Here is a 72089-nt window from a genome sequence, read left to right on the forward strand (position 1 = left end):
GATGATTTGTTATAGCACCCCAGGTGTGCACAAGCAATCATTCTTTGAGAGGGTAAGGTAAATATCTGTGTGTGTTTGATAGAATCTCTGCAAAACTTGGATGGCAGTGTAATCCCATTATATTGAAGAAGCAGTTATTTTGAGGCCTGTATTAACATTATTTCACATTAAAAAATAATTTAATATAGCATTTGAATTATTTATCACTTCTTTAACTTTTTATACTTCATACATGTGCTTTTGGAATTTTATGTCTTGATGATACAGTGACTCCTTTCTAACTGTCCATTTTGCTACGTCCTTTGAATTTCACAACTTTTAAACTGAAGTTGAAGTACATGTCTGTCTTACCACATTTTAAAGCAATCTTAATGTTTCTCTGTTAGTCCTACAGACTTACATGTAGATATACTTGCTGTCGAATTCTATTAACTCCTTTACTGGAATATTTTTCCTTGCCTTTCTACTTCTCGCTCATGTAACCACATTGTATTTGCAGGACACACTCTTGTTCTCCGGGTATTTAAACAGAGGTTTTTTTACAACTATTTGTGGAAAGAAACAAATGCCAGGGCCTTAAAGGTTTCCACATCATGCAGCTCCACCAAAAAGAGAATGAAACATGGAGAGTCTTGGAAAGTGGAGATTCTATGAAACAATACAAGTGGACAGCAGAGAACTAAGTAGGATTATAGACCATGTTACTAGAGTGAAAAAATTGTTCTTATCAGGGGACAGATTCAGATATTGATAAGCTTAATTATGCATACCTGAAGACAGATTGTACCTATGACTTCAAGGCAGGACAGTTTATCCCTCTTATTCTGCATGGGATATTTATTTCGGATATGGCTGCATGAATGGAACAACTTCCACACAGAAAACTCAAGCATAAACTTGAAAGTAAGAGCACTGGGGCATTTGTGCAACAACAATCTTCTCAGAAATAATCTGCTTTGTGTAAGGAAGAAATTGCTCTGGTTGGGAATTCAAGTAACATTTTGATCTATATAAGAGATTCAACTCAGATTAAAAGGTTACACGGTCAAAATCTGTTTGCCAAAGGACATCTAGAATTTTCTCAGTATATCCGGTTTATACCTCTATGGCTTTAGAAATAAGGAAGCTTGAATAATGTCTGTCCTGGTTGGGGCTGGACTAGAGTTCCCGTTGGTCGGGCAGCGGGAGGAGCTGCAGCACCCTGAGACCCCAGGGGCTCCCCAGGGCCCAGTGCCCTCACCTGTGTGCGGGGGCGGGGGGAGCACAGCTGGAGGGCTGGGCCCCGATTGGCCGATAGTCCATGTCACGTGACATTGTGCTCACTATATAAAGGCAGGAGTGGGCTGGGAGGGGCTCTCACTTCTGGGAGTGTGGCTGTGGGACCTTTGTGTTTGGGATTGGCCAGCTGGGAGCAGGTGGGTGTTGGTCAGCAGGAGGTGAGCATCTGTATTGTACATTACCTGTTGATACTGCTGTCAGCGTGTTATTCTGTTACTGTTATTAAACTGTTTTTATCTCAACCCCGCGAGTCTCCTGTTGCCCCTCCGATTCCCTCCCCATTTCCAAGTGGGGGGAGGGTGGGTGAGTGACTGTGTGGCATTTAGCTGATGAGTAGGCTCAAACCACAACATGTCTGTAACCTGGTAAAATTCCATCTCTTAAAATTAAATGCAAAATTTCCACTGGAGTCAACAATACCAAGATTTTAACTTCTGGATATACTAGGAAAAATTAATTTGACTGTTAAAGTGTAGCTGTGTTAATGCATTTCATTTCATATTTCACTGGACCTCACACAAACATGACTGATGGAATGGAATAGATTTAATTAGCTGTCAGAAATATATTTCCAACATGTTTTTGGGAAAATGTGCTTTCAAGCAAGTGTACATCTTTGCTACGTTTTTGTTGCATATGATATTTCTGGAACAATGCTTGATCTATCAATATCCAAATGGGATTTTATTCTTTTTTAAGATACTTCACTCATGCAATGTTCTGGAGCTTTAGTAACTTGAAATACACTTAGGAGGAAATCCTAGAGTTACTGAAATCAACAGAAATTGTACTACTGATTTAAATAGGTGCAGAATATCACTTTTCTTGTTTTATGTCTTCTTTCAAACTAATGCAGCAAGGCTATTCTATTCTTCTTCTTACTCTTTTGCATTAGCATTTGTATCAAAGAGCATCCAAAAGATCAATAACAGAAACAGCTCTGATCACAATATATATTTCCTGTGAGTATATGTAGTGAGATGTAGTTCAGGTGCTAAATTTGAAATATTAACTATATATAGGATTTTCAAAAGCACTTATTTCCTTTGAAATTACTGGGATTTTTTACTTTGACATAATTTGGAACAGGGTTAAGAAGGGTGAGTACTTCTGAAGATTCCAGACTATGACTAAATTGGCATAAGGTACAGCCTCATTTCTTTTGATGTTGATAAAAAACTCTTTCATTTGCTTGATGGTTATGTCACAAAATTTAGAGTGGTGCTACATTATGTAAGTATTACAGGATGAAGTTTTAGTAAACAAAGGATAAAATGTCGATCCATTTTCAGTGAATAACACTTTAAAAACAATTATACAGACTTCATTGGAATAAGCTATACAGTAACATATTGGTGGTTATGAGTAAAAGTTATTAGAATCTGCTCCATAGAATCATAGAATGTTTTGGGTTGGAAGGGACCTTAAAGATCATCTAGTTCCAACCCTACTTCCAGGAACAGGGACACCTTCCACTAGACCAGGTTTCTCAAAGCCCTGTCCAACCTGGCCTTGAACCCTTCCAGGGAGGGGGCAGCAACAGCTTCTCTGGGAAACCTGTGCCAGTGTCTCACCACCCTCACAGTAAAGAATTTCTTTATTTCTAATCTCAATCTACCTTCTTTCCATTTAAAACTATTACTCCTCAAGCTATCACTACATGCCCTTGTAAAAAGTTCCTCTCCAGCTTTCCTGTAGGCTTCCTTGAGGTACTGAAAGGTTGCTATAAGCTCTCCCCATAGCTTCCTCTTCTCCAGGCTGAACAACCCCAACTCTCAGCCTGTCTCCATAAAGGAGATCATCTTTGTGGCCTCTTCTGGACCTGGTCCAACAGATCCATGTCCGTCTTATGTTGGGGGCCCCAGAGCTGGACACAACACTACAGGTGGGGTGTCATGAAAGTGGTGTAGAGGAGGAGAATCACCTCCCTTGACCTGCTGGTCACACTTCTCTTGATGACTTCTCTTGATGCAGTCCAGTCTGGCTTTTTTTCCCTTTTTAAAAATGAGCATTATCTTTCCCCTTCTTCTGTCAATGGGAACTTCACCAGACTGCTATGAATTCTCAAATATGACGGACAGTGGCTTAGCCACTTCATCTGACAGTTCCCTCTGGACCCATGGCTGCATCTCATCAGGGATCTCCACAGAAGGCAAAGAAAATATTTCATTTGTAAAGTGTACAGAAGAACTTACTACAGCAGCCAAATGACAATAACTTTCTCTTCATTAAATACATGTAGTATTACACAGAGAAATGAATGGGACAAGGATGAAATTAACATCTGAAAAGTTCTGGTTTTACCCAGAAACAGTGGGCCAAATAAACTCTTGAAATACATAATGATTACTTTACTCTTTTTAGTACAGCTGAAAAAAGTGGCATGTACAAACTGCAGCAGTTGTGGGTTATGGCTTGTAAAAATATTATGAAATGAATACAGTCATTTGACCACTTTTACTGCTTGTTGTTGCATTATGTAAGTTTCAAATAGGTAAGTTTCATGTATGTAAAATTCATATAAAATTTCCATTACACATGTTAAACTTATGAAAACATTATCCTCTTAAAGATTTTTTTTTTAATTTATTTACATATGAAGTCCATTTTAACTGTTTTATAGTTAATGTAGTGGGTATACCCCATTTTTGTACCAGTTTATGAAATATAACACTGATTCTAATGCTCCTCAAATGATGCTTTGCATGTGAAAAACTACTGGCTTAACTGACCTTCAGTTAGCCCTTAGGTAATTTGCTATCTTTTCCTGCAATTTTCTTACCTTCCATGGTATGTAGACCAATACCTGCTCTGAGCTGAAGATTAGCCAATAGATGACTTAAAAAGCAAATATATATATATATTCTATTCTTATAACCTTCTGTATACAGTAATTCAAAAGATTCTAGTGAAATGGAGACAAATTATGCTTACATCGTAAAAAGCGAATTGAGCCACAGAAAAATTAACTGACTTTTTCAGTCAGTTGAATTACCCAGGAGGAGAGTCAGACTGCCTGCTGCATTGCTTCCTGCCTAAGACAAGATGAATGCAGAATTTAGGTTTCTAAATGTAAGATGGAGTATGTAACTACTTCTAGATTCTAAATGTAACCTGGACATCTGGGTGCCTACATTTACTCAGCCTTGATATTTTTGAACCCCACATTACCATTTTTGCCCCAATTAGCTACCCATGTTAGCTTTTTAATGATTAAGAGTCAACCTAGGCTTTGTTCAAATTTCTAGAGAGGTCCAGTCCGCCAGGTCTGCTCAACACAGTTATTGCACAGAAGACAACACGCATAAATGTAAATGTAGCTAAACAGCCATTTCCATTGTGGAAGAACTTTTGCTAGAGAACACAGGGTTAGTAGTGTCCCTACTTTCTTCTGTGCAGTAACTGATTTTCTAACATACTTACCCAGAAAGTAAGAACCCTCTATTCAGTATCATCTTGACCTGAGAAGATTCAAATGGTTGTTCTCTGAATGCTGCTCTTACAACCCATGGCTAAGGATTATGACTGTAAAATTGCACACAGTACTATTAGCAGCTAAATATTTTATCATCTCCTTCCAGATCTTGTTGCCATTCCTATGTCTCTTGTTTCCTAAATAAATGTTTCACATACAAATAAGTCTTGTATGAAAAAAGAACTCATAAGGATATTGTGTCGACTGGTTGATAATATTGCCTTTCTGGTGTCTAATGAGTCCCACACCTTAGGTCTACAGAATAATGATAGTAAAGGTATTAAACTGTAGTTTTCTGTTAATTTTGCTCTTCTATACCATGAAGTTCATACATCTCTCAGGTACCTAGTGCACTAGTAGAGCTAGAGTAATTACAGAAAACGCACCAGTGAGGCGGTGAGTTTAATGGAGAGCATGGATCACCTCAAGTCTGTAGAAGAAATCTTGCACTGACTTTGGCTCCTGTTTAGCAAAACATGCAATCAGAAGCTTTTAAACACAGCTTAGAAACAAATCCACTGGAATCTTTAAAGTTAATCACATGCCTTATCCTTTTGTTATACAGAAGTGAAGGTAATCAGCCTAGTTCCCTTGTAAAGACACATATGCTGTGCAGGTGAAACAATTTTGGGCAGTAAGAGGCAACCACTTCACCTCTTCTGTAGTCTTAGAGTCTCATGTGGTTTAACACACTAGCTCAAGAGGCTAGCTATGGTTGGCTGATCATTCAGATCCTATGTAAGTAATCATTTGGAAGAGAAATTCCTTAACAATCCAAGCAGAATTCAGTGGATTTTGTCTTTGAAACTATTTGCATGATCTAGTTTATTAATGTAGTGCATGTCAATTCAGTTCTTAAATGTATGTAACAATTTAATGTTTTAAAACATTTTCTACCAATTGCACAACAACACAGATGTTTCTCTTCCCTCCTTTGCTCTTAGAAAACTGAAAATACACGTGGAGGGAAGAAATTGTAGGCATGAAGACAAATGCAACCTTCTATTGGCAATAGTTATCTTGCAGAAAGATTTGTGAATGTGCTGGCTTTGAAAGATTTTCACAAAGTCAGAAAGGCATAGCACCGGCCAGAGCCAGGCACGACGCAGGCAGGTGCTGACCGAGCTCCCCCAGCTCAAGCTCTGCCAATGCACGTCCCTGACCTGCAGCACTGCAGCTGTTCCTCTCTGTGCCAAGTTGTGTGGTGGTGGTTCGGGGATTTGGAAAAACACATTCTCTGCACAAATACATTTCAGGTCTCCAAAGGGCAGTGAATTAACCCACTGTATCACTTCCAGTGTAATGAATTTTTAAATTCCTCTTTCGAAGCACAAAAGCCTCCTGTTTTTCTGTAGGGCACAGTGATGAGTGTCCTTTTCATTCTTCCTCTAACTCACTGCTGCATTTTGATCTTTGCAGTTTTGCTGGAATAGAGTGCTTTAAAAGATAAGCATATTTTTTCTTATAGGAAGAATAATTTTCTGTGAAGCATATTTATTAAATTAGCAAGGTGAGAGAGAAAATATTTTAATAATTCAGGGGCAGTTTCTCTACCCTTTGAAGCTGTGATGAACTCTCTGTGGTGTCAGTGATCTAAGTTAGTGCCAAGAGTGGGGGTGCTGGAAAGAGGTATTTATCTTATCTGGCTGTTGAAAGGGTACTCATTAACTGGTTTGATATGTGATTTATAGTACTACATATGGGTCATGAACAACTATATTTTGAAAGAGATCTCAGGTTTTTAAATCTAGATCACACTTTTCAGTCCTGATTCAACAGCAGCCTTGTAGAAGAGATGCAAGACTTTAGCTCATTGCTGGTAGTGATCTACAGGATCACTGATGTGAATTATTTGATGGTAAAGGGAAGTTATGATGATTTAATGAACTACCAGAAAGTCTACTGATTCACTGATAAGTATTCATATTCATGTTCTGTATCTTTTTCAAGGACAGAGTTTTAATATATTATATTTTATGCCAGAACTGAAGTGGGGTCTCTGTTGGGTTTCTTCCTTTAAATGAAAGGCAAATGCTAACGTGTTAAAAAACAATAAACTTAGAAAAGTGAAGAGGGAGAAGGAATGCCAGGATATTTATTTATTGTGTAGAGATAGTATTTTCCAACTGTGGTACACAGGTCCCATCACAGGAATGGTGAGGGACATCTTGATTATTCTCCAGAGTACCTGGTTCTGTTAATATCTTTAGACACTTGCTGGTTATTGTGGGGTTATTATAAATGGACCTAATCTCAGTGATGTCTGACAGAACTTGTTGAAAGCCTGAAACTGTCACCGAGGAAAGCAACAGCCTGTGTGTATTTTCTGCATGTAGTAGTAAAGGAAAAAACTTTAAATGTTGAAATTAGGTACTATTTTTATAATCTTAAAACATGGAAATAGAAATGGTGAAAAAGAAGCAAATGCTCTACTGCCCCTCATCCCCAAAAGAACATGGCTTTTATAAAAAAAACCCATCCAACAGCCCCAAACCCCAAACAACATTATTCTTATAGCCTAAAAATATACAGCGCTGTTTTGATGAACATGAGGCATTTTTCACTGGTGAAAGAAAAGGAGTGATACATGAAAAATTTATGAATTCAGGTGGGTCAGTCCTTAAGAACACACTGAATGACCCCAGGAGGGATTTTTGGAAGTGGAAGAAGTTAGACCTTTCACCTTCCCAAGGAGATTTACCAATTTCAAGTTTGAAGTGTGCTGCAGAGATGAGGATATTCCACTGAACTGGCCACATAGTAAAATGAAAACTTTACCCTGAAAAAGCTTGTGATGTAAGATATGTGACAGACAAAGAGTGAAAGTAAAAAGTGAAAGTGGCTTAATCGCTGGTATCCAACAAGTACGGATGTTCTCCTGGTCCCGTTCAGTTCTTGGTCCCCTGTAGCCAGATTATCTATATGCTGGTTGATAACAATGGAGCGACTGCTCTCCCTGGGATGAGTCCCTCCAGTCCAGCACCTTTTCTCAGTGGTGCTGGCTTGCAGTTGGCAGGACAGAGAAACTAGACAGCTGTTGGATTCCTCCTTGTGCAGCTGCTCATATCTGGGTATTTAAGGGCTTGCTATTGTGTGACTTCAGAGGACATGGAAGTCTTTGGAAGTGTCCCAAAGCTGGCATCCCATCCACAGCTGTGAAAAAATTAGACAAATCTAAGCAGGTAATTAAATCTGCAAGAACACTTATTTTCCCAGTTCTGGGTCTAATTCTATAAAGTGGTGAGTCCCTAAGCATTGCATCTGAGCACATGGAATGAACTAAATTCAGTAGTCTCACTTATAATACCACTTTATGTCTAATGTGTACATCATCTTAGTTACAAAACCTCCAGCTAACACCACCTTAAGGAGGTTCTGTATACACATAGTACTAAATAATATTTCAAATCATGTTAGCTTACTTAGCTTGAATGAACAAATAGAAAACTAACATTACCCACAGAAGGAGAATTAGCCCTTCAAGATACCTGTGCTGTATGAAGATCTTGCTGTAGGCAGCAATGTTGAGTGCTTTAAATTCCCCTGCTTAAGGTAGTACAGAATTATTTTCAACTTCCTGCAAAATATAGAGTCTCATTGTAGCATCTTTTGGAGAATCAAAGTGCTTTCATCAACTAGTAAACAAGCACACTTTTTTAATAGTTACATTGAATAGAATAGAATTTGGTAATAGTATATCTCTGATGATAGATATGTCTTAGAAGATAAAATATCTCAGAACCTCCTAGAAATTCAGAGAACTGAATACTTAGCCAAATTCATAATAACTTCCCTGAAAAACTTTTGAAATAGAGTATTGACCAAAACCACAGAATAACTTCCTTTCCCTTTAAAACTTGCAAGGTACTTTTAAAACTTTGCCTAAGCCCCATTGAGGTCAAAATAGGTTTTACCATTAGTTTCAGTGAAACTAGGAAGAGTCTAAAATGTTTTATTTACTGTAAATTAAATGTATGCTTGCAGTTTATGTTATGCAGCACATGTAGTGGCAGTGCTTGTTTGACAAATCTGAAAGAGTTTTTTAGACAACTGGAAGGTTCATTGTCTTTATAAACTAATGTATATTGCTCCCCCACCATACTTGCCATGTAAATTAAACCTCTGTACAGCTATGAAATGTTATTAATAGTCACACATGGAAGACTTCTGAATTATAGGCCTTTTTCCTTATATCACTTAGATTAATTTTATAGTCTACCTGGGGTACTGTCTGGCATAGACCTTCCACGTAGAGGTTAGTTACAGAAAAAATAGGGCCATTTAAAATGTGTAGACTTTAATGACATAAAAGAAGTCAACAGGAAAGAAAAGAACAGAGAAGCAAGATGTTCCTCACTATTGGACTTCATTATCTCATTCATTCTGGAAATCAGTAATACTAGACTAAATTAATCTCAACTTCAGCATTGCAAATCTTGAGCAGCTAATACAAGCTAGTACTATAGATTCCTTCTCTTGTCAAACCGTTCAGGAAATGGGCTTCCTCTGCACTGCCCGCTTCTTCCCACTGACTGAAGAGGGGAACAAAGAAGTCTAACTTAGACTATAAATGTAACACTGAGATGGCAAAAGATAGATGAGATGAATCCATCCCCTTTGGATTCTGCAAACAGAAAATGCTGGAGCTACATTTGTGAGAATATTTAACTATTTTCCTCCTAACTAGATCAAATGCTCACTAAAATAACTAGAAAAATTGCTACTAATTGCAGTAAGTGCCTATGCTGACCCTTGATTTCTGCATTCACATACAGTTGCCAGTAATAGATTTCTTATCTGTTATAGCAGGAGATTATCACTGTTACAGCTCTATTCACGGTGAAGTGCAGCCTTGAATGTGTGACCCAGGAACACTCTTCTTTTGATAAGATGACATCAGTTGCTTCCTTAGGCAATGCAGTCAGCAGACTAAAACCATGACGTGTACATATGCTACTTTGAAAACTGGGATCAGCTAAGTTCTTACCAATGCATTCTTTTAAACCCTTGTATGTGAAGAAATCAGCACAATATACACACTAAATAAAAGCAGCCCCCCAGCACTTAATAAACTGTTTCGACTTGTGCATTAACATTGTAAAAACAGTTGATTTAGTAACATTGAATTACAAAACTTAACTTGTGAAGCATTAACAGGATATATTTTTCTTTCTGTGAATCTCCACTAATCTACAACAGATGAACTGATGGCTCAGCAGTAAGCAAACAAACATGTTACTTGGGGATAAAACTATGTGAACCTATTGACAATCATGTTCTATCATTTGATGCAATTGCACATGTTAAGGAAAGCTATTTTGAAATAAGGATGTCATTCATTGTCAAGCTGGTCACTAATTTTGCAGTTTGTTGGGTGACAGAGGATGGGTTGTACGTGGTAAGAGACCAGAAACAATGAGAAAAGCAAAACATCAAAGTATTTTGTGAAATTAAAGACAGCTTAAGAGTTAACAGAAATTCCCAAAGCAGCAGCATGTCAGGAGGAAAAATAAATACAATATAATAGAGTCACTTCCAAAGATACTCTTCTCTAGGACCCAACAAACACACACATTCCTGACAAACTAAATGACAGAAAAGCAGACAAGGGAATACAAGTTGATCAATTATAATTTAAAAATAAGTCCTGTCATGTAGGATTTGTAATGTAATTAGCAAATAAAATACATGCCCATTAGCCAAGGTGAGTAGTATAAAATATCAGTGTTTAGGGAACACAGCATAAGAGACTGGCAACTGTGAAGCTAGTAAAATATAGAACTTTCTAACCTGTCCAGATTAGTAATTGTCTTCAATTACATGTATAGTTTCTGCTATGTGTTCTGAAAATCATCAGCTAAAAAGAAGTTTATATTATGTAGTCTATCTCTTTTAAGATGTATGCTTTATTTTGAGAGACCAAAGCCTGTACTTCTGTGAGCTGGACTATAACATTCAGGACTTGAAGGAGCAGCTTGCAGTGGTCAGCATTGCTTTGTAACATTTGTAAAGGTTTGTTTTTTTTTTTTTTTTTCCAAAACCACTAGCTATGGAAATGTATGCTATTTTTCTAGCTTAGGACCAGCACAACCCATGGAGATAATAATGCCCTGGTATGCCTCCCCGAGCTCTCCTAATGATGGAGAATGTTTCTTCAGTTAAAAGCTGTCTCCTATACAGCCTGCATACTCCACTAATTATTTTTCTCTCTCTGGTGCAAGACTTCGTCTCTTCCCTTTTGCCATTCTTTACCAAGTCCCTGCAAGAAAATGAGGTTTGCTGAGAGCACTAGAGCTGTGTTGCTGCATGCTATTTAGAGTGGATTGACTTGTGTTTCAGAAGCTGAACAACCAAAGGATTTAATTTCACATACTCGGGGTACATTTCAGAGTAAAAGTGGTGAAAACATGACATTAAAGCAGTAAAGAAGGGGACCCAATTTAGAGGCAGGAAGCCAGATGTTAATTAATAAAACCAACATAACAGGGCTGTTTGGCTTGCCGAGAACATTCTCTCAGCTGCCTGTTTGTAGGCTGTTCCCCAGTTAATCAGTTCTGCTGCATTAAATTTCTTTAAAAGAAATTTTCTTCCCTGGTTGCTTAGAGCCTTGTTGAATCAAGCTGAAAGCTCTGTGAGGGGTGGTGAGCCAGGCCAGCAAAAGTAATTTATAGAACGTTACAACTCTACTACTACCTTCAGCATGATTCAATTTACATCTACAAATGTCCCTGCCTGTTCCACACAGACAATTAGGCTCATTTTGTGTGTAGTGCTTGCTCAGATGGCCCTACAGCAGGAGCAGAGTGAGTTTTCACTTGTCAGGGTGAAGTGGTACAACCCCTGGAGCAAGGATGCAATAGTACCACTATGACTGTGTTGCTTCTTCTGTAGCTTCTCCCATACATTAGGCATATATATTGCTGCAAGTGTAAGTGACTGTTTGAAGCCATATGCCTTAAAATTACTGAACTACCCCTAGGTTCCTATCATTTAAATCCTCTAGGAACAGATTGCACACTGTATATTATGTCAACCAGAATAATGCATTGTTTTCAGCTGTTCACTGAAGAGAAGTCAGGACCATCAAAGGAAAATGTAAAAGTTTACTCATCAATAAAATTTTTATTAAGCAATTTAAGTGGGTTATTTCTCTATCAAATATACTTTAAGTAAGCTTATATTAGGCCAGTGCCTAGAGACTCCTCCAACTTTTGTGTTAGAATAAGCAAGCATTAGTATCAAGGAGATATTCTGCCCCAAAAGTTACACCCTTAACACATTTGTTTATATGTACAGACGGCCTGAATGTGACAAATAAGTTATGCATTCTTTCAGAATGTCATCAATAATACTGGAATGAAGTTAGACTTTCTAGTACCCTTCAAGCAATATATTAAGAAATTTTTGCAGGTATGTGAGTCAAACCTAACCTCATGGAAAACGATGCGTTCTGAAGTATTCAGAGGATTATGGGCAAGAATAATTTAATTGCCATTGGATATCATTTATGGGTCAGCAAAGTGTAAAGGCTTCAGTCACTATATGGAATTAAAAGTCTAAAATTTTTCCATTTCGAAGTTAGGAGAGAGGATGCCTCACAGGTGGAAAATAGAGCATGTTAGACTTTCAGACACAGGTGAGATTACAATAAAAGTGGAAACTGGGACACATGAGTGCCCCCAAAACAATGGAATTTAAGAAACACATTTTTATCCTCAGAATTTCATACTGGTTATCTTGGGCAGCTCCCTGTTTGGTTCTTGCTGAACCTCAATCTGGGGTGCTGCAGTCTCCCTGTAAGTTATTTAAGATTGCTCCACAATCACACTTAATTCTGGACTGTGGATTTCATAAATTGTTCCAGGCATTTATGGCACTTTGTGGGATTATCTGGGCTGTTCACTCAAATTTTGATCCCTGGGATGACATTGTCTTTATTGGGGCAACTCAGCTGATAAAATTTCTGATATTTTATCAGCTTGATGCCTTTGCATAAATAAAGTTTTTCCAAATATGAAAAATGCCAACGATAAAGGAAACTCTTTCTGTTTACTAAAAATGGTATAAAACATGTTTTGCACATGAAGCTTTGCATAGATGCTGGGAAGTCAGAAATCTCAGTAGAAAGCTCTGTTTTGTGTCACGCAGGGGGAAAGGGATGACAGCAAAATCCAGTGAACCTTGATTTGGGAGAGGAAAACCTTTTATTTTCCACGTAATGATTTAAAATCCTTTGGGGGAAAAAACTGTGAGGAGGTCAACACATTTGAGCAATAAGATAACATTTATATGGGGGTTGGCTGGGGGCAAGAAGAGCACAAAAAAGGACAATAAACTGGTATTAAAAAATAAAGAATTGCAGAAACTGGTTTATGAAATAGATCAGAAGCCCGGCAGTCTTAGAATGACTAATGCATGCTCCTTTTAGCAGGTTCAAGATATGGTTGCAGTGATACTTGCAGTGGTTCTGACCCAAATTAATAAAATCTAAGGAAATGCCCCCATTATCTCTAACAAGCTTTGGATCAAACCCCTGATGAATTGTGATGCTCGCTGGCTTATAGCTGAACTACACTAGCTGTCAAACAACCAAAAAGTCTCTCCCCTGGGTAGCTTGGCATATAACCCTTAGGTATCCTTACAAATCAACATGGGGAATGACATGCAAAGAAAGGAAAATGGGCATTTCTGATGTCAGACACCATCCGTCTTCAATTAAGTTAGCTTCCGAAATGTTTCCAGTATCCAGGCTCTTTTTGAAAGCCCAATTGACCTAGAAGTCTCTAACAAAGAAATCATTAAAATCAGCCACATCGTTAGTTTGTTTGCTTGATGGGGGGTTCTTAATGCCATAAACCCCAGTGCAGGAGTTAATAATTTCATACATTATCACTTTGAATATGTAATAGAAAACTCAAGGCAGCTGTTTGAACTTCCCTTTAAAAGAGGACAGATTGCCTTTATTGTGTGCACTACTTCATGCCTTGTTTGAGGCCAGGGCAATTATGGGATGAATGACTTCCCTTTAGCTGTTGATGTGTAGGCTTGTTGTTGTGTGTGCATTGTTTTGGGCTTTTTATTGTTGGTTTTCTTTGTTTTGTTTTGTTTTGTTTTTAATGAAACTGCAGGCCATGTGATAAAACAACAAAAAGCTGACAGGTAATGATCAAAAAAGGAAATGGCCATTGCTGACTTGGTATTTTATTGTCTTGTAAATGTAGAATTAAAATAACAATTGCATTGCTGTGGAGGCCATTCTTACTGGTTTACCACTCCAAGGGTGGGTGTGATTTTGTGCTTTAAACAGCACAGCTAAGAAGACAGAAAGTTTGTCAAGTTATGCTTTTTTTTTGGGGGGGGAGGGGGGCACAATATAATGGTCTTTGCTATGGGACTATGGGACAATTTTTTAGCTAATTAAAAAGGTATTAATTTTTACTTGTGCTGCCAATAGTCTCAACAACTGATTGTTCATAACTGGGTTTGGTATTTTATTTGTGAACAGACTAGTTCATAAAGACTTCAGCTACATCCTTCTAAATAACTAATTTTTTCTGTTATTGAAAATAAGGCAATTTTCTAGCTGGAAGATTATTCTGAAAGTAGAATTATATATGTAGGAATAAGGAAATTTCTGTACTGTCTAACTGGCTACTTTGAGGGATTTTTCCATAAACTGCTCTGTATGCAGTTGTTAATTACTGATGAAGCAGAATTCAGAGGACCAAACTTATAATGAATTATCGTCAACTGACAATTCTTTAAGGAAGTGGTACAATGAGAGGAAAAATATTTTTTATTTTAGTAGATAGACCGATAGATATAGATAGATAGATAGATAAAACACTTCATAGTGACTGCTGTGCGTTTGCTTTTTGGCTCCTGATGAAGCTCTTTCAGACAGAACTAGGATTTACACTAAATATTAAAAAATAATAGTGTCACTAAATGTATTATGTTGGTTTATGACTGTGCTGTATGAATGCTACAACCAAAATATAACTGCAAAGTAGAAAATATATGCTTTGTCTTGAAACTGGGAATGTTTCATGTCAGATATTACTGAGACTACAAGTTTCACAGATGCTGTTTGCACATTATCTTATTTAAAATAGTGTTGTAAAAAATTACCAGAAAACAAGTGCTGATGTATGTATCACACCTGTATGGGAGACCAAATTATTTAGGAAGGAATTAAGAATATTCTACTTCTATAACTTAATGTTTAAACAGAAACTTGAGACAAGTTATTTACTAATCCCTATGTTCTTGTTTACATGATGAGCATTATACACACGATAAAAGTTAGAAATTGAGTTTTTATTAGTAAGCCTCAATGTTATTGCTGAGTGTTCAAATGGTACTGCCTTTCTGGACTCCAAAATTTCAGGGCTGTTCATATTTGAACCTGCAGCCCATGGAGGTCACTGGTGGAGCAGATACCCACCTGCAGCCCATGGAAGACCCCATGCAGGAGCAGGCAGATGTGCCTGAAGGAGGCTGTGACCCCGTGGGAAGCCCACAGTGGAGCAGGTTCCTGGCAGGACCTGTGGCCCCATGAAGATAGGAGCCCACACCAGAACAGGTTTGCTGGCAGGAGTCGTGACCTTGTGGGGGACCCACGCTGGAGCAGTTTGTGAAGAACTGCAGCCTATGAGAGGTACACACATTGGAGAAGTTTGAGGAGGACTGTTCCCCATGGGAGGGAACACACACTGAAGCAGGGGAAGAGTGTGAGGAGTCCTTCCCCTGAGGAGGAAGGAACAGTAGAGGCAACGTGATGAACTGACTGCAACCCCCATTCCCCATCCCCCTGTGCTGCTCAGCATGAGGAGGTAGAGAAAACTGGGAGCAAAGATGAGTCTGGGAAGAAGGGAGGGGTGGAGAGAAGATGTTTTAAGATTTAGTTTTTATTTTTCATTATCCTACTCTGATTTGATTGGTAATAAATTAAACTAATTTCCCCAAGTTAAGTCTGTTTTGCCCATGACAGTAATTAGTGAATGATCTCTCTCTGTCCTTATCTCAACTCATGCACCTTTTGTTATATTTTCTCTCCTCTGTCCAGGAGAAGAGGGGGAGTGACAGAGCAGCTTTAGAGGGCACCTGGTGTCTAGCCAGAGTCAACCCACCACAGGTATAATTTGAAAATCAAGTTTTGTATGGATATATGAGGATATATGACCTGCTGTTAAACCTGTTGATGTAGTTCAGAAAAAATGGACAAGGTACTCTATTCTTTTATTATTGTTTCATGATGACTATATCACCACAGATACCACAGTATTATACTCTCTAGCATATGGGGAGCATTTCATATATTCAAATTGCCTTGCAAAAATTAATAACTGCAGAAAATAATTTCTTGTAAAATCCTTAGTCCCAGTTTACTGGCCTGGTTTGCAGAGCAGAGGTGAAACTACGTTTCTAACACAGCCCAGAGGAAGTCCCAGCTCAAGACCTTGACCTGGAATTGGCCATTTCTGCTAGCATTAAATGATAAAAATTATGCCTACTAACAGTAAAAACTGCAAAGGAAGAGATAAATATTCCTTACAAACTTTTAATAACCCCATTAATTCTTTAAACTTTAATGTTACTTGGATTCTGGGGAGAATGGTTTTCAAATCAGCCCCAAGCTCATATCCTTCACTTGTGGATAGTCCTGTTCCCAGTGCTGGCAGTCAACAATGCTGAGGACAAGTACCATGGCTTAACTACAGTGAGGATAAACACTTTTGCTATGTGTTACCAATGACCAAGACATAAGGAAAAGGAGAAAAATTAAATGTGATCTATCAAGATGCATAATTATTCAATATGAGTCATTTCAGTGAAAATATTTCCCTTTTTCTTTCCATTTGTCTTTCCCAGTTTCAGAGAACTCAAGTATAAAGATACACACATGGTATCTTCCCAAAAGTGTACGAGTACATATAGATGCACAACAAATAATAGTTTCCAGATTTTTAAAACTCAGATCTTACTCTTCTCACGCTAATGCTACTGCTGTCTCTCTGGACTTCCCTCTATTACTGCTGCCATCGAGGACCCAAGCTCCTCTACAGCCTTGTACAGGCTGCTCTGAAGACCACCACACTGAGACTTTGTTAGTATCAGATCTCACTGAAGATGCCATATTCCATTATATTTTCCAAATCTAATACAAGTTTTCACTACATTTTATAGTAGGAATACTGAGTAACCTGATGCACCTTGCTCATCCTATTTATGGGCTGTTAGAGCTACTTAATTAATTAAAGCTACCAGTAAACTTTATTTAAACAATTTTAGGTAAAATATTTATGAAGTAAATTATTAATCCATCAGTGTTGCATACCCTATTTGAACCTCCAGCATGTTCAGTCATAGAAAGTATGTTTTCAGTTCTTTGGCAATTACATAGAAAATTAAACTAAAATATGTTGAAATAATTAGAAATGTTCTTTTTCAGAATTTTTTGAGAACCAGAGAAATGAACAGAAATGCTCAGGACTATGTAGCACAACTTCTGCTTTGGCTTTGAGTTTTCCTGAGTTTTTATATTAAAACAAAATAAATTATGTCAATTATATAAAACAAAAAGGAAAAATATTCTGAACATACAGAGAAAGAACACTAAGATCTATACATGAACATATTTTTACTCTCTATAATCTATTTTTTGATTGTACATATTTGTTGAGATTGACAAGATTTCATAAAAGATTTTGTTTCATTGCCTGCTTTTCAAAACATTCCGGTTAAAACTGCTATGCTTCTGATCTTTATTATTGCTATTTCCTAGATGACCATGAAACTTAACCTCCTGAGTTTGAATTTACTTATTTATTCCTGTGTAAAATATATAACCAATAATATCTTGAGTTAGTATTCCAAGAAAATGTTTTATCTTTCTATGCTGGAGCAAAATGAGCTATTATCTTGTTAGTACGACAATACGTATGCTGAATTATTTTAAAGTTCTGCCTTTAATGCAAAGAGAGTAGTTCAAAAAATGTTCATTAAAAACTGTAAAGAAATCTTGGAAAGAGCTTAAAAAGCCTTTTGAGGTATATTTGCATAATTATTTTTTAGAACTTTAATTAACAAGGATCTGTAATTGTTCTTCTTCCCACTTGTGTTACAATTTCCCATGCAAATACAAATTTGGAAATGTTATTTTTACTGTACCAGAAGGACTGTGTATGTGGATAACACTTAAAACCAATTGTCATATTGCAAAGTTTTATCTTCTGGATATTTCTGATACTATGATATTTTTTTAACTCTACAGGGCTAAAATATGTTTTGCTCATTTGAAAAAACAGTGATGAGTTCAAAATGAACCTTACTTAAATCTGGAGGAAATTTTCCACTTGGAAATTTCCCACACTTGGACACCTGCAAACACAGAAACTACTAGTGCTGGTTCCTCAGTATTTAATACAAAACAGGTGAGTATACAAGGGTGGAAAAATGACCTTTGATACTGGTATAGAAATTTACCCAGTCCTTTTGGCAGTGTCTTCAAGTAACACATAAAAATTATATTTTGTCCTCTTGTTATAACTTATACAGAAAAGCCAACAATATAAGAACTCTTAGGGGATTGCTCCCCCACTTCTGTTTTTTTTTAACTCCCTGGTAGACTTGTAGGTCTGAACATTCAGCTGTTGTAAATTGATGTAACACCTTTGAAAAGAGCCTGTTGTTCTTGATTCAAAATGGAGAATAAGAGATTAAAACCTAAACAGCTGGAGTAAATAGTAATTTGAATCTTCCTTTGTTATTTTTGTTGCTGTTTACCTATATTTCACTCCAACTCTTGGCAACTGCCTCAAATCCATCTTGTCTTGTAAAACATTCTACATTTCTCTAATCTTTACATTTTCACTTTGACTTTCTTCTCTCTTCTGTGTACTTCCTTTCTCCTGTTCTTTCTCTTATTTTACCATAAATGTACTCTTTAGAAACTGTCAGAAAGCATCCTTCATATGTGGGTAGCTCTTAAGAAAAGTGGCATCTATGGGATACATCTTACACATAAGCGTAGGGTTAAGCGAACGACTTCATCTGCTGAGCTACAGAACTAAAGAAATACAGTTAGTTCATTTATAGTACTAAAAGTAATTGTTACTGACAAATCTTGAAAAAGGAAAAAGCTAGAGGAGGTCAAAACAATAGGTCTATCTTTTGCATGGAGAATGGGTATTTGTTACTGTAGCCTCGGTCCTCAAGAAGTGATAACAACTGTCCCTTAAAGAAAAACTAATCTTTAGTTAAAATTAAATCTTTAATACTCTCTGTAACAAAGGCAAAGATCTGGCCCTTGCAAAATCCAGATACATATTTTTAAATTTACTGGTTTTAATTTATGCCATCTTTTTCTATTGTCTTCTATTTTTCTTTATCTGTACTTCCTCTCCATCTTTCACAAAGTGGCATTGTTGTCTCCAACCTTACTCTTAGTTACTTAAAACCCAAGCAATTATTAGGCTTGTATAATGAATACCAAACCAGTGCCATACATTTGAAGTTCTTTTTTTTTGCCTGAATGCAATAATAACACCAAATAGTAAGGTATGCTGAATGGCAACCTTTATAAAGTTGTCTTAATTCATCAAACCAAGTTTATTCATTATATTCGCTATTTGATTTTTGACCTACATTGGGGTATGTTCATACAAATCATGTTTTAAAAGAAAATTGAGACTGAAAGAGGAGTAAACCCAGTAGTGCTGTCCTGATAACACCTACAATGCACCATCCCACAAGTTTTCTTCACAAGAGCCTCCTCATGATATTTACAGGATTTTGAGAAGAGATATCTGACAAGATTTTACTGTTCTTATCAACAAATCATATTTGATACAGAATATGCAAAATGTTTTGTTGAAAGTCTTTTTATATTCTATGAAATTACACTAGGCAATCCCAATTTCAATACTCTGAGATGAACAGAACCAGCATTTACATGTAGCTAAATTAGAACATTGTTTTTCTGTTGGGTTTTAAATTAACAAGTGATACAAAACAGACTTACATTTTTACTGTAAATTTAGTGCAAATGGAAATACTGGTTTGACATCTATTAAGAACAAAGAGTTTGATTTACCCATGGTTTGAAGGAATATGAAAAGGTCAAGATTAAACTTTCCCTTCCCCTCCCAAGATCAGCCTAATAATACACGATACACTGTAAGACTTAGCTTCTTTGTGATGAACTACAAGAATACAGTAAAATCTGGAAGTTTGTATTGTACAATGTTTAATTCATGAAATACTCAAATAAATATGCAAATGGAAGTCTCTTTCTATATTAGATGCCATAAATACACTTCAGCTATATGCAGTGCTCCTAATCAATGCATATAGCTTTATGTTTAGTTAAGAAGAACAGTAGAGGTTTTGGATGAAATAATGTGCCTTAAATGAAACTTAACTATAATTATTAAAAAGTAATAACACTAGTTCCTTTGTGCAGTTGTGAAAATCTGTTTCTACTAATATGAAGACATGATGCACTTAATATGATCCATTTCTCTCACGTTAACCATATGGTGTGTAAGAACCATTTTAACAATAAAGAATACAAGTGACATTTCATAAAATTACATGTATAACATCCTTTGTCCTGCATGTCCTAAACAATCTTTTCCACTCAAAGCCAGCAATACCTTTTTGAAAGCAGAAGACTTTATCTTCAGAGCTAATTAGTTTTAATTTCTAGTTTGTCCTCAAGTGTTTGTACTTCATAAATACAACCAAAACGTGGAGGTAAGTTATTTCTTTTTACTCTCTTGACTTACAAGCTCAAGTGACGAAAGAATACAATATAAGATGTTTGTTAGTGGATTCTACTTTTTTTTATTTCAACTGCATATTTGCAAACTGGAACAAAAAGTTACCAACATAAGTTCCTGGGCTGCCTGTAGGATCTTCTAAAAATACCACAAGAGATAAATACATCCACCTGTTTCTCCAACATTATTTATTACTTGTTATTAATACTAACAATAAATCATAGAATGGTTTGGATTGGACGGGACCTTAAAGATCATCTAGTCCCACCTTCCACTAAACCACGTTGCTTAAAGCCTCATCCAATCTGTCCTTGAACCCTTCCAGGGAGGGGGCAGCCACAGCTTCTCTGGGCAACCTGTGCCAGTGCCTCACTACCCACACATTAAAGAGTTTCTTCCTAATATTTAGTCTAGATCTACCCTCTTTCAGTTTAAAACCATTACTCCTTGTCCTATCACTACCTCCCTGATAAAGAGTCCCTCCTCATTTTTCCTGTAGGCCCCCTTTAAGTACTGGAAGACCTCTGTAAGGTCTCCCTGGAGCCTTTTCTTCTCCAGGTTGAATAACCCCAATGCTCTTAGACTGATGTAATAAGCAGTGATGTCTTGATTTCTGCTGGGCTAGAGTTAATTTTCTCCCCAGTAGCTGGTAAAGTTCTGTGTTTTGGATTTAGTGTGAGAATACTGTTGATAACACACTGATGTTTTAGTTATTGCTAAGTAGTGCTTATTCTAAATCAAGGATTTTTCAGTTTCCCATGCTCTGCCAGCAAGGAGATGCACAAGGAGCTGGGAGGGAGCACAGCTGGACAGCTGACCTGGACTAGCCAAAGGGATATTCCATGTCATAGGTTGTCATGCTCAGTATATAAAGGGGGGGGACTTGGCTGGGGAGGGACTGATAACTGTTCACGGACTGGATGGTCATCGGTCAGCAGGTGGTTAGCAACTGCACTGTGCATCACTTGTCTTTTCTTGGGTTTTATTTATCTCTCTTTTTGTTATCTTCATTTTCATTACTATTATTATGATATTTTATTTTAATTATTAAATTGTTCATATCTCAACCCATGATTTTTACTTTATTTTTCCAGTTCGTCTCCCCATCCCACTGCTGGGCAGGGAGGAGTGAGCAAGCAGCTATTTGGTGCTTAGTTGCTAGTTGGGGTTAAACCACAATAAATGTATATAATAGAAACAGAAAATATTTTCAATAATTCATTGCTCAATTTATTACTATGCCTACAGGCAAAGAAGGAATTTCAATACACCTCAGCAGATGACAGACAGACCGTGGAAACAGTTCAAAAAGACATGTGAATGAAGCCCATATTTCTCAAGCATTTGTGAATCACTCCTTCTTCCTCAAGCCAGGAAACCTAATAAATAACCTAATAAATAAAGCCTGAGCAACCTGGTCTGACCTTGTAGCTGACCCTTCTTTGAGCATGAGGTTGGACTAAAGACCTCCTGAGGTCCCTTCCAACCTGAATTATCTTATATCCTGTGATATGTGTGTGTTTCTATGAATATGTTTTAAAATGTTCATATGCTTCTACCGTGCTCCAGTGTTGTTAAGAACCTTGCAAAGAAGGCAAAACAACCACCTCCTAATTATAAATAAGGTTGATAAATAAGCAGTGTTCAACATTCAGTTGCTTAGTTCTAAAATTAATGTCACTCCTGCAAAATTTTAGCAGACATTTTCTGAAGTAGACCAGGTGTTTTACAGCAGCTCCCATGTGTGGAACTTACAGCAGTTTCTATACAATGATAAATGGAACTCTTACAGCTGTCTTGCAAGAGCACAGAAATACCATAACATTAAGTGCTAAGTGACTTGTCAGTGTTACACAATTTTCATATCATAAAGGGAAACCTGATTTTTCAGCTCCCATTCCTGCAATGATAGAAAACCATCAAACACGCACTCCCATTTCAATCTAAGAATTACTACAAAATCATGTTGACATTACTAACAATAATGATGATAAAAGTTTCGTAGGTCCATCTGTTCTCAACACATTGGGGTTATTATTATTGTTATTATTACTATTATTGTTACTCTTTTAAAAATGTTGTCTTGGAGAAGTGTGCCAAAATTAAGGCACTGGAAAGACAAGTCATCTGCCTAACTATATGAAAGATGTAGTATGTAGTAAAAATGTATTGATTACTACAGTCTGCAACCAGCAGCATCAGTCTGGCATCATCTTCTTTTAATCTTTGCCTGATTGACACTTGGCATTTGTACTGTTATACCAATTGTCTGAATTAATATTTTTTAAAATTGAGTTGTAAGTTCCTAAATGGTGAGGTCAGAATGGGCCATCAAGCATCATCTGCATAACACAGTACTTTGGCAATTTCTGTATGAAGGTGACAACTTTTGGTTGAAGCTAATCTTTTAGAAAATTACTCACCCTTAATTAAAAGTCCTAAAAAGTTTTAGACAGTGATACAATATACTTTCTGTTATTCTGAATGTATTATTTATTTATTTGACTTCTGGTAGATATTTACATCTCAGCTAATTTTCTACTCTTTTTATAAACTGAGAGAAATAGACACTTATAAATTGCTATCCACTACCTGAAATAGATATCTAAACTAGGTTAGATCAATCTTTTCTTAAAAATGGACCTGGTGACTAGCACAGGTACAGACATCCACCTTGTAGACATTCAACAAACTGAAGGCTTCCTCTGGTAGGTTGTTCAGTAGATTAGCCTGGTTGTTTAAAATTGCTAGCATTTATTCCTATGATCCTTACTTTCAATTAACTGCTCTGGGAATGTTAAACACTCACATAATAGCTCCTACTGATTCAATCAGCTCTTGGAAATAGGCTTCTCTCCTTCCTACATTTGTGAATCTTGGGTTTTAGCAGAGGGAATCCACTGTTTTACCTGCCCAGTAATTTACAGAAAAGCCATGCCACTATCCATATTTTGTAATAGCTTGCTGATTACAACACATTACTAGAAAATGTGATTGTTAGGAACTTGTCTGTCTTCAGTTTCAGAAGTTTTGAGCTCATACTTCAAGAGACTGTACTTACCAGTATGCTTTTAAGCATCCTGAACAAGGACATACTCCTGCTCCATTCCATCTTCCCTCTTGGGGCTGGGCAATCAAGCAGCTAGTATTTGAAAATTCATGAACTGAAAGGACAGGAAAAAGGGAATTTTGTTCTAGTTTATCATTTAGAGTTCTCTCTTGAAATATGAAATGTGGTTTTCCAACAGAAAAACCTCAAAAAGGCATGTTTCCCCACCCTGTGCAAGAACTCTAGCTACTACATTGTTAAAGAAACTTGATGTTATAAAAAGAATCTGTAAAAACATGAGTATTATTTTCTTTAGTGAGCTATTCCATGAACAGAGATACATAAATGTGAGGGTTTTGGAGAATATAACTGACAAGTAATTCTGGCTGACATCCACAGGGAGATAGGAGGAAGAAGTGGACAGTGTGTGATCTGACAGAGAAAAAAAGCTATGAACATGCTGCCTAAGAGTTTTGAAAGGCTCTGAAAGTGGTAATCTGGTACACTGAAAACCAGGATGTATTAGACGAGGAGATTTGAAATGTGCCTAGTCTTGGCTTGGAAATAGCAGAATAATTCCCACTCAGTACTGGTATTGCAATGAGGACGTAGTAAATTTTGTAATTTCTAGAGAGAATAAAACATTACAAAATCTAGTCCTAAACATGCTTCAGCAATATACTCTTCTTCCAGATTCAAAAGAAAGGCTAAGGTACAGTTTTGCATAGACCTATCTGGGTCTAGTCATTTATTCGGTATATGTCATGCAACAAAGCTACATGTAACACAAATGATGAAAGAGGGGTTGACAGAATTTATGCAGTTAAGAACATTCATAACATCAATGACATCTGTCCTTCCTCCTTTGAAATAATATATATAAAATAGTATCATGCAGTGACTGGGAATTACAGCACAAATTAATTATTCATCTTACTGAGCAATTGGTTTCATAGTGGCTTGTAGATCAGGACTGCCAGGGTGAATACTATCTTCATTGGCAGCTAACGGAAACGTCCCTGTGAACTGATTATAACTTTATTACAAATACATTTTTTCCTAATGCACAGTCCACAGGGGCACTGTATTCCAGAACACTTCTGCTGTCACAGGTAGTTTTGAATGCTTGCATAGGAATTAACACAGGCTTTGAGAGAGAGAAAAATGCCTTTCTCACTGTCTCCATTTTCTAAATGGAAAGACTGTATTAAAACATTGCCTTTCCTGGCTTTTGTGCATCTATTGTCCTATGCCTTTATAATGTAAATGATTTATTTGATTAATACATTTACCAGAGTAGCTCAGCAATATTAGCAGAGTGATTCTCTTTTGAAAATGAGCAGACTGAAAATGAAACCTCCCAAAGGCCTTGGTACTGATGTCTTTGGTCCCTTTGTAATACCAGATAACATTCTGGCATTATAAATTCCTCAGTAATCTTGCAGTGACTTCTTGTTTTGAACCAATCAAGCCTCTTTCGAGTAAAGCTCATGACTCTATACTAATTAATAATCTATGATATCTTAAAGACATTAAGTTGAAAACCTGTTTCCCATTAGTGACCTTTTAGAACCCATGCTTTGGCTAAATTACTCCTATCGGAGCATTTCTTTCAGCTGGCAGGGAGAGTGGGGTGTGAAGGGAGCCAGTCAAGAGCAACCTCTGCAGCTAATGACGAGGGACGTCCTTGATAATCTGGCAGTCCCCTATACTGCATTGCTGAGCTGTGAAATACCAGATTGAGGGATATGGGTAAAACGCTGTTTAACCATGTTTTTAACTTAAGCGTTTAAGAAAAACAGTGGTTTGATGCAACAACAGCCATCTAAACGTCTTATCAGAAAGCTATACATTTTTGAAAGATCTGAAGATAAGCTGAACTGCAGACATTGTCTTTGCCCTATGAGCAGCCTGAAATGGACCTCTGGTATTGCTCAGTAACAAAGCATGATGGGCGTGTGTGATTAACATCTTCAAATATTTGATCCAAATTGATCTCAGGTGTCAACAAGATTAGATTTACATGAGAAATTAATTTGTTCCTTGGTGGGCTTCTGATGTCTTTTGTCAAGAGAACAAATCCCAGGAGCTTAATAACATCTGAAATAAGTACTTAAAATAGATGTATTGGTACCTCAAACATCAAAATTTGTTCTCCTGAGACCTGTATGGGATGTCTGTATTGCCTCTCTTTCCTGGGTAGTGAGCTAAGGATGAAGTGACATTCTCAGAGTTGCACAGGAAGCTTGTTGCCCATTTTGGCAGCTAAAAATAGCGACTACGCCACAGGCTTCTCATTTCCTCTCTAAATCATTTCTATCAGCATAAAGCAACAACAGTTGCTCTGGTGAGAGAGAGATGTTTTATGATTGAAATGCTCTTGGGATGAACGAGGTAGTAGGACGGTCTCAATTGTGTTATTTGGAATTGGAGTAAGATTTCTTAGGAATAAAGAGACCATTACTAGGTATTTATTGAAAAGAAGTCTAAAACTAAGGTGAAAATACAGCCTGCAGCTGAGAAGCCCAGAATAAAGTGCACACTTAATAGAGTGTGGTAAGATGAACTCTGAATTATAATTGCAGGTGGAATTTGAAGGTTAGAAGGTGAAATAAACAACTGGATTATTGGAACAACCTGTCTTTAGTGAAGACTGGCATGTTTACATGCAGAGTGTGCCACTCAATGACTCCAGTAAGAAGCAAACAACTGCCACCATAATTTATATGCATTTGAGGCCACTCTTTGGAAAAGAGATCACTTGTAATTCAAAGAGAAGATAACAAGCATTTGCAGGGCAAGAGGAAAAGGATCAAACCATACTTGTGTTGCCTGTACATCTAACTGAAAACATTTAACAAAACACAATACAAATTACTTTTTCTCACATAGTTAACATTTCCCACAAATTGAGAACAACCTAAAGTTTGTTCTAGAATAAATGAGTTTTAGAATAAATGAATGCATTATAGCACAATGAGAACAGGTTAAATAAGTAATTTTTGTACTCATCCAGAACTCAAGATGGAGGTCACCTGAATTTAGTTAGCTAGTACTGCATATAGGGTGAAGAGAAAAAGATGCAGAAGTTTTATTTTACTTAAGTGAATTGTGAATGTAACAAAGAATCATGGCTTGCTAATCCCTTAGGTAAACTAAAAACTTTTTTAAACATTACCTATCAAATATATCACAATAAACTTACAGTAATGTTTTTTTCACACCTGCATTTATCTATCTATATGCTATATATTGTATATATTTAGATGGATACTTCTAGTTTATTATGAATTTCATATGCTAAAAAATTGCTTTGTTTAATAATTGAAGTCCTAGCTACCTTACTTAACCAGCAAAAATACAATGACAAGCTGCTGTTGTCTTAGCAATAACGAGAATAGAAGATAAAATGAACATTATTAAAGAAAAAATAACAGGGCTTGCCAAAAACAACAAGCTCTTTTTAAACATCCACTTCAAAGAAACAGCAATTAATATCCACCAAATTTGAAGGGCTGGGTTACAGAAAGTAAACTGGAAAATGTTCCTTCAAAGGGATAGACCTGTCTTTGTAAAAGTCAGAATGGCCTAGGTTCTCAGAGTAAAATACTTCAGCAGAAATGTGCTGTATGGGTCATTTGTCACATGAAACTTGTACAAAATAGAACTTGTTTGAGACTACTAATTGAATAAACTTCATTGAATAAACTCCATTGATTTGAAAAGAAGGTGTTTACGTCGTACTCTACAAGACTATCTGTTTACACATGATCTCTTTATGCCCTTTCTAGTTATGGAAATTAGTCCAGTCCACTTTATACAAAATCAGTTTGTGCATTCTTATCTGCTCTTTCTAATACATACTTAATATTTTATAGGTCTTTCATGGCACAAGATTGAAATATGCTTGGCAGATTTCATTTAATCTGTTATATAAATTGGCCATTTCAACCATCATGAAAATTCAAGGCATTCAGAAAAAATTAAGATGAGTAGAAAAACAAAAAAGTAGAATGTTTATTGTAGATAGCAAAGAGTTATTCATTCAAGATGAAGTTTGTGTCATAACAGCTACAAGATTCTTATTCTCATGGAAAATATTATCTATCAGTTAAATGCTTTGAATATTTTTAGGGGTCCACCACTATTTATATATGGATGTTTGAAGTATCTTCTCTAGAGATTCATCTGTTAAAACAAATCAGTTGTGGGAAGAAGGTCTACAACATAGACACATTCTTTAGTAGGTGCAAAAAAACCAGCAATATTTTACAGTTATTTGCCAAAAAGACTTAAATAACACTTTAATGTTAAATCTTCAAAGAACTACACATAGATTAACTAATTGGTCTACATACTTCTGCTTTACTGTACAATATGTAGATATGTTTAAATTACCTGCTCACTGGATATTTTTATTTCTCTGACAGAGTGTTTTGGACCAGTAGTTAGGTCATGGCAAAGTAAAGAGAACAAGTAGAAATCATAAAAAAGGTACTGGAATTACTCGCTTTGAGAATTGGATCAATATCTAGGTATTATACATGTGAATTTAGGATCTAAATGATCTATGGAGTTATACAAATTCATCAACCATTACCTTATTTTCAGTGGAGTTCAAGCTTGTTAAGATCAGACTTAGTCCCTGTTTTCCTCAGGAATTATGATGCAGGGATGTTTTAGTACAATATATACCAAAATTAAAGTATTGGGAGTGTAGATATTAACTTAATATACACCTAGTCCAGAGAAAAGTGGGTTCAGAATTCTGAAAGAAGATACAAGAATTCAGACCAAAGGAAGACAGGAGTTATCATATTTCAGTAGAGCTGGCTGGAAAATAAAAAAGATGTTTCTGAAAAATGTCTGGTATTTATTTCTATCCCAGTATAGAAAACAAGAGAAGATTATCCAGGAGAGTTCAACAACTAAGAAACTTGCCTTGGGGTAGGAAAAGGTGAAGAAGGTTCAGACTACTCTGCAACAAAATCTTGAAACCTCCACATTCTAGATGAATTGGCCTGACCACCAAATTACAGCATCAGGGCACTGTAATGAAAAGTTGTTGCTGATTAGACACCATATTCTCTTTAAACAAGATATCTTGAGTATCAACAGTTATGTCACCACAGGAAAATAAACTCAGCATTTGGGATAAATGCATAGGTGTCATTTTCATGCTGCTATAATTACAGAACTAGCTGCAGCCCTCACTTTGTATGTAGACATGCCTCAACATCTGCTTTGCACCAGGATTTCTCCCAAGGCCAGTGGAAGACTTTCCTATGAAGTGCTCATTATAATTAACATTTTCCCATACACTTGAGACCACTGTAGGCACATGGACTTCTACATGTTCACTTTGCAGCCTACCAGGTCAAATAATGCTTTAGTTTCCTTTAGATTATTGCAGATTTGGAGGGAATTAATAGCTTTGAATGGGATATATTATAAGAACATGTTTTATATAAATGACATAAACAGGTAGATATCATGAATAACAAATGTTTGTCTAAAACATATTTCAAAAGTTGTTGCAGAATCCCCTTCCTGAAGGCTTTGTAAAAACAGGCTAGACAAACATCTGTTAATGATGGATCAGATATTGGATCCTGTTGCTATTCTGGATGTTGGGCTGAAACCAGAAATTTTCACAGATTTTTGATTTGTGGACTCCTAAAACATTCAGTTGTAAATGCAGAAATTTCACAGACTTAAGCTGATGCATAGTATACAGGAGCTTGGTCTTCTTAGTTACCTCTCACAGACACCTTCAAAACAGTTAGCAGACCTTCATGTCTGACTCACAGATTAAAAACTGCTGGACTGTGACATGGTCTTTTTTAGACCTATGTATCAGTGGTTCTGTAATATGCCTGTACTTTGTTGGGGTTTTTATTTATTTTTTATTTTTTTAATTTTTTCTAGGCCCACATGACAGTTATGGTGCCATGGATCCACAACTTTTTGCAGGACAGGACCTTTTCCTGCTGTTCTTCCTGCCACTAGTTTCTCTAATAGTCTTCCCCCTGAATTTAATAACAGGAAGAAGTTGGCATTGAGGAAGTTATTGCAAACTTTCCATCCCCCCTGAGAAGAGTGATTTTATTAATTTTGAAATCAGGTAATTAAGTAACACCATCAAAAACCTGCCTATGGTTCTCTGTTGAAACTATACATTTTTTTAAAAAATGTGGTTTATTTTTGTTTTCCCAGTAATCACTGTAATGTAGTCACTTTAATAAACAGCTGTAAGAGCTATTAACTTACTGCTACAAGTCATCATACCACAAGTGTAGTTAGAGCCTTTATGAACAATTGCTCTTTCTGCATGTAGCAGCTTGTCTGTACCCTGTAACAGTTTGTTAACTGATCATTTTGACTGGGTTGTTTAGTTTTGGTTTTAATGATGTCTAAAAAGAGGAATGGGATGTAATATGGACTAAATGACTGTAAAAGTGTATCCATAAAATTAACCCAATTCTTTCTTACTGGATCATGAAGAACATCAATTAGCTAAAATCAATTGTTACTATAATTTAGCTGGAAAATATATGTAAGAACCTAAATTCTGCAAAATTTTTATCTTCAAAAAGTTCAAGACTAAACTTGTAGTTTAATAAGTGTTTGTTAGCCTACATTATTTTTTCCAGTGTATAAAGCAAAATGCATAGTTGCAAAAATGCTCATTCAATTACAATTTCTATTTTTCTGGGGTTTGAAATTTCTGTCTTTTTTTTTTTTTTTAAATTACCTTTAAAAGATGTAGTCAGACAGGCAGTCCTACAACTTAATACATACTATTATACTTATGAACTTTGAGAAATATGGTGAATGGAAGAGCTTTTAAAATGCACTTTGGGAGGAACAAAAAGCAAGAAAAAGAGAAGGCTAGCATGAACAGAGACACTTGCACAACCGAAGAAAAGGGTCAGACAGAGGATACTTACAGCAAAAGAACAAGTTGTAAGTTAACCTTATCACTTGCATCCATACTGCTCAGAGTAAAGTATTCAAATTTGTATTAGTAGTTCAGTTTCAGGTTATTTACTACAAAATTAAAAGTGCCATACTCATAAAACACACGGAGGTGAACTGTATAAAGTAACTTTTTCCAGAACAAAGTCAACAAAGGTATTGTGAAGAGGTAATGGTCACAAAAAGGAATTGATGCTGCACTGTTGATCAACAGAAAGAGGTTTCCATTTGCCTTCAGACAGGCAAGTTAATGTTTTTCACTGGGACTTGAGAGCGGGTCAGGAAACGACAACCTAGTCAGGACTGTCAGTCAAGGCTGGAAGATCTCTTGGGACAAGGCATCATGGGGATTTGAAAAGCTATAGGGATGGAATAAAAGTTTAGTGTAGGATACTGGCTTGCTGGCATGTCTTGGGCCACAAAGAAGATGTGAAATCCTGGACTAGAACAACTGAGTTGGTGTACAGCAGCTTGCAGCATGATGGAGAACAATCTGTTGTTATTGATATAGAAGTGGGGCAGGGTGAACAAAAGTAGAAACGGAGATGAGCATCCCATCACTGATCCCAACACAGCTGGGAAAGCCCAGGAGAGCAGTAGGTGCTGACTCTTGTGTCTTGTTGACAGAGTGTGGGAAGGGAATTCTCAAAAAACACATGGCACTACTGAATCATCTTTTTGTCTAGCAGCTTCCTAACTGATCACTGGTGAAACAATATAGGGTTAAGATTGCCATCTTCTGACTAAGCGTGTTTACACCTCAGTATGCAATCACACTTCCATATTTATCTTCTTCATCAAGACATATTTTTTTAAGTGTTCATTAAAATCTACCAACCACATAGAGTTTATGAGATGTACCTTTGGCTGAGATGTCCTCCAGACTTGAAAGAGTCCTGATGTTGGATAAGTTAAACTTAACATTCTCTGGTGTATTCATGATGCTTCCATTTCTCCTCATGTCATCTGAGCACATCCCTTATTGTAATTCCATATCCTCAGAGTGTAAGAGATAGTTGTACTATGCCTGGTCTGCAGTCATGGTGTGAAGAGGCCAGCTAGAAAGAACTTGCTGATTGTTCTGCACACAAACAAAGGAGAAGCACATTGGCTTGTCTTGGCAGCCTTTATCTCAGCATCAGTTTTACTTAGTCATCAGTCCTCACAAAATAAAAGACAATATCAGAAGCAAGAACAATATTGACTATCATTAACCTGTCGACAGTTCTATCTTGGAGACAGAAGTTGTCATAGCAAAGATCCTCCTCATATGTTAATGTTTTTTTTGGCTTACCTCTCTATGGACAAAATTCTATTCTGATGCAAGCATTAACCTACTGTGACAGGTAGCTGTTGGATTGCTTACAGCTCTCAAACATACTGCTCATTCCTTCAAGACAGAAATATTTTAAAACAAGTGCAAATTCAGGTGATCTAATTTTTCATATCTGTAATATTTTGTTCTGAGTTTTATTATATTTTTCCCTATGGCATTTTCCAAACAAGAATTTATTTTAGAAGTCTTAAATTATCTTCTTTTTAATCCATGGAATGAATTCTTATAATATTCAAACAGTGTACTCCGATACTTAACTGGCTAATCATTCCTGATACAGTTATTTTTTCATGTGACTAAGGATAAGTGATGTAGGTTTATGCTACCTACAATGTGCTAGCAGAAAAGTTGGAGACAATTTGTATCAGATCTATAGTTTATTTTTCTCTGCTGAGTCCATTTATTTAATGTTCTTCAACCTGTGCCAAGGATGAATCTGGCCCTATATCTTTTACACTGATTTTTACAACTATTTCCAGACTTCAGGCACAGTCTAGCAAGATGATGATGATGTTCATTGCTAAGGATATTTCTCCTTGGCTCGTTCTTCAGCTGGGACTCAAGTAAATTATGTAAACATTTCCCATGGCAGCTCCCCAAGGTGTACAGAAATGCTAATCTGGAGTGGTATTTTTCAACATTTTTTTTATCTTGGGCCTTTTTTCATGGAAGTAATTTAATCAATTTGGAAAGAAATAGCCTTTAAAACAAGGGAAGTTATGGGTGCTTTCAAGTGTCTATTTTTGGATCGCATATGAAAGAGGAAAATAAACAAAGTATTATGTTTATGTTTAAGACTCATTTAGAAATGGCCCATAATGGCATATGTTAAAGATGATGAATAATTAAGAAAACTGGTCATGTAATTATTAGAAGAAACCACACATTGTCTCAGAGAATGTAAATCAACAAACTCAAGTCAGCCACAGTCATACTACTCAGGGGATTTACTCTGTTGCTCTGACAAGACCTCTGTTCAGCTGCAGCGCTGCTACTGCTGTCTGGTTCCAGGGCAGCACATGCTCACTGCAAACTGGCCCCTAGGGTTAGTCCTGCCCTACATACTATTCATGAATGCAGTCCAGCATTTTTTTGCTAGCCTGTGTATTTCCAAGAAAACCATAGCTTTTCTGTTTTCTATAGGTGACTTGATATAATGTGTTGTGAAAGTTGGAAAAAAAATCCCCATAAGGTCTTTAGAGAGGACAGGAGTTAAAAAATATCTTTCAAACAGCAGTAACATTTCATGGTAATGAAATAGGCAGCTCCTCTTCGTTGTTTGAACTGCAAATTCCATGTGAATTACTGGGAAAAGGCAAGGTTGTGGATATGTTTTCAGAAAACATGCAGTAATTTTCCTTTTAAACTTGCAAATAGTGAGACAGGAGAAGTAAACAGGCACTGATTGATGGCACACATTTTACAGATATATCTGAGATTATATCTGTAATTAAAACCATAATTCCTGTCAATGATATTAATATTTCTCTTGAGTTTGATTGTTGAAAACACATAATGGTTGTATGTGTCTGGAGAGAACGTTAAATAAATAGAATATAAGCTCAGATATCCACTATCATTTAAGGTTTCTTCCAAGACTACCCTCTTTACCAGGTCATCCATAGTTCATGGATGTCCTAACCACTGTCATTAAAATACTTCATATGGCATATTAGAACTCTCACAGTAACTTTTGGGGACAATGAATAAAGAAATCTCTATTAACTTTGAGAGGAGAAGGATTAGGGTTCAAGCTGATGATGGAGAACTTTATTTTCTCCACGAATACTTTTATTGATATGACTGTCATAAATAGTTGGTCTGTGTGATTGAACGATCAGGAGTGGTATAAATATATTTATTGTATATTTTGAATTAGCTGAGTTTACAATGACAGAAGCTCATGGTATTTAAGGCTACAGCCATACAACCATGGAATAATCATGATAAGTCAAACCTTGACTCTTACCTAATTATTTTGAGTTATGGCCCAGTGGTACAGCAGAATGAAGGTTGTACACCTGTTGCTTGCTTTATTGTTCAGTTTGAAACAGTAGCTAAGAGTAGAAGTCCCACCTTACTTTCTCCTGTAAATCTATGACCACAAGAGGAAACACTGCTGTTTCAGAATGGAAGGAAAATATGTCTAAAGTTCAGGTCACTTTGTGTCTTTGCTAACTCATTTAGCAAGCTGCAGAATTAAGGCTGAAGATTTGTTGTGTCCTACTAAGCATCCTGCCCAATGAACTCACTCCTCTTAAGCATTATTTATCCTTCTGTTGTACCACAGTCAATTATCCGTGGCTCTGCTGACCCCCTTTGTTCATTTTAAAATTCACTTCTGTGGTAGTGCAAAGTCATGCCAAGCTAGCCACAACTCCTGTCTGCCCTTAGAATAGCTATAGTGCTGACAATTTACAGTAATCTCTACTGAAATTACCCAAGGCATTAATACATCAAACTTTCTGGGTTCATCTATATAAACTAGCACAGGAATGGTTGAAAGCCAACGAATTGGGTCCAAATGATGAATTTTATCCATGCGTTTCTTCACTGAAATGCAAGATGACTTAAATTTTCCTCTGTCTTGTGGATGTTTGGAGTTCAGTTTTACTTTGTCAAGAGGGTTCACTGTTTTGCAGTGTTCCCAGGATAAGTTAAGTTCACTAATTCCAAGATTTTCTTAGAAAAATGCTAGTCCTAAGCTACAGGAAGATGCACTGGTAGACGGTAGGTGACCATGAAGGGAGAGAGATGAAGAGTGAATAAGGAGCAGACATGTAAACAATGGACAGTAAAATTAAAGATGTCCGAGCAGGGAGAAACGGACTGTCTAGGAGAAGGCTTGATAGGATGATTGTTCCTAGGAAATGTGGCATCCAGGAACAGAAAGAGGGCATGTGGTGAGGTATAAGGAGGAGGGAATTGTAGGGTAGCTAAGGAAAAATAAAAGGAAGACTAACAGAGGACTGAACAGGCACAGGAGTATGGGTGTCAATGCCAGATGACTAGAAGAATACTAAGTGTGAAGACTTAAGCAAGAAGGAAAGGGAAGACAAGATCATGGTATTGCAAAGAAAGAGCCATAGAATAACATTTCTCTGGGTAAGAAATACTCTTTTCATATCATAAGGAAGTTTAAAATTAATCAGGGCTGCCAAACTTAATCATGCTCATAGCAAAGTCTTTTGCTCTAGGAAGGAAAAATAATTTATTTCCCTCTCAAATTCTTGCAGCCTCAAACAGAACAGAGTCAGGCATCTTCCGTTTCAAACTTGAGTATATTTCTCTTTCTCTTTTAAACATAAATTAAGTGTTAGGTCATCTTATACCCTTTATTTCCAGCTGTACTTCTGGTGCAAATGCTTTTATGTATTTGTTAATCCCAGTGTGGCCTTCTGCACTGGCTCACAATTCTTCTTGGAATAAATCCAAGATACACTGTATTATATATGCCACTTCTAGAGAAAACCTCTTTACAACTAGGAAAAAAAAAAGATCACTTTCAATTTCTGTTTGAATTCTTCTGTCTTAATTAGCTTTGTTTTGTGGCTTAAGGAACCAGATTTTACTGCACTTATTAGCAAGGCAGACTGCCTTATCAGCATCATTCTCTGTGTATACTTAAGTATTGCTGAGTTCTGCATTTTATAGTCTGCAAGCTTTCATTTATTCTGAAGTTTGATACAATTATATTATGCAAATTATTAAATGCAAATGTTGTTATATGATCAGTTAAAAGTGCCAAAGTAAGAATCAAAACAAAAAGTGAAAGTGCAAGGAGGAAGAGATAACAGAAAAAAAAAAAAATCAAATTAAATAATGCCTTCAAAATACATATTTAGGAATACTAATCCCTCTACTTAACTTCTTTTACAATAAAGACATTGCTGGATGGGAATGATGTAGTAAACTAACATGGATAATAAATGTAATTCTCTATGTTTTATTCTGATATTATTTCTACACTGTCACCAATACTGTAGTTTTAAAGAGATATTAAACCAAAGCTACAGACCAAAGCCTTACTTTACAGGCCTTGTTTTTAAAACCATATATATTTATATATAAACACCCAAAAAATTCCTTTAAGAGCCCTTTGGGGAAGTGTCTAAGCATATAACTTCTATCAAAGTCAGTAGGATTAGACAATTAGGGAAAAAACTGTAAAGGGATTCACTAAAATTCACAACTCTGGGAATGCATAGCCTTGAATCTAACATCTAGACTATGTGTGTCCTGGAAAATAAAATAACCCAGGCCTGGTCATACGCTAGAGCAACCAACTGGCATAGCATGGACAGCACTCACTTGGCTGGACACAAACTCACTCTAAAACAGGCTGGCCACATCCAAATACGTATTAGCAACATGAATCCCTAGGCAGTATCATGAAGTTTTTGGGAAGGTGCTCTGAGCACTTTGTGTGAGGGACAGGGATCAATAACAGGTGAGCACTTCAGATGACAGTGGGAGGGGAGCACAGGAGCACACAATGTAGTTTGCTTCTCAGACATGGTCTTAGAGTCTCTGTGTAGTTAAGTGCTTCTGACTGGAGATCATAAAAGACAACATGCTCCGTGGGGAGCTGCCTAAGGTTGTCACAGGAAAATAGAAAGATAATTTCGTGATATTTGTTTTATTTTGCTGTCTTTGCTGCTTTATGTATTACATTTTGTCAGTTCGTTGCTTGGATCCCTGCTCCCATCAGCAATATGATAGCACTGTAATGGATTCGTAGACTTCATTCTCCTCCACCTGACCATCTGTTTTGCACTTGGGAAGATGTTTCTCAGCTATGACCATACTAGTGTAGTCAAATGTACCAGAGCCCAGTCACAGTAATCCAATCACTCATGTCATTATATTGTTAGCATAGACCTTGACATTGTTTTAGTCAGCCAGAAAGCACTTTCCCAGACCAGTTTTATGCACAGTTCAGGAGCTAGCATAATATAGGCACCATTTCTTATAGGCAGTTTGGCTAAGGTCACCATGATTTTTAAACAAGTTTAATAGTATGGAAATGGAGAAAATAAACCAGTCTTAAAAATTTTTGAGAGTCAGATGTTATTCCTTGACAATTCCTGGAAAGGTAGTATAGTTCCAGATTTAGCACTACATTCAGAGATTTTTAACATATTCCTTACCACTGCTTTATTCCTACCTTTTTGGGCTAGATCTTGGTAGCTCTAGTGTATTTGGAGGCTTTAATCTGTGACTATTTTAAATCTTCCAGGCAATTTGTTTTCAACCTACACAGATGAATACTGAACTAGATTCCTCCCAAAGCTGGAAACATCCACGCCAGGGCCTACAGCCAGCTCCTTCTCTGACTGTATCTACCTCCCTTCTATGGCTGCCAAAACTCTCCTATAGGATGCTGGTTTCTCACAAGTGTTTGCCAACCATATCTTTCTAGGTGTTGGACTGTAGCACTATTTGTTCTGTGGGATTGTAATTCTTCAGGTTTTGTATTTCATTTTCTTCTTTCTTGTTTCCAGCTGCTGTCTGGACACTTCAAGGGGACAGATGACTGCTAGGTCTGCAGACAAACTAGAGAGAAAATTATCTATCCTTATAAATAACTGAAATTTTGGCATCTTTTAATAGCTAGTAGGACAATTTTATTTTCTCTGCTGTGGGCGAGTAGCTTCTGTTGACTGCAAGACACAATGCAGGACAGACTGTGTCTATCTTGACCCTGAAGGAAATTTTTGACATCAGTGTAAAATACAGAAGCCATTATTGTCAAAAGTTCTAACACTGCACGTAAAATAGAAGACTTTCAATTTAAGACTGTTAATGATTTTCTTAGAAGAAAAACTTATGATATAAATTTATGCTAAGAAAAAATTTGCAACAAAATAAAAATTTTTGGATATATTTTGTGCAAATACTTAATATTTATAATTAAGAAACACTCAACAATTTCCTGTATCAAAATCTGACTTAGATCAGACAGTTGTTTCACGTGTTTTAAAAAAAGCAATACACTTTCATTTAATATCAAGGATCCACAGCAGAAATAAGAAAAAACTTTTGTTTCTGCTTTCAGTATTTCCAAACTATTAATTCATTAAATGTGATAATCACTTTATGCAATTCAACATGTGACAATTGTGTTAATCTCCTAGATATTGATTTATCATGTAGTGCTCTCATTGACAATGGAAGTCCCTTAGCCCTTTTAGAGAACAGCATTACTGCTGTGCTCTGAGGAGTATGGCAGTTAAACTAGAAGTCCCAGGAAACTTATGAGACAGCTTCTACAAACTTCTCAACCAAAAATTTTCATATTTATGCTAAATATCTAAATGTTCAATAAGACAATGACTGATGGCTTCAACCCTGTCTTTTTTAGCACAGAGAGATAATACAGTTGTGTTTTCACTAATGTGAAAACAAATATTCAGCTGTTTGATTTGAAATTGCATTGCACTTGATTCATCTCTGGTTCATCGGGCTGAGATTAGAATAAATCATTCCTTCTAGTAAACTGTGGTCAGAAAAATCCATTCTAACTGTCCACATCCAGAAGCTTGGCATTCCAATATGGATAATCTTGTGCATATTCTTACCTTCAAAGAACTTGACACTTAAGGATAATTCCAGCATAACTTGAATAAAATTTATGACCTTGAATTATAAGAGTTAAACAAATAATCAAGGTGATAGAAAACTGTCATCACTGTGGCTGATATTCAACTTGCCATAAAAGGTTGAGGAAAATGCTGTTAACTACAATGGCTTAAAATTAGATATGAATTTGGAAGTCTAGCTCCAGATGAAAAAACAGTGTTCATCATAATCACTATTATTAATATAATGAATAGTAACATACTGGAATACATTATTACAACTTTACATAGTCTGAATCTGTTTTAAATGATTTGGATTGTCATATAACTGCTTATATACACTATACATTACATGTATGTATTCATGTAATTCATGCATAGAACCATCACTCATCTTTCTAAAACCTAATTTAAATCAGCTCCTATATTAACAATAGCTAGCTGATACTGAAGCAAGTCTAGACAAGGGAAAGAATGGTAGATCTTGGGAAAAAAATCTTACCCTTTTTATAAAATAGGCTAATTCCAAAGGCACTGCAGATTGCTGCCTCAATCAGTAACTTGGGACACTCTTGGTTCAAAAACCTACATAGGCAAAGAGTCAAAATTTTTGAAACCCCTCCCCAGAAGACTGTAAGTGCCTGGTATGGGCACTGTGGTTCAAGAATTCAGCCACATGCAGTATGGAAGCTCCAGGTCGCCAAGCAGCTCACACGTCGTCATGTCCACTGCACTCCAGGTATTTTCCTTTATGCACTGTAATCAACAAAATCCAACACAAAGTCACTGTTTTGTTAAATAAAGCTATCCAAAATCCAAAGCCTTCCACCTAGTTAATGAGAGACAGCTTTTCCCTCCATGACTGACACCTACTGTGACACTTTTCTTTCCCTTAAGTCAGCAAAACACCTGTAAAATTGGAAGAAGTTCATGACTATGGGAGTTGGTTTTGCAAGAAGTTAATAAAATGACAGTGGAAATCCTCACATACAAACCAAAGCATAAAACTTTTCTGTGGTTTCGTTCCCTTGTGTGAATTCATAAGTGACAGAAACTCATAGACAATATTATGAAAGATACTGAAAAAAAAAAAAAGTGTTGGATTTTTTCCCTGTATATTTCCTATCTATTTGAATATGGGAGATAAACATATAGATATTACTAAGCTTTAGAAGTGCATAATACAAGTCTTTTACTGGTGTAAAACTCCAAATGTACTCAGGGAAAGTCTAAAAATATTTTTGATCAGAGAATATTTGGAACCGTTTAGGCAAACATCTGTCAGGAAGATCTGGTACTAGATGTATTTGCCCTCTCTCACTGTTCATTGGATGCTTTCTTGAAATTCTTTCCAACGCTTCCTTTTTGGCAGTCTGTTCAATAGCCACTTTCTGTCTGTCAGCCAGTTTTTCATTCACTGTTTCAGAAAATAATGGACCTTTAGCAAAATGACATCAGTCTGTCAGAGAGAACACGTTACATTGGGATTCACATAATTTTGCATATCTTCAGGGTAAGGAATGTAATAAAACAGAGTAATACGAATGTTTAAACGAGACATGTATCATAGCATAAAATTTCATGGAATTACCTAGAGGGGAGGACCAAAGTTTGACATTATGGCTAAGGATAACAGATATGCAGAGACTAGGATCTACATAACTTCTAAGAGTCTGTAATCCTATCAGAAGAACCCAGTTTAACATTTTTCTATGTGCTTTTATTTCTCAGTGTCCTACTTAGAGCTTAGCAAATAGAAGTAAAAAAATCTATATTGTAAATGCAGTTTTAATATTTTCCATATAAAAAAATATTAATTATTCATTCTTAGTTTTCAAAACATTTAAATTCATGTCTTTACTGGTTCAAAAGAAAAAAAATCTACTAAGATCAAGCAGTCAGATGTTTCACTGGAGGTGGATTTAAGACTGATAGTTCAGCTACTGTTGAGGCAGTTACACATCTTTTCAATGGCAAGGCTTCATGGTCATAGGGACCCTACAGAGCTCGTAGCTGCCCTTGTGCCACACAACCTGGTGTCTGCAATTCCAGGTGAAACATGGACTGAAAACAGGCTGGTAGGCAGAGACAGGGCAAAGACATGATAACCAAAATAGTCAGAAGCTTTAGCAAGGGTTACCCTGGCTATATGCCTGAGTTGTACACTGATTAAACCAACTGTTTCTGTTAGTAACATCATTTGGAAAATATCACTTACCATCATTTGTTACCAGATGATACCTAGACCACAACAACACTGAGCTTTAAGGAAAAATTTGATGAATATAGTAGCTTTAGAGCTTTTGCCCCCACACATAGATGGATAATAACTCTGGGAAAAGCGGACATTTGAGTGATAAAAGCTCATAATGTTTGTAGAGCAAAGGGGATGGCTGACTGATATAAAAAACTGTAATACTCCAGCAGAATACTTCTAAACAACAACAAAAAATCCATATTATTGGAATTTGATTAAAATCAGATGAATTCCAATTAAAACCAGTCCAGACAGATTTCAGTATTCAGTTTAATGATAATAACTTGTAGGTAGAAAATAGGTACATAGTATAGTATATAACTATTCATTTTTCATAATCATAATATTGTTAAAGTTATAATGGTCTAAAAATATCAGCAAGCATTATTTTGAAGGCCAAAATCATGCATGTTACTACATTTTTTATCAACAGCATGAGTTACTTGCCTCACACATTTTATTCATACCAAATGATATGAGACACATTATGAAACAATTTATTTCAAAAACATTGAAAAAAAAGTGCAGCGTCTTCCTAAACATTCTAAGCCATAAACTTTAATGAAAAATGCTGCATGGAAAAAGGCAATACCATTCCTCTGCAATTCAGGTGTACTAGTAAAGCAGCTTGAATTTGCTAAAATATCACTTTGCAGTCTGTTTTCAAATCCTCAATACTTATTTCTGAGAAATGACTGTAAATTTCATGAATATAATGAGACATCCATCTATGTTAAACAAAAAACTGATACAGTAAATGAGGCAGGTAAATAGTTCAGATGGAGTTAGCACAGCCTTCTGAGTTTTCAGCTAGAGTGCAAGGTGATTTTACCAAATTTTAATCTTTTTTGTGACCTACCAACCAGCCTTGCTTTGAGGGGAAGAATTACAAGATCTTTTCTAAAATAAATAAATATATGTGTATGTATTCTTATATATATATCAAATTACTGTCATTCCAAGGATTTTTTTCCTGTTTAAATAAACTTGTATTAACAAAATAGACTTGCATAATAGGTGGATGAGATGGACCTTTGAAATATTATGTTCTCAGACATTTCCTGAGAAATTGAGGGCATCTAAATTATTAATGTTATCAATCTCCTTCAGCAAAGAAGATTTATTTTGTAAATTCCAGCAATTCTAATCAGCTGAATTTTTAAATACTCAATGTTTCTGTATTCCTTTACTGTTTGTTTTCAAGTGTTGATTTTTTTTTAAATACCTCAAAAGAGGAAAACAAATCACATCATATATTAACCCATAACCTTTTAAGCTACAGAAACAGACAGGTCATTTTTTTTTTTTTAGTGTTGACATTTTGCATGTGTAAGAAAAACTTATGTATGTAGATTTCTCTCACAAGAGCTTCAGGGCATAACCCAGACAGAGAAGCCATCACTTTTCCATTCTGCACAGAGGCTGCTGACAAAAGAATTGTGCAAATGAGCCTTTAAATCCTTAAATAGTCACTACACAATGCATGAAAGAATGCAGCGCAGGACAAAGGGCAATATTCACAGTTTATCTCAGGGTGATGGATCTGAATCGACGCATGAACATGGGTTTGTTACGGGATGGAGTAGGCCGCAAACCCCTACTGAGAACCCAGTGGCCACAGTCTGTAATGCAAACAGTCAGGCTAAGTCCTTAACAATTAGGGTAAATTGAACTGGCCATTATCTGAACTTCAACTTGTTCTCATGATTGATATGGGAAATGAAAAGTTGTATATATCTCTACAAAGACTGCATGTTTTCTTCTCCTGACCAATGCTAGGAATTGCTAGTTTCATATTTTAATGCAGAAATTCCTATTCTATATTTCCATGTAATAAAACTGCTAGGGCTTACATTCAGATTTCAATGAATGTTTTCAATACTGTTGTTTTCCTAGAATTTTATCTATAGATGAGACATAAAAATAAGCTCACAAAACTGAATATGCACAGACTAAGAACAGATAATCTATGCAGACTAATAGCCTATATGGACAAATACCTGTTCATCTGACAACCTCCACATCACCAGTCTGTTGTCAGTCTGTATAAATATTCATGGATAACCATTATCTAAAGACTTATGTGTCTTGGAGCATTCACTACGTCAGGAAAATCAGGTTACTTTAAAGAATATGTATAATGTAGAGCATTTATGAATATAAACAAATGCATTTTACTTATAGTGTTCATAACAGTTATTATAATATTTTGTATTAATGTTTCAGGTTTCCTGAGATACAGGAAACGTAAAATTATTCTCGAGGCAATGCATTATAGAGAGGTAGTTGTTAACTTTTTAGTTCTCAAAGAGGCAATGGAGGGACCACAGTGAGGGGATGCTGTGCCCTATCCTCTGCATATTCTCCCTATTTTCAGCTTGCAGCAGTGAGAAGGGAGAATATGACATAGCTACCTGAAACATATGTGCAAACCAAGCAGTCAAAGCATCAAGTGTTCATATATACTTGTGGTGGGGAGGGAATTCTCATTGGGTCATTATAAATACCTGATTGAAACAATCTTTTGGTTCATATCTCACCTGATAATATTTAGGGCGGTATAAATTCAGGTAACATTCTAAGAAATGTGATCTGTGAAAGGGCATATGATTTCACATAAAGACCTGCACGGAGGCCACCAGGACAGCCAATGAAACACAGAGACTTCAAGAAACTCTCTTCAAAGCAACCCTATGTATTCAAGTATACACTGCATTCAAGTTGGATGGATTTCCCTTTTGTCTATAGTCATCAGAGGCAAGTGACATCTTGAACGCCTCAAGAAGATTAAATAGCAAAGCTCAGTCGGAAGCTTAAAAAAAAGAGAGAGAAAAGAAAAGGGCCAACTTGGCCATTATGGAGCTGGTCCTTTCTTGTCTGTGAAAGAGCTTTCAAGGAGTACTATTGGAAGAAGAAGGCCCAGATAAAGAATACAATGATGTTAGAAAAGGAGAACTCCGAGTGGAACCAGAGGGTGTGGGTTGCAGTGAATGAAGGATTAGTGCAGCTTCACAGCAAAGAAAAGGGGAATCCTAGTCAAGATGAAAATGAGGAATTACTTTTTTTAGACTCCAGTTCACTGAGCAACAACAATGCATGATGGGAGGTACTTGACATAACACTCTTCCAGGCCATGTTTGCTCTCCATGTGGGACCAAGAAAAAACAACAACAGTGGCACACCAAAACAAAACAGTTTTTAACCTAATAAACTTACTCAGAAATTCTTTTTGACAAACCTTAGGTTTTATTTACATCTGTGTAAATATATGGGTGTCTGCACATTCAACCAATGATACATAGGAAAATAGCATGCCAGATTTGCAGACAATGTGTCTTTTAACAAGTCTATATTTTGCAAAAGGTTCAAATCAATACATTCTTATTATCCATTTTAGTAAAAGAAGATACTTTAAGCGTTGAATTCTTCACAGTCTTCAGAAATAGTTACCTTCTGGAACATCTTAGGGCAAATTAGAAGGCAATATGATGCAGAAATAAAAGACATTTTGGATTCTTAGGTTAAGATGTGTGCACAGCAGTCAGGCAGATTCTGAGTTAGGGAGAGGGCAGTGCAGAACCAAGAAGGTACAATTTAATTGCAGTGGGAGATGGGCACATATTTTGATTCAGGACTATTATTATTCTTTGAATCACTGACCTATTTTCCCATGTGTGAGGAACCTGTAGTGCCAGAATCATGTTGCTAGTTGTGACACAGCCAAGGTGGAAAAAAGGGCTGGAACACAGGATCTCTGTGACAACTTGTTTGTTATCATGATTCAAACACATACTTCAGGTTAGGGTGAGAAGCAGCAGGTTAGGAATACTCTAGAGATGTTGCCCCATCCACATCACATAGGGAAAAGAGCAAGTCAGGACTTCCTTCACCTGCTGGTAAAATCATTATGGTAATAGAGGGCAAAAGAAACAAGCTGGTCTACCTCATCCACTTCCCTAAAGTGTCAAGAAAAGCTCAAGCAGTTTAGGATATTACAAAGTATTAATCTCTTGCAGACACCCCTGCTGTCCTCATGGGCAAGGGACCCTTTACTGAAAGGATTTCTTCATGGCTTGATGAAAGAGCTGAATGGGCAAAAAAATGACTCTGAGATCATTCAGTTTCCTTGGCTGCCTCTCAGTCCAGGCAAACACAGTTTTACTGGGGACAGGACAGAAGCACCACCTCCCTCCAGTACCACACCAATTCATGAAGCTGTTAATGATGAAGTCAGAGACTGCATCTCAGGAGCAGTTAGAACAAAACAGATGTGTCTACAGTTAAAAGGAGGCTTCTTCCTTAAATGTATGAATTATCTGTGCTTGTGGTGAGGTGTTATTAAGATAATCAATAAAAAGAGAGAATTTGTCATGCTGGAACAGTTTGGCTTGACAGGCTTAGCCAGAAGAAGGTGCAGAGGGAACATAACTACTCTCTAAAATGTACACTGGCAAACACCATGAAAGCATTAAAAATAAAGGAAAGACTGGAACCTGGACAGATGAGCTGTGGCTGTGAATACATTTAGGAAATCAGAAGGTCCCTTCCTGGTCTTTTGCCAAGAGTCTTCCAATAGCAACAAGAACTGAAAACGTAACTAGTTCAAAGGCTGAGCTGTATGTATTTATGGTGTGACTGCCGCTGTTGTTAATAGTTGTATAGATGTGATGACCTAAAGTTGAGGGAACTGAACTGTGGCTTTTGAGCATACATAATTCTTACAATTTCTAGAACTGCCCAGAGTATAGTGTAACATGGAAATTCTGGTGTGCAGCCTGACAGTCTGCACCCTTTCTACCATACTCCCTATGATTGTTCCCTTTTCTTCTGGCATTATCTTTTCTTTCTACTCACTGACTGCTCACTTGTAAGGGATAGACCACAGAAGCTGGATGATGACTGTATTCCATGTAAACTACTAAAATCAAAGATGCAATAGTCCACATGACTATGCAAGGGCCGTCATTGTCTCTTCTGCTTCCTTGCAAGTGTATATGGTTGAGTGGCACTAAAAGAGCACTCTGATCTCCAGTATAAAACTCTGTTTTGTGCTATTTAACATATCCAGCCTCTTTTTCTCCATCTTATTTGTAGGAACAGCCTTACAGTCACCTGGGTCTGCACAACAACAGAGGGATTACCCAAGTGTTTCACATGGTGACTGTGTTTAGGACTCAGAGCTTCCCTTTCATGCAATAATCAATTTGGAGACTGATTTCATCCGGTGCTGAAAGAGATTTTTAGCCTTTTGACAAGCTTAGGAAGAATTTATGATTTCACAGTGTCTTCACATATACACTAGTGGATATGTAAGAATATTTGTGGAGCATTGTTATTGGACATGCCAGATGGACATTGCTGGATAAAAAATTTTTCTTTCCTTCCATTATGTAATCTCTTTACTGTTACTTTGATTGTTATTACTATTCAGAATTGAAAAAGTTAGTTCCACTACTTGTTTTTGAAAGAAAACCTCAAGTCTTGAAAACTGGATAGTCAGATCTCATAAATGAGTGTGTCTACACAAAGTATAGTAACTATAACTTGTACCTGAATGGGCTCTCTGCCTTACTGTACTTAGAAATAAATCAATTTTCTGCTAATACTTTTTGTGATGATAGCATGACTCTGTGAAGCTGCAGGCAAGAGATCTGTGTAGGCATGTGTGTGCATGCAAGGGTACACTTTGAGGATATTGTATCCTTACACCACTGAAGCCATTTAATTGTTCATTGTTGGATAATCTGCCAGCTCCAAAAACCTTTTTATGCAATACCTTTTTCCATTAAAGATCTGTGAGATTTTTCTCTGAAAGTGATCTTCTGTGTAATTAAATAGGTATAAAATCAAATTATATGGACGCTAATCTGAAGAGACAATAGGAATAGGTAGTGTGAATAAATAGTTTTACCATTGGAGTTCCAAAAATTGAGTGGAGCTACTTTGGTTTACACAGTAAAGGCCTCACTCAGCACTGCAGAAAAGGAGCAGGTCTATGGAGTTGTGAAATACTCAGGGGAAGCTGAAGGGACAGTGACATCCCAGTTCTTGATTTTTGTACCCTGGTTTAAATATGTAAAAGAAAGATAACTGTTATCCTGTAAATCCAGATGATTTTTCTTTAAAGGGTCTTATTTGACAGTGTTGCCTGAATGCAATGATCCTTTGTTTTACTACTCTGCATGTTCCTACCTGTGTTTCAAGTTCACCCTACTTTTGTACACTTGCTGGTTTAGAGCCAAAATTACAGTGTTGGCTGACTCACTGTATTCCCACTATGCAATTTGGTGCCCGGCTGCTCCTATCATCCCAGGCTTCTGCTTGAAGGCAAAGATGAATTCAAGAAGCATCTGACTTCCATGCCCTAAGAAAACATTTTTCACAAAGATAGCCCAAGATTTCTTTCCCTAATTAGAATACAACAAAGTATATCTTTATTCTTTACAGCAGTGTCAAGTCAGGAGATGGTTGACTTGATTTCAGTTGCTGCTGTTATAATCCATGAAACCATAATAATGCATGTGAAGGAGAAATTGCTCCTTTTTATCATCTCTTAATGTCTGTTTTTGTATCATAGCCATCAAGACAATATACAAGTTGGTGACAAAGTAGTGAAAAGTAAAGAGCACCTGGTAAATAGTCAGAGTATTTTCACTCTGTCTACATTAACATTTTTCTTGCATTCACTCCAAAATTTTGGGTAGGAAATTTAGGTTAGTTGTGCAAGAGAAGTCTTATACTTTTATTCAGGTGTATCAAATGTCAAGTGTTTTCCTTTGTAGTTTGGTGGTTTGGGTGATCCAACATCATTATAGTGAAGGAAATTTCTCTTTGATGAAAGAAAAAGCAAAGTCTGTAGGCAACAGACAGTTTCCATGCATATCTTTCCCGAAGTTCATCCTTTCCTCCAGTGTAAGAAACACCTTGAACGGGAATGTTAAAGATCAAGAATTCTAGATTGGATTGTATTTTCTTTAAATGTACCAAGTACAACATGAAAAAAAATTGTGGCATAAAGTGCAGTTATGTTAATAATAATGAAAATGAGAAATTCCTTACTATGTCAGAGTTAACAACAGAATCGCACTGAAGAACTGTAATTTTTGTGGCTTTTTTTGGTTTTAGTTTTTTTAAAGGTGGAATAATTCAGACTGGAAGGGGTCTGAGGAGATCTAGTCCAACATCCTTCTCAAAGGAGAATCAGGTATAAGGTCAGAAAATACCTTTGGTTGCGTTTGTCAATTTACCTGAAGAGTAGAACAACCAAAACTTAAAATGTTTTCTTGTTTTTCTAATTTCACTTAATTTTATTCATTTTCTTCTACTACTTCTACTATAAACCCCAGAAATCTGTATTCTTTTATTATATTCACACCTAAACAATTATTTTAAATTTGGAGTAATCAAAATCTTTTGTTCAGATAGCTCAAATTAGTCTGCAGAGCAGCATGACAGAAGTTACATGACTATTCTGACTTCTATTTATAAGCACAGATAGCAACACAATTGCCAATTAAAATAGAACATATTCAAATTGGAATCATTTTATGGTTGATTAAGCTGCACGATATAACAAGCCATGTGTTGTTATGGATATTACCCTAGAGTTTACATAAGTCCTCTGATAGTCCAGAGTGCCTGTGGGGACAAGAACTCATGCACTGGAAGTAGCTTCTTTATCATTTTAAAGTAGACTGTCTTCAGGGAAGCTGGTGTTAAAGAAAATATTTTCTTAAGGTTTATCTATTTAAAAAGAAGCATAAAATGCATTTTTCAAATGGTGGATTTTATTCATTCCTGTATGGACAGATGATATATCTGTGGCAGTGGGAGGGTGAAGTGTCCTTTGTGATGTCTTTCATACAGGTTACAGTAGTGGATTTTACCTCATGGATCTAAACAAAACACTGTATAGTGCTTTCCCAAGGCCCTGGCCACAAATCTTCCCTGTCCATCTTCACTGCTACAAAAGAATTAGAAGGTCTGGTGGTTTGTGCTGCTGTAACTCTTCTCCATTTTTATTTTCTGTTAGTATGGGCATGAAACCTGACTTCTACTGCTAACACTGCAATAGAAATCTGATGCTACCAAGCAGTTGTCTTCGATTATGTTTGCTTCAGTTGATTTGGGGAAAGGTAAAGCAGGGCATGACTTCAAATAGGTATCTTGGAGGTACACTTTTAAGTTACTTTTGCATGGAAAGTATCAATGTATCTTCAAAAGGGCTAAGAAACATCGCATCAGCTGGTTTGTTTCCCAACATGCTGAGTGAGTTTCACTTTAACAACTAGTACCAAATTTAAATTTTTGATCTTAAGTTTTACTTCACTCTGGCTCCACAATTTCACCATGCTGTTGCTACAGCTGTCTTTCCTCTGACAGGCTACAACCAGTAAATGTGTTGTTTCCTCTGACCATAAAATCATCAACAGGCAGTGAAAACTCTTGCCAGAGGGGAAGAGACTTGCTAAATCTTAATAAAAACTGTTGATGTTCCCTGCATGTACTAGCATGTCTGATCTAAAAATATGTATCTGAAGCAGAAGTCTGATTCTCTAAGCAACACACTACCTTTGTGAAAATATTTCAGAAAAAGGTACAAAAAAGTACTAAAAGGATCTACATGACTGCAATTGCTTGATATTAACTCCATGAGTGTAGCAATTGAACAGAAGTGCTTAGGATGTTTTTACTAAGCAGTAATATTTTGTAACTTCATTAACTGGTATGTTTTAGAATCACTGGCTTCAGCATAATCTCTATATAATATATTACCATACATGTCATGATATATAAAAACATGCTTACATTACTCACCAGAATAAGCAATTTCCCCCCTTGAACATTAGCTGCAGCTGACTTTTACACTTTTACTGATATTACCTATCAGGATCTTCTAATTCAACCCAACCAACCCAAGCAGGATTTCAGAAGCCTCTTTATCTTCTGCAGAAGATCTGTAGAAGGAAGGTAAATTCTGGGGAGAAGATGCTTCTCCCTTCCAAACCAATAGCTCAGGTCTTTCAAAATAACAGCAATGGTACCATGGTATTTTCAGTCTTTGTGCAGCTCATGGACTATTTCGGAGCCATAAAGGTACATATTTCACAGCACAGAAGCTGAAGAATATGTCTCCATCACAGCTGACAGGCTCCAGGACACATGGCATAAGCACATCATGCTGTGTGAGTTTTCAAGTACATATATGGATTATGAGAAGTTTAGACTTCCTGGTGGGTATATCAGGTATGCCAGGCCTTGGGTATGCCAGGGCACATACATGCAGAATGTATCTACTGGCCACGGCTAGCCAACATTTGCAAGTTTAATGGAAAACTCTAATCTTCAGAGTGACCCTCAAGAAACCATTTCAACATATCTGGCACATTTGGTGCTGAAATGAGTTGACACTGCGCTTTAGTAAAAAGCTGAATTTCATCTCCTAGCTCCTAGCTCTAGGCTCACAAGAACAAACTCTGTAACTCTGACAGTAGTCTCTTATTAAGTTGTTTTGCCAAAAAAGGCTTTTGAATACTCCACTTTTCTTGTATTTTGCTCATTCTTTGTCTCTATTCTGGAAGTAAAACTAACTGTGAGGTACAAACCCAAAACAGAATGCTGAAATAAAATAAACCAAAAATCTAACAATTTTTATTTGTTTACTTTGTGCATTTTTAGACACATTCATCACCCAAATTAATTACCTTCTGGCTCACTTCTTTCACTAAGGTATTCACACTTGAAAGTGATATGTGATGAGAAAATGTCCAGATGAATAACTTTTAACTAATGGACAAATAAAAATTCATTTTCAGTAATATTTAAATGGATAAAGAAAAAATTCAAAATCATTGTTTTCCCATATAAAAAGAGACAAAGATAACAAATAGATATTGAAAGCATTCAGTCTGAGTAAATCTTTGCATTCAGGACAAAGCTTTGTAGCACAGGAAAAAATTCAGACTATCAGTTACTTTCCAGTAGGTTGTGAAAAACAATACTCAGTATACAGATGCAACCCTCCCACTCCAGCATATATTGATGGAAAGAAATGGATTAACATTTGCATTAATTGGAGGCATTCATGTCTCAGAAATGCTTGCATAAAATGGGCATTATCCATAGCTCTCTATGGTTGGAGCTATAACAGTTTGCACAGGCTGATGGTAGTTTCATGAGTCTCTGAATCTTTCTGTAAGACTTCTCAGATGCTAGACATGTTTGGAAAAAAAATTAAAGAGGATCCTTTTACTAATTCCAACATCAGAACTCTGACAGGAGAAAATCCGATCACCTCTTGCTCAGATCCTGTCAGAAAAAGCAAAGATGCGGAGTGTCAGATATGTGTCTCGAGTTTTCCTATCTTTAGGGACAATGGAAGAGGTCAGAGTAAGAATATATTGTTGATATTATACAAGAACAGCTGAGACTAGGGAGACAGAAGAGATTCTGGATGCCTGGAGACCATTAGAGTTATGGACTTCTGGGTGGCTATGGTGTAGCCACAATAGCTGGAACAGTCGGCTGACTTGGCTAAGTAGGGATTGGCCCAAGAAATATAAATGTTATTAGAAACTGAGTCTTCCCTTTGAGAACATGGATGCACATGGACACACACACACACACTCCGTCTGGACTTTTGACGACACAGAGGTGTAAGGTAGCAAATCAGCTTTTGGGTTATCCAGCTCCTGAAATCTGCCCTAAGCCCAATGAACTTTCTAATATGAACTCAGTAAATTCAAACAAGAAAAGAGGGAATTCACAGCTGAAACAGTTGAGAAACAAAGAGCATTCAGGAAGACCTCAGTTTAGTCCCCAAATGCCTACTCTCTTACTAATAGTCCACCAGCTCTGAATGATGTATTTCTATTCAAATGCAGCACAAGGCAATTTCCTTGCCTTAGGAAGTACAGACAGATTCTTCTAGAGCATTAGGGAAGGATGTCCCTTCTGCCTTTCAAAATTCAGCTGTGGGGTCAATGGTACTGCTTTGTTCTTGTGACTCCCTCAGTTTACAGAGAAAGAATGACATTACCATCCTGTTTTAAAGTTAAAACTGTGAGAGGTTTTGTATCTGAAAAGCTATTCTGCAGGAACTGTACTTGAAAGATGACACTGCACAAAAAAGAGAAATAGAATGTATTCATGCATCTATGCTTTTGTTAATTTTAAATGTGTTTCCTGGAAAAATGTAATCATTTGACTTAAACATTGTAGAAAAACACTATTAAAGAAACTGGAAATACTGACTCAAAATGACCTTTTAGGAGTATACATTCTTAAGGCAATATTTTGATAGCAGCAGGGCTAAAATCATGAAGACTGCTTACTATGACCATGATATATTTGATCAAATTGGAAAATATGTCACAGTTTCTTTAGGTGTTTCACAATTTCTTAAAAGCTCATTAGTGCTATTTCCTATTAAAGAAAACAAAACAAAACAAAACAAAACAAAACAAAACAAAACAAAACAAAACAAAGCAAAAAAAAAAAACCCAAACAAGTATGTGGAAATATTACAAAATTGTTATTCATTCTAGTAGGTCTAAGAGGAAAAAATAGTGTCCACAGGCTCTTTTTTCCTTATAAACACTATCTGTAAGTGGGTTTTTGTAACAAATTAGACTCTTTAAATGGGTGCTGGGTAGTAGAATAGAACTCCAGAATAGAAATGGCTAGAAACTTTCACAATTATTTATTTAACAACTGTAGAAATAAATCCGAAGTTACTACGGCTCACTGAGCCAGATTTGACCTGAAGTTCTGCAGAATTATGTGCAAGTTATTTAAAAGTCCAGCTTCAATTAAAACTGCTGGCTTTCCAGGTAGACTTTCACATTCACTTGGAAGATGGTGTTCAGTGACATATACTTCCACAAGATAGTTTGATCTCATTTGAGCCTCCGCTTAGTGTTAAGGCATGACAAGTCTTTGGAGTCTGATAGGTTCCGCACATTATCGAAGGTTATCAAAGAGGTGCTCTGAATGGCAGAGAGGAATAGGTTTGCACTAGTTAATTGACAGTCAGTCAAGCACTACATCCATTCTGACATACAAACTTGCAGAATTACTTAAAGTAAAAGAAAAGTTTTACCTGCTAAATATTGTTAAAATATAGCAAGAGATAGCTAATGACCTATCTCAAAGAACAGGAATTCTACATGTTTGAAGAAAGCCACATTTCTGAACATTTTCCCAGAAACGCCTCACTAGTGGGACTCCACTGGACAGTTCAGAGAAACACTTCAGACTATTTCTCAAGTTCTGACACAGAAATCTGACAGATGTTCCACCAAATCCCTGAATACATCTATTCCTCCAGAAGTCAATTCCCCATGCCATAGTACTTCTGAAGGTAATAGCATAGGTAATGAATGACAAACCAGGCACTTGGATTTTGATATGTCCCCACTGGCTATTCACTGCTTGGTTCCCTTCTGTCCTCAAGCTCCTGGATATCTTACATGAATGATCCAACTGGTGTCACTTAAAGGGCAAAGAGATAAACCATATGTGAAAAAGAATAAAATAACCTGTGTCTTTGTCCCTTTCAAACAAAGGAAATCAACCTATAACAAACCAAAAAGAAAGTGGCTTTGTGAATGAGAGGCCTGATTCTCATTTACATTGCCTTACACCTTTCCAACAGCAAAATAAAACCTGAAAGGGATACTAAAATATTTCCTTTTTCATTAAAATGCTATCTTCCTAAGTGCTTTCAAAGGGTCTTTAAGCAGCCAATTTGACATACATTAAGAATTTCTTTCCTAATTAAAAAAAAAAATTGTAAAGAAATTACTAAATAATTTTAATAGCAAAATGTTAAGTGATACAAGAAGAGTGTTAACTTACCTGTAAGTATCAGAAGAGTTGTGATATAACCTGACCTGTAAATGCATATGTATTCTTGGAAGCCAGATGTCATCCCTGTCATTGTAGCCATACCACACTTTAAAGGTACAAAAAAAAAAAATTCCCAGATCAGCTTAATAGTAATTATAGGCTGTGCCAGATGGGAAATAAGAAATCAAAGGATGAGAACAGTAAAACAAATTAATGCCACTACCATCGCTTTTACTATCACCTGGTTTTGTATTTTCAAAGCACACTTTCACATGCATAGCTAGACTACACTGTGGCATCCTGTATTGATCTCATCCACTAAAGCTTTCAAGCAGCCTGGAATCTTGTCTAACCTTCTGCAGATATATGCATTTAAAGGTCACACACATGATGTGAGATTTGCTTGACAAACGCATTCTGTGTGCTCATTCGACAATGTAACCTGACAGTTAACTTTAGCCTGCTTGGTGCTGGTTTACACCAGGTAAGTCAATGCAGCCTGAAGATTTAATGTTAAACACAGAATCTTCCAAGGTGCTATAACCATGCAATCTACAACATTCTTCAGATAACCACAGTGATGTGGTGGGCCAGCTGAAGGAAAATAAAACTGCTAGTATGTTTAGCACATTTAATAATTTGCTGATTTTTTTTTTTAATTGTAAATGTCTTTGTTGACTCCAAAGTAGTCTGTTAAAAGATACTAAAAATGTTACTTTTCCATATATATCCTGCAACTCTTAATATACTTAGGCTATCACAGTTCCTAGCATTTGATGCTTTTACAGTGATCTAGTATACATATTATTTGTGGAGGTACATGGCTTTTGTTCAGATAGCCTTTGAAAAGCAGAGATTCAAAAGATTAATTGCAAGAATCATTGACAATCTAACTACTTGCAAATTTCTGTTACTAAAATGTGTAAACAACAGGAATAATGGCAGAAAAAATGAAATTAAACAGTCTCATGCAAAATACTGCCAACTGGACTCCTTTTTCCTGAAGGCAGCATGAAGATAAAAGCAGAGCTGCTCTACCTTGTGGCAGTTAGCTGCTGATCCATCTACACACTCTATAGAAGAAATTCCACCCTTAAAAAGTATTAGATAATTTTAAGCTGGTTTATCCCTTGATATTATGTAAGAGCAATTTTAATTAATTCTTAAGAGTTAAAAAAAAAAAAAAAAAAGAAATAAAGAAATGAAGATTTGTGTTTCTTAGGAATGCTAAGCTGTACAAAAGCTCTGGGCTTTGTTTTTGGCCTGTCATTCTAAAGGAGGTGAGGACGGATTATAATTGCACTGTGGGGCCTGAACAGAGGACCCCTGTAGGTAGAGCAGGCCTTTCAATCTTCTGATCAACGGAGCTGAAACAAAAATGCAGGAGGGCTGTGTTCCCACGTTCTTTGACAGTTTCCTGCTGCAGATAGCGTCCTTTTAAACCTCCCTTATGCTTTCATTATGCTGGTGAAATAATGAATAATTTGCCTCCTCCACTCTTTGATATGCATGGTCAGATATTATTGGGTAAGAACCAAGAGGGACCTTCCTATAACCTTAATCCAGTTCACACTAATAAAATGATTTAGCTGAGCATTCTTGGGAAGCAATTATTTTTCTTGAAGACAATGACTATCAAAAAGTCCCTAATGGGCAGAGGCAGATCAGGTCACCTCAGCTTTCCATTTTCTTCAACACAGGCAGTGTTTGGACCCTTAAAGTATGAGCTCTCTTCTGCAGTTTTGTCACAAATACTCAATCATTACTGTTTCTGAGTGTAGGGTTAAAAATGAATTAGGCTTAATTTTGATTTATTTGAGTATGCAGTTATAGATTGTGAGAGGTTAACTGTACTCTGAGTTCTGTGAGAGAAAATATGCAAAGAGATAAACATGCTGGAGAAATATGAAAAGGTATTTCTGTTTCTGAATAGTAGTGGTGAGAAAACATATTTCAATTCTCATTCTAATTTTTGTCATTAAATTATGCAACTGGCATCCTTAAATAAAAGAACCCTAGGATTATTTTTTTTTCCTAAATTAATACAATATTAATGAAAGACACATTTATTCATTTAAAACACTACTCCTTTTAGCAAGATTAATGCTAGTTTAAGAAGATTACTATTGTCTTCTTTTATATCTTAAAAAAAAAAAATCAGTAATTCCAAATACATTGGCTGTCAAACAATATTACTCTTATTATATAATCTGGACTGATCCGAGTCTTTGAAGACATCAGTTGAACTGCCTTCACACTCCTCTTGACACAAAGGTCATATGTATATCCTCAGTACTTGTGAGTTATTGTGATTGCTGTTATCATTACTACTTAATATTGTTTTTAATATTATTAACAAAAAACATCAGGGTGATTGAATCTTTTAAAGACACGTAGATATATGCTGAGTTTTCTAAAGATACGTAGAGGCCTTTTCTTAACACCTTCTATTATCATAATGATGTAATTAAAATGAGTAGAAGATAGGGGTCATTGATGTGTTTGCATATCTAAAGTGTAGCCTGACCCTGTAAAAGCTAACACTCGCATCTTAGGTGTAATGCAAGCTTATAATTTTTTATGGAAAAACAGAATTTATAAATAAACAATTTCAGTGAATTCCATAACACAATGGTATAAAAGTATGGCCCTATAGTTAGTTACTTGCAGAAAGACTGTTTTTGAACAGAAAGGCTGTAATAAAATTAAGGCAACTTCTCAAGGCTACATAACCATAGTTCATACTGAAAGAATTTTTAACAAAGTTTTCCTATGGTTATCCTTGGCAATGATATTAATGATCTCATTGAATATTTTTGGTAATAAATTTGGCACAAAATTCAGGAGTTGTGCTAGTTTAACTGGTTGACTCAGAAATGGATGAGTTGTAAATTCAGATTCAGTTTGGTGAATTTCAAACATCCAACTGAGACTCAGAGATAAGGAACTATCATCCACCTTTCATCTGAATCAGCCCCACCGTTGTTTATTTAAGGATAATATTATGACTGTGTTCCTAATTTACATGTCTGCAAACCTAATTTTGGCTGTCATGAATCTGACCTTAAAGACTGATAAGGATTGTACTGTGAGTTGAAAGAAAGTCATAGTTATGAATCATCCTAGTAAATGTTTTTTCAGTACAGAATTGAAATTATGTCAGTTTAAAAGGTGGTAGTAAAATATCACCTGGAATATTTCATGTAGCTCTGGCTACCCAAAGTCAAAAAGACAAAATAGAATTAGAGTAAGTGCAGAGAATGTCTTCTTTTCTTCTGAGACAAGACCGAAAGACAAAAGCCAAGGTAATTTAAATTATTCTGTAACTGCACTAGGGAGAGGAAAAATTAGGTGTAGTCTGGTGAGAACCAAAACCTGTAACTTGGCTAAAACTTGACTATTAGTATCCATAAATAGTATAGAGATAACATTAACTTAGTATCTTCCCTTTCTTTAAGGTGTTCTCTCTCTCTAATTAAGTATACACCATGTAATGGAAAGAAAGAAGAGATCCTTGAAGTTTGGAACCACTAAGTCCATATGGTGCAGTGCAACACTGAGAGACTTTATGAACATCTCTTAGATGTAATGTGACATCCAAGTTAAAAAACATCATGTGACATGTTGTCTGCATGAATGTCTTTGCATCACACTCCCCTATATTTTGGTATCTAAGATTAGCTTGGATGCAACTAGCTCATTTCCCTGACTGATGCTCCTAGCATCTCAGTCCTTCATCCTGCCTCCCTCCTTTCCTGGATGTCTTCCTACAGTGAACTGTTACTGTACTAAAGTATGAAGATGCCAGTTAACAAATGTAGGGCAATGATAGGGACTGTAAAATACATAGCTTGGGTACTCTCTTCACATACAGTTACCATGGTCCAGAGTTAAGAAAAAAACATTACAGATGGAAAAGGTACCCAAGAGAGAGAGAGAGGGGGGGGGGGGGGGGGGTGGGGGGTGGGGAGGAAGGACATACTAGAGACAGCTAATTCATCTGGTCAGGTCCTACCAATTCAACAAGGAATGAGAAATACCAACCAGTCACAGGCATAGCTACTGTTTTGCTATTGTGGTTTCTTGAATTATCAACACTGAAGACTGTATAGCTAAACTAATGTGACTTCTGTTTAAGAAAGATTTAAAGCCTAGCATGGTAAAATTAAGTATATCATGATATTTAAATTACCAGATATAAATACTCAAAACATCAATTTTCTAATTACAGATTTCTATGGCAAACTTTCACAATCAAGTATTTCCTAAACGGAAAAAATAGTAATTGTTCAGTGAATATGGTACAAGAAAAAATGAGTTCCCACATCAAAAATTCCTACCATTTTTTTACCTAGTTTTGAGTGGACCCTTTTCAGAGATCAGCAGCAACGTAGACTGCATAAATTCAGGAATCCACCAAACCTCACCTTCTGCTTTGGAGAAGTGACCAGGAGAGTGGTAGGTGCTTGATACTGAGCACTCATTAGCCAACATTTTCATCCTCATTTGTTCAAGACTAGAAAGTGATTCCTGCTTACTTTCTTCCCAGCAATGAACAGTGGAGTCACCGTCATGAGAACTCTTTAGTCTGTTGTGATCACATAAATGAGCAACTTCCAAGAGCCTAATGGTACGTTAATATGACTTTTAGTCAGAGACAAATTTAAAGCCTCAAAATCAAGATGATTCATCTCTTGAAAAAAATAAACATAAATTTCAGTCACTTGAAGTCACTAAGTCTATAAATTAGGAAATGTTCACTGATCATCTTTTACTTTAATATGAACTGAGAAACCAGTTAACTATATTTTTCTCAGGAAAAAACATCATCATTAAGAATCACTAAGGGAGGTGTTAGACATTAGAAAACTCCATCTCTTTCTATTTGCATTAGATAAGTTTTTTGTTGGGTTTTTTTGTTTGTTTGGTTTTTTTTTTGTTGTTGTTTTTTTTTTTGTTTTTTTTTTTTTTTGGTTTTTTTTTTTTTTTTTTTTTTTTTTCTGAGGGATTTTAAGAAAATAAGTTTATTTGAAAAATGTGTGAGATTTTATCCTGCTTTTATATTGGGAGGATTTTTTTAAGGTCAGTCCATAAAGCTTCTCCCACAATATTATATATCTGGACAGACAAAATCATATCTATGCCAGACATCTTTAAACATTTGTAAAAATGTCCTATATTGTCTGATCTTACTTCCATCAAAGCACATCAGCTTCATAGTACATAATACAGTATTTTGAATATATATAGCATCCATTTACTTTGGTCAGAAACAGATTAAGTTTTATCTGAGCTAAAAGGCAAGGAAAAACTACATACAATATATAAGAAAAAAGATATAATAGATATTCTGATTTAGGTAGATGTTCTTCCAGCTACTATGGAAATGTTCAAGAACACTAGAAATAGAGAGAAATTGAATAAAGTACTCATGGTTTTTTTTTTTTCCATTTTTCTCCACATATCCATTCCAAAATTATTAATGATGACTTTATCTTTCCTTACCTCCAAAAATTAGTCTTTCTTGATTGTTTCTGATATGATCTTAGTATTCTTCCTAAAATTCTTTATAATATTACTTAATCCCAGAGTAAAAATAGAATTCTTCACTGCAGACCTGCAGCCTCCGTTATCAGGTATTATATGTATTTTTCCCTAGTATGTTGTATGAAGAGTGGCTAAGGACTCTGGATTTGTCTAGTTTGGAGAAAAGGAGGCTGAGCAGTGACCTCATTGCTCTCTGCAGCTTACTGAGGAGGTGATGAAGAGAGGGAGATGATGAGCTCTTCTCCCTGGGATCCAGTGGCGGGATGCGTGTGAATGGTTCAAAGGTGTGTCAGGGGAGGTTTAAACTGGGAATTAGGAAACATTTCTTTACCAAGAAGGTTATCAAACACTGGAACAGGCTTCCTAGAGACATGGTTGATATCCCAACCCTACCTGTGTTTAAGAGGCATTTGGACAATGCCCTTAAAGAACATGCTTTAGCTTTTGTTCACCTCTGAAGTAGTCAGGCAGTTGGATTAGATGATTGTTGTAGGTTCCTTCCAACTATTCTATTCTATTCTATTCTATTCTATTCTATTCTATTCTATTCTATTCTATTCTATTCTATTCTATTCTATTCTATTCTATTCTATTCTATTCTATTCTATTCTATTCTATTCTATTCTATTCTATTCTATTCTATTCTATTCTATTCTATTCTATTCTATTCTATTCTATTCTATTCTATTCTATTCTATTCTATTCTATTCTATTAATGGTCTGGAGGAAGTACTCTATACAGGTAGGTTGTTGAGACATCTCTTTTTGACACAGGAATTAAAAGTGACTTCCAAATGAGCACAGATGAGGTAGGAGTTATCCTTCACTGCCTACATCTAGCAGCAGGGGTGATAATTTTTGCTGGCCTTGAGCTGGCAGCACAGAATGGTTCTGGTGGAGCTTGTCCTGGGCATGTCCACATATAGATAAGGGGGTTGAGGCTTAGCCCCATCTTACATTCCTTCCTGTGCTTGATGAGGATATCAGTTACACTAGAACTTTCTTTTCTTTCTTTGCACCCAGACCAGATTGCATAAGGCTGTAAGTGAAAATGATTTCTCTTCATATCCCCATGCACGGACATTTAAACCAAAGTGTTCTATAAGTATGGGTGGAAGAGTTTGGGTGGTTAAATTTTTTGGTATGACCATTGCTTCTGAGATATATACATCTTTTGTAAATAGAATGTTGCAAACAGTAGTCTTCTAACTGCTCTTATGTTATTTATTATCCAGCTGAATAATTTTAACATTCTTGTGCTGCTCAAACATACACAAAAACAGCTCTTGATATAGTGCAAACTAATTTATTTCTGAAATATTTTTCTCAAACATTTTATAGATGAGTAAATTATTTTAGGGATGAAAAGAAAAGTTTAATTCCTCGAGAGATAATCAACTGCAAATGTCTATATAACATGAACATAGTATATTTCTTGGCTTAAAATACAATTTAGCTAAGAAAATATGTTATTATTTAGGAACAATGACTCCAGGCAAGATTTGTTAAAAGAGTGCTGTGATGCTGTTAGAAAACAAAGATCATCTTTGCTCCGTAGCAGAAAGGGAGCCATTATATGTAATTGCAACAGAAAAAATAGCAAATAAATATGGACTATTACTGTTTCATACAGTGGTGCAAAATCTTGACAAGTATTCAATTCAGCCAAATTCTTATTAGGAACAAGGCTCCCAGGAAAAAAGAAAGAAAAAAAAAAAAAAAAAAGAAAAAGTGTAAAAGAATGAGATGATTTAGACAGAATCAGGTACCTTAGATGTAGCAGGGTTGTTATCTACCCTCACTGAATATTTATCATGTCACTATTCATTTGACATTGATTAAAAAAAGTAAAGGCAAAAACCAGCACAAAACATTTGGAAATAAAATATATTATGTGCACAGTAGGTAATGCTATAAATATTAATTGATATACTTTGCTTTACAATTGTGAATAAGGTAACATAATTTAGTATTGCAAAGGAAAAGCATCTTTGTGTTAGGCACTGGTGATGTGTGAGTACTAAGGATGAAATTCCTCTTAGGTGACCTAAAGATGCCACAGAATAACTGTGTCTATAAAATCATTGTATGCTTTGCATTTGTCTCTTAGAAGAACTCCTACGTTTCCTTTGTGTTGCTGGCAGGTTGAATACATCATGCCAGTGGACATGTAAGACCACCCACCCACTGGCTCCTGCCATCTCTGTGAATAACCTCATATTTGGGGAATTCCACCTGTCCATGGTCTGGGTCAGGGACTTCAACTATCTGCCAAACAATTAGTATTGCATGAGCTTTACAGAAACACAATACGTTAAGACAGCTACCTCTAGACACCAGACCTTACCTGATGATAATGCAAACATTTCATATTTTTGTTGCCAGTCCTTGGGGTGAATAAACCCCATGAACATTGCGTAAATACACAAGTTACTCAAAGAAAATATCTAAGTTCACATTGCCAATGTCTGCTCCAGTCAGAGACTGCCTGATGGGTCAAAGTTAGTAGCCTTTCAGCCAAGGAGAAAAAGAGCAAAGAAGGACCAAATTCCTTTTAAAAGAGACTACTGGATAAATTTATGGAAGGAGGACACAGGTGCTTCATTGCACTGACTTCATAATCTGAAAAAGATACATGTGAAATATAAAACTTTATGTTTTATACATCTTTTCTGAATATACATGCACATATCCATGTACACAAGCATGCAGGACTTTACAAGAGCTGTTTTGGGCCCTGACGCAAACTAAATTTCTCCCCCCCACACTGTCATCTCTCCTCAAGACTCCTCCCTTCCAACTTCCCCCAGTTTCTCTGCGCTCACCACCCTTTCTTCCATGTTCTTTAAATTGGCCAAAAACACCAGATGAAGGTTTTAACTTGTTTATACATTTCTATGTATATCTACTTAATCTTTTTCCATATTCACATTCCTCAACTTCCTCCAGAGCCATGTGTCACTATCTGTTTTCTAAAGCTCCCTGGAGTCACCCATGCATCTGTTGTTGCCCATACTTTTTCCAGAGTTGACAGCAGAACGTAATCAATGGTTTCCCACTTGCTCATCATGTTGTAAACTGAACAAGGACAACCAGAGACTGATTAGTTTTCTCAGCACACCTGGGCAGCTCCTTGGAGTCACAGCATCTCCTGCGCTCCCTTGCCCTGTAGGCCACCTCTTAGTCACCACTCTTTCACACTGGAGTGTAAGTCACTCTCAAACCAGGATTGAAGCACTCTGTTTAGTCAGACTACTCAAGCTGCATTATTATAGACAAGTGTGCTTTCGGCCTTCTGTTTGTATTACTCTGGTTTAGTAGATAGTAGTGGTCTGTTTAAGAGAGTAAAATCTGTTGTAAAGAAGAAGATCCAGGTTTTAAGTTCTCATTTTCCTCAAATCAGTATCAAACTTCCTGAGTTCAGTCAATCCAGATATGCAGCTGGGCTAAATGAGGGGATTACCATTGATAACAGGAATGTTATTTTAATTTAGTGAAGTGGGGATCTGGGCCCAAGGTCATTTATTAATTGAACATGGAAGACACTGGCGTAGTTTAAAGGCTCTAATGACAATATGATTATCTGCAGGGGAAACATTTGTCAGTGTTTTCTTTTTCACCCTCTTTCAAGCCTGTGTGGGGGAGTGGACATGTTGCATTGGAAATTATTCCCAATGACAGATACAGAGGAGCAAGAAGATGAAGCAATTACAGTAGATGAGAGCCTGATGGGTGGGAATGGGGGAAGGGATATTCACTCTGGGTCTACAGTTACTGTAAGAGTTTAGGACAGTTTTCACATATTTATCCAAGATGGCCTTTGAAGTGTCTTGTGGGTAACAGTTGGAGGTCTGCTGTCACTGAGAGTGTCAAGGGACCCTGAAGATTTACAGCACAGCTTTCTCAGCAGAGGGTAATTGCTGCTACAGGAGAGGCTGAAACAGCTCTTTAAACTTAGACCCAACTTTAGCTTTTGGACTGTTGTCCTGAGAGCTGAAAGTGCCAGTAGCTGCACATTCCTGGTACCAGCTGGGTGGGGTCTGTAAACTACGGCACCTTCTTTAACTGTAAGTTTCTGGGAGACAAAATTTGCTGTCAGTGCTCAGGAACAAACAATGAGTTTTAGTATTTCTATTCCTGGCTCTGCAGTCTGAGACACCCCAAAGAAACCTGAATTCAAGAAAACAACACCCTGAGCAGCCATTTTCTAAAAATTAGGTTCACTTCAGATATCTACACTAGATGTAGCTTTTTTATCCTTGTTATGCACATTAGTCCCAAGAGTTGGACTCATGGTCAAAATTGTCCATGTGTTGACTGTCTACAGGAGCACTCTCTGGGCCAGTTTAGAGGTGACTCAGATATTGGTGTTAATACAGAAAGATGGGCTGTAGTACAATGTGTCATTTTCCTATTCACCCTTATGAATACTTAGCATGCTAGACAGCTCAAAGGCTCGTTTTCCAATCTTACAGCAGCCGTCCCAGAAGGAGCATGATGGTGATTTGTGATCACTTGTACTGAGACCCCGTCGCACAGTTAGTCCCGAGTGTGCCCAGTGGTTCCTCAACCTTCCTCCCCATGGATGAAGAGATGGCATGCAGCCTTACTGTGTGCCACAGCTCCCCATTAAAAACTGTGTGGGGTCAGGGGTGTGAGTAAAGCCCAACATCCCTGTCACCTAACTTCTGAGCTCATTCATGTTTGTTGCAGTGTATGGTAAAACTTTGTCAGACTTTTCTTATTGAATGATCTTCTTAAACAAAATCAAGAAATCTGTTTCCACAGAGCATGAGAGGGTCAAGCAGACCCCAAATATCAGAGTGAAGGACGAATTCTTGGGTTAGGCATGAGAGCAGACAGTGCATGAAAAAAGGTGAAAAGAGGTCAGTAGGGGAACACACAGGATAAAATACTTTCATCTATTGTGCTGGGGTCAATAGGCTCCCATCAGGAAATCTTGAGCCCAAGATTAATTACTTGTTGCAGTAGGTATACCATTGTGCTCTGGAAGACACTGTGGTGACTTTAAGCATCTTGCAGATTTCTGGTTCACACAATGCAATCCCATATAAAAAAACAATAGTAGCTAAGAAAGTAGTAGTGGGTGGTGGTGAGATGCCTTTTAGCTCACTCCAATAAAACTCTTTTCAAAGATACCTCCGGCTTGGCTAAAAATGATGAGAAACTATTTGTTAAATATTATGAAAGAATTTTATAGTAATTCAGAATTACATGTCATGGTGATTATGTTAGTGCACTTTGCAATTTATATGACAGAAACCCTTCTTTAAAAAAAAAAAATCCCAAATCTGTCTGTATACATTCCATTGAAAATTTATTTTAATTCCTTGAGTTCTTTATGCCATAAACATGGGAGACTCACATTTTAAAATTAATCTTCAATCCTAATTTTTGTTAGTGTCAAAATGTATGATTCCATTTAGAACAATTAGACATAGATAATTCTTGTTTTAAATTGACCTTTTTTTAAAAAAAAAAATAAAAAATGGAGCCCAATCATATAATCCTTTCTTTGGGTAAAATTTCCCATTAAATTTATGATTATCAATAATTAGTACTTAAATTATTAAACAAAAGTAAAGTTCTGGTTGATTTAGATTAGCAGGGTTGGTATATGTATGTTATAATAAGCAATTTATCAATATTTTAGGTGAAGACCATTTGCAGCAACTGATCCTCACTTCTTGTCCTGAACTGCATAGCTTCATTGTGCTGTGCTAGATCCTGCATCATAGCTGATAAAATATCAAAGATATGTAGAAAGAGCAAAAGCCCTACTTTTGTCTTTGTGACTGCGATTCATTGTATTTGTAAAGAGTTTGTATGTAGGAGCTACTTTGCCATTTATTTTATTATTGTTTTCCCTCAACATATTTAAATCTTTAAATATAATTTCAAGTAAGTATATCCTCTAGCAGTTAATTTACTTAGTCCATAACATAAACCAAGTACACTACAAAAATCTCAGTGAATATCTCATAAAATATCAATATTTGCTAAAGGTGCATTTTAGAAAACAGCAAAAGAAAGATCATAAAGTGGTAAAGGGAAATGAAATCACAAACGATCAAAATTCAAGACACCATACTGGTTATACTACAGCTCATCATTTGAACTCTTAAATCTTAGCATGTCTTAAATACAATTTAAATAACATAATCTATGCTACATGTGACTGTGATTATGTTTTTATACCAAAAAGAAAAAAAAATGCAAACAACAAAACACAAATAGCTCCACAAACTACTTACTCATCTTGGTTGAATGACGCATCATCTCCAATGGGATATGTGTCTTAGTGTTCATTGTAAGCTCTGTCTGAAATTTCGCAGTGGCTGGACACTTGCAGTTGGGTATCTGATGTCTGCTGAATTATGAACTTCTGCTGCTACTTTTACCATCAGGGTACTGTAAGAGACCTCTTTTTGACTCTGTTTTCACAAATGTTTTACAAGCTTTGTAAAACTTCTGTTTTTCTGTCAGGATGTTTAAAAGCTAATGGGAAAAGTAAACACAAACAAAGATAAATTATTTGTTTTCATTAACATAATTTTTTGAAGAAAACCTACCTAAGAATATCACTGTAAGGCAGTGATTGATTTCCCAATAAATTTTATGCTTCCCTTCTGTTTAGGATATAGTTTTTCCTGTGTGTTTTGTAGCAAAACCTAACTCCTGCTATTGTGCTTAACCTAGTGCAGTGGTTAAATGAAGGTGTAAAATGCCATCCCTATTAAAGGATAGATATTAGTTTTCTGGACTCTCAACCATGTTACTGAATTTGAGGCCCATCCTGATCTCTGTTTGCATACAATGGCCCTACCAGACCATATAAAGTAACAGAGGTGTGGAATTGTATTACCTGAAATGTGAGGAGCAGTAGTGGAAAAAATCAGTGAGGACTTCATGGAGGTCTTAGTGATCCTGGGTATTCACACAGCCCAGTAGTAAAATGTACCTGTTTATTTTCTATGGCACAAATGTACTGTATGTGTATCCTGAACATACAATACAAACATTTACAACATGTGTAAACAATTATTTATTTCCTATTACTCTGCTTGTTTGTGTCATTAACATTAGTCATGCACCCTTCCTTCAGCTATTCTCCAGCTGTGGGTGTCTATGAACCTACTGAGAAGCCCGCTGATTGACTTACAGCCAAGTAGAATTGTCCTGCTTTACTGTACCATTGCTGGTGATTAAGAAGCTGTTCTGGACTCTGAGTTCAGTGGAAGGAATCCTATGGCATTCAATATCCTTTAAGTCATACTTTTAAAAGCTTTGGAGGCAAAGAGATATTATTAGATCAAATGTTCTGTATCAAGTCAACATTTGCTAGCCTTTGTTTGCTGCATAATCAAAGTTGTGATTGATATATAACTTAACCCTCCTTTATAATTTTTAATCTTCTGTTATATATTAAATGTGTTCAAAGGAAAAAATCACATGCTTTTTTTTGAACCACTGACTTTGATAACATTTTTTTTACTTACAAGCTGTTATTTAGCATCTGTTGTGGGAAAGAACACACACATTCCTAGATATTTTTCATGGTCTAAAGACTTTAAGATACAAGAAAGAGTGACTGTACTCATATTAATTTTTCTGTCGTAATGCAAATCAGGAATGATGTGTGCTGGCTGGATCTGAACAAATAATCAGTAGAAAATAATGTATTCAGTGAATTCTGCCTCTCTGTTTCATATTGTTCATGACCATACCATGGGTCTTTTCTTAAATAAATTAGTAATTCTGAATTATTTACTCCAGTCTACATTACGTGAAGTTTTGGCTGTATGCCTCAAGATACATGTTTGTATATGTGACTGCAGAAGCTGTAAACTGTACAGGATGGCAGCCATGCCTCACAACAACTGTCATTAATGCTTGTTTTATACTAGCAGGTTTGTCCAGGTTTGGATACTGCCACACAAAGCGGTGCAGCATCTAAACATTAAATAACACCAATGGGGGCAGAAACCACAGATCCAAATAAAATTCTTAAAAATCCTGGACTGATTTAGGTGAACAATGGCATTAATGACAGGAGGACACTAATAAGGTAATGTCTAAGCCAGTCAGCAAAAAGTGATGAAGAAAATAAGACATTTAACAGCCCTGTTCTCTGACACAATCCTGCAGCAAAAGCCCTGATGAGCTTTAAGACCCTCAGTTGGAGGGTTGTCTCAGTATGCTCTGTTATAATAGAGATAAGGGGAGAAGAAAAGTAGAAGAATGGTAGCACGTCTGCTACAAAATAAAATATCCATAAAAAAGGAAAAGTTTCTGTCAGCATCAGGGTTTCAAACCCATCTTTCCCTCTCAGACACATCCATAAGAGAAAATGACAGAGGTTTTTTACAGCAAGTGTCAGCCACTATGTCTTCATGGCAAAAGTAACTATTAACTCCCTGAATATAGTGTAAAGTGGAGAGTTTTAATAGAAAAAATAATATCAGATATATATTTAAACACTGACTAAAGACTACGGTAATGGTTGTAGAATTATTTCTATGTTTACAGACCTATTTAAAAAAAAACAAAAAATCCCTCCAAGATAAGAAAAGTCACATTTACATAGAAATCACTAACAGGTACTCAGTGACACAGAAACTGTCTTGCAACCTTATACCAGCCAAGTGAGATGAGTTAACTTGGAAGCAGAAGGGAAAGTATAAGTACTGTATAACTGTGTGTGGGGAAGCTAGCGAAGAGAAAAAGAGAAAGTGTAGGAGGAGGTGAATCTGTCAATTTGCATTTGATATGAAAAAGTTTTCTATTCTGCCACTGCCTCTTTCGTACTGTAGTGTGAGGCAGGGATTATTTCTCTCTGTCCATAGACTGTTCTGAACAACAAATAATCCTGTGTTAAGTAGACACTGATTTCCCTTTCCACTGAGAACCCATGAACCAAAGTCATCTGTGACAAAATGAAAACCTGTTTCCTCAGACTGACACTAGACCTTTTATATTTATTCAGCTGTCAGAATTTATCTTCATTCTTTAAAGAGGGAAAGGACCCTGGGAGCTTCTGAATTGTTAAAGCTGAGGGTCATGATCTAAAGTCTTATGACTTTTATTATAAAGGGCATTTTTTATATTTGAAAGGGATTGACCAAAATCTTACTGGGTTAAGACACAGCTTGTATAAAGACTGTGAGGTCAACTTCTGCTCTGAGTTATGCCAGTGTAAATCTGGGATAATTTCATTACAATCAGTGGAGTCAATCCAGGAACATAATTATCCTGTTGTTTTGAGTCATATGATGCTTATGAAAAACAATGGGAATTATGTGCATAAACAGCATGATGACTGAGTTCTGAATAGGTAACTGTAACCAGCACTGATATTTAACCTGTCAAACATAAAAGACAGATATTATCAATTAGACATAGATATAATGCTATAGAAAAATATGAATTTATGTGTATCTACATAACATATGACAGAAAATCAGGCATTCAGCAAAGAGCTATCCAGACACATTTCTATTTTGTTCGTTTTGTGTTATTTTTCCCACCAAAACCTTCAATTCAGACTAGAGCTGAAGCTACTGAAGACATATTTGATTTCATGTGGATACCAGGTCTAAGTGAGAAAATATTTATTTTATTGTTTGTGGAAAAAAATATTCTTTGTTTTTCTAAAATTGTGATACTGGCCACTGGGACTACATTTTTAAAAAAAATATCACAATATAAAATTGAGAGCAGAATGTATGCAACTAAAGTTATACTCCCAGGATTTACCAGGTAGGGTGTTGATGGAGGAGCTGGAGGATGTACTAGAAAATACAAAAATACAAATGACAAAAACATTTTCAAAATTGTGGAAAGTCAAGGCAAGCGATCTGAACCCAAACGTCAGATTTGGTTACCAGAAGGTTACTAGAAGATGAGAGATACTACCTATGTCTCTGTTAGCAAACAAAGCAATGAACAATGAAATAAACATCTGGGTGTCCAGAAGCCAACTGAAATTATTTGGTCATGTCTGTAGTATTAAGCAATTTTTACCACTGTAAATCCAAACTGTATTTTGGGAGTGGTTCCTGGCCTACGGTTCTTTCTGAACTATGCACTCAGAAAGTTTTAGTTTACCAAGGCCAAAACTTTCTTGGGGACCATTCCACCAATTTAATCACATAAACTAACAAGTTCTGATGCCTGGGCCCTGGCACCATTTCATTTACTGGCAGAGCTGTAGCTCATGTGTGTGAAGGAAGTTGCTTATCTCCAGTATCCTTATTGGCCTTAGCTCACCTCTCTGACTTTTGAAGTCAGGAAGAGCTGCTGCTTCTCACAGATACCTGCCTCATGAGATCACAGTTTTCAATTCCTGGTTCTAAGAGATCTTCACTGTACATACTATTAAGGATCAGTCCGTGAGCTGATTTTTGCCATCTGTGCTACTAGGGGATAATTATCCTCCTCCCTAAAAGCCTAGAATAGTCATAGCATTTATTATGTGGTTCATTAATATGATGCCTTCTTACAAAAATTCCAACCTTAACTGAGTAGGACCAATAAATAATGAGAACCTGGTTCATCCTGGCCTCAAACATACAAACTACTACTATACAGTCAAGAACTGTAAGAGAAGTGAGTAAAAGGAAAAACTACTCCTTAGGAGGGTAAGAAATAAAATGCAATTTATTCCTTAATTCAAGCAGGATGGCTTGATTTTACTAATCTTTAAAAAGAGATTAATGATAACCATAAACTATGATTTAACAATATACTAATAGTCGCACCAGGATATTTTTAAAATTTTGAATGCAACAATAACTTTCAACTCCAATTCTCCTTTAAACTCCAATTATCCTTTCTTTTAGCCAAAATATATCCAACAAAGCCATTAATGATTATTCTGTATTTATGATTTTACAAACAATATTAGAATATAGTAATTATCTTCCAAAAAGTGTGTATGTAGTATCTTAAATACACATATACCCTCCCATGGGCTTCCTCGCAGTTATAGATCTGCTTAAAAATATTTTTAAAATATTAAGAAGATAATAGGTTTTGTGTCCAAATTCATAAGACTATGTAATGAATAAGCTGTGGTAAAGGGTCATAGACAGAACTGGAATTTGAAGGTTTCCATATTATGTCCAGGACCTACACAGTTAGCAGAGGCACAAGACCTATTCAGCATGTGACAAGGTTGAATAAGGGAACTTTTCAGCTCATCGAATCTTTATCATCTGAAGCAGAGGTGGAAAAAGATCCTTTCTTCAACCCTTAAGCCACAAAACAATCATTATTTGACAGAATTTTTCATACAGTGTTGGCTTGTGTTGTACTGGAACTGGTGACACACCAGTGAAAGTTACCTTATTTTTGCCTAAACCCTTGCATAATATTACCATTATACCATAAAAGTAAATAATAATTTAAGTTGGAAGCAATCTCCTGAAGTATTTTGAACCAATGCCTTGCAAAGCCAACCTTTAAGTTACATTAGGTTGCTTAGGGTCTTTACCTAGCATTTCCTTTGTGTCAAGGAAATACTTAAGGGATACAATACTTTGTTGGCCTTGTTGTCCATTTCTCTGATCCATACTTCATCGGTTTGTAACTGAGGACATGACAGGAGACAGCATTGAAAGCCTTACTAAAGCTGAGATAAACATCCAGTTGTTCTTCCCTCACCTGCCAAGCTAGTCATCTCATCACTGAAATTTATCAGTTTGGTCAAGCAAGATTCCTCCTTGTTAAATCCATGATGATTAGTTTCATCCATATTCTAGTCCTTCTTATGTTTGGAAATGGTTTTCAGAATTATTTACTCCATCACCTTTCCATGGACTGAGGTAAAGTTGATCTGCTTCTTCATCTCCAGATCATCCTTTTTATCTTTCTAGAAGAGGTACGTTTGCTTTCTTGAAGTTATCAAGAACTTCTCCAAAATGCCATGAACTTCATAATTTCTCATGAAGCTATAGAATACAGCTGTAGAAATACAGTTGTCAGTGACCAACAGAAATGTGTTATTGTCTACTTAGAAACATAAAAAAGTATCACTGTGAAAGTGTCAGTATAGTCTATAATCTGTTTAGACAGAGACCTCTTCCACAAGTTCATTTGACTTGGAACTAAGTATGGATGAAGATGATTAACTGATGATTAAACATCAGTTTAAACAAAAATGTACCCAAATTGACATGCTTGTTCCATCCCTGAAACACTTTCTTTATGCTGTGGACATACTTTAAACTGAGTCTTACAGTTTTTAAAGATGTAGGGCAAGTCTCTTTCATGAAGTGGAGTGAGTTTTTTAATGAAAGGAAGTGAGATGTAGTAGAAGCATCTGATCTACCAGCGAGCCAAGGGGCACACTACTTTACTAAATCGTAATATCAGTGCACAGTCTGAAGTCTTGGACTCTTGATAGTCTACACAGCTTGACTGTTAGCTGGCTCTGGTGTTGATCGATACAAGTCTGCACAGGTTTTCAGAAATGTAAAGAAGGACTCTTAAATCAAAAGGCAATATATCTGAACCTGAACCAGGTTTTTTATTTATTGCACAGTCATTCAGTATTTTCCCAGTAAGCTTTGCAATCTCAAAGCAATCTCAGTCATCTCCTACATGCCCTTATATATCACTCCAGCCAGTACATGTAATTTTCATGCCATGAAAACATTGTTTTGGCAGCTGCTACACACCTTTCGCATCACTTTGTACATTTTGACCTAGAAAAAAGAGAACATTCATAATTATGTCTTAGTCTAAGAAACATCACAGGAAGTCTAGAGGAGATATCGAGAGAAGTGTTATTGATGTTAAAGGGTTAGTTCTAAGCAAGTATCCACATAATGAAGACAGCAGAGTCTTAGTATCAGGGATTACTCCTGATCTCTCATTTACAGAGCTAGCCAAAAAGGCTATGGTGGGGACAGACTTTTTAATAGTGCCTGT

This window comes from Tyto alba, unplaced genomic scaffold (assembly GCF_018691265.1).
Source record: "Tyto alba isolate M040663 unplaced genomic scaffold, T.alba_DEE_v4.0 Super-Scaffold_40, whole genome shotgun sequence".
In the NCBI taxonomy this organism is placed as follows: domain Eukaryota; kingdom Metazoa; phylum Chordata; class Aves; order Strigiformes; family Tytonidae; genus Tyto; species Tyto alba.